The sequence below is a fragment of the Sesamum indicum genome, linkage group LG13 (assembly GCF_026168435.1).
Source record: "Sesamum indicum cultivar Baizhima isolate 11 linkage group LG13, ASM2616843v1, whole genome shotgun sequence".
Classification (NCBI taxonomy): domain Eukaryota; kingdom Viridiplantae; phylum Streptophyta; class Magnoliopsida; order Lamiales; family Pedaliaceae; genus Sesamum; species Sesamum indicum.
This window is the reverse complement of record NC_142669.1, coordinates 3,118,560-3,190,648: the sequence shown is the minus strand read 5'-3', so window position 1 is coordinate 3,190,648 and position 72,089 is coordinate 3,118,560. Positions and strand designations below refer to the sequence as shown.

The 72,089-nt window shown below is 34.1% G+C and overlaps 2 pseudogenes; both read right to left on the bottom strand.

Annotated features, from left to right (window-relative positions):
• Window positions 1–15,301: 15,301 nt before the first annotated feature.
• On the bottom strand, window positions 15,302–35,161 carry LOC105162791 (ubiquitin C-terminal hydrolase 13-like; annotated as a pseudogene).
• Window positions 35,162–45,059: 9,898 nt separating this feature from the next.
• Window positions 45,060–70,259, bottom strand: LOC148784374 (ubiquitin C-terminal hydrolase 13-like; annotated as a pseudogene).
• Window positions 70,260–72,089: the final 1,830 nt, after the last annotated feature.

Sequence of the window (72,089 nt, the reverse complement as noted above, 5' to 3'; positions counted from 1 at the left end):
GAGAACAACCCTCCTATATATCTACAAGGTTCTTCCCCTATAGTTATCTTCTTCATGAAAACTAATGCCCATCTGTAATCATTGGCGTCTGTATAGACTACCAATTCATCCTCGTCCTGCGGTACAACAAGCTTTGGTAGGTTACTGCAAACCTATTTCAGCTCACGAATCTGTGGATTTCTTCCCATTTCCACTTTGAACTCTCCGTTTCTTTCAAGAGTGGTCGGAAATCCTTTCTGTATCTTGCAAGATCCTTAATGAAGATACCTGCAAAATTAACAACTCCCAAGAAGCTCAACAAATGCTTTTTGTCTTTGAGCATGTTTGGAAAATTGTTGATTTTCTCCACAATATGCTCCTGTAACTCAATCCCTGTTTTGCCAATAAGAATTCCTAGAAATTCAATTTTATTGACAGCTATAGTGGCTTTCTTTTCAAAAAGTACTAAACCTGCTTTATGGCATGCATTAGAAAATATTTCAAAATATTTAATGTGTTCTTTCATATTTTTCGATGCAATTAATATGTCATCAATATAGACAAACATGAACTCAAAATAATCTTTAAAAAAGATTGTCCATTTTTCTTTGAAATATCTATGGTGGATCAGCTAAACCAATTGAAAGCACATTCCAAATGTATTGTCCCTGTGGTGTGGAGAATGCAGTAAAGTTCTTTGATTCATTCTCAATCTTAATCTGATAAAAGCCAGATTTGCAATTGAATTTAGAAAACACTTTAGCCCCTTTAATGCAATCAATTAAGTGTTCTCTACTGGGAATGTAATACCCGTCAAACTCTACAATTTTATTAATGCCTTGATAGTTAATTACCAACATGGGTTTACCTCTCTTAATCTCGCCATGGTTCCTTACCAGAAAAGCAGAGCTGCTGTAGGTAGAGATTCCAGACTCGATGAGTCCAAGACCGATATGCTCCTTGATAATAATCAACATATCTTTCTTTTATTCCATGTTCATCTGGAAAGGTATGTATCGAACATACTCATACTTGCACTCATCCTTGAGCTTTAGAGTAACTTCAATCTTGTTCCTATCCCACCATGCCAGAGGGTTTTCACTAAAGTTTCTCTGGATAAGCCTCTTGACATTCTCGAGAGAAAGCCTGCTTTCCTCACTAATATCGAGCGATTTCATTTCCAATAGTGCTTTTTTAAGGTTCACAATCTCCTCCTCGGATTCCTTATAGAAGCTATCGCTGTCTATAAGTCCCTGCTACTTGAAAGAGAAAAGGACCTTACCAAATTTTCTCTTATCCTACATTTTTGGATGAGTTAATTTGGCATTAAAATCACCACTTTTGCTACGAAAACTTATTGGCATTATCCTGTTAAATGCCTTTTCTCTTTGCAACACCTGTATCTCATTACCACAGTTAGTAGTAAAGATTTGCAGATTCTCTGGTTACCTTGCATATATCCTGCAAATGTTTGAATGAAATTGTTATCTAGCAAGATATCAACACCTGTATCATCAAAGTAAATAGGAGGTGTTTTTACCCTAAACCAGGGTGATCCAAATGCTCCTCCGATCGTGATCTTTGTTTTTCGTATTCCCTTATTAAGTATTAGGATTTTTTGTGAAAAATATCTTCTTGCAATAACGGGTAAGGTTTCCCTTGCTTCTTTAGGAAAAAGTCTATGTTTTACCGTGCAAATTCCTGATCCCGGATCAATATGAGCTGCAAAATACTCTGACTTATATTGATCATACAACATACCTACAGATATGTATATAGGAAAGAGACTCGTTATTCAATCCTTTGGTAACACGATCAGGCTGAATTCCATTCTGTTACCTTTACTTCCGCATGGTTTATGATTTTCGAGGAAACTTAACACCAAAGTCATACTCGTCTTGCAACACCTGTGACTAAAATTTCATGGCCTGCTATTCCTACCATGCCTTCATATTTTCCAACAATAGGTTGTTGCAAATGATATAAGTCATCACAATGGAAAAAAGTTTCTTTCTTAGTGATGTCAAATATAACTTGTATTTCATTCCATTTTTTAGCGCATCTAAGTTTTACGTTATGTACCCTAATCTCTTGAGGATTAAAGCTTTTAATAACTCTTTCTCATTTCCTTTGTAGCCTGTAATCCTATCTTCCGAAAGGGACATCCGAGTACTAAACTCAGTTTTAGAGCTAAGTGTTCTATGCAAAACTGGGTGATCTTTTATGATGATATCAACACCACCTATATTAGGTATCCTAATAGGATCTGGTGTCATTACCTTATCAATTCCTTGAAAATTCTAGGAATTTCAATATACTCTTGCCTAAGGAGCAAATTTGAATGATGAGTATTGGAAAGGGCATAAGCTATTCTATAAGTTATAGAATATGGTCTGTTACATTCTTTTATTAGATCTTTTCTCTTAAAATCGTGATGAAGGTTTAAAACTCTACTGAAATCATGGTCTACTAGGTTGTATGCAATCCTAGGATGAATGTCAAACATCAATTTTTCTGCATACAAATTACCTATCATTGTTCCAAGATAGCCATCTCTTAAGTTATTCATTATTCTATCCATTATCGATAAATGTATTTCCGAATCAACTCCTTCCTTAAAAGTTGCTTTCATTACTAGTTCAATAGTATTTATGTGGATCCATTTCATAGTAACAACTACTTCTTCTCTAACTTTACTTAATTCTTCAAGAATTTCTTCTTTAGGAATTAATTGCATCTCCATCACATTACCAGTGAGTTCTATAGGTATAGCAAACTCACTTGAACTTACTTTGTAGATTATGTGATGCTTCCTTTAGTTCTGTCCTATCAGATTCAGGAATTTTCCAATTACTCCAATCCTAAAACCATCGTATGGGAGGTTAAAATCTTGTCGCATGATTCTTTCCATGGTTTTGCTTGACACCGTCATTCTGAAAAAGAATTCTGATACGCTTTTGGAAGTTTGAATCTATCTCCCTCGTTGTAATTATTCTGACTCGGTTCAAGATCCATCCAAATCAGTCTCTATTTTCTCCTCATAGATGCTTTCATCTGAAGAAAGATCTTCGAATTGGTAGATGGGTACCAAATCGCCATAGTAAACTGCATCTAGAATATCATCCGTGGTGTCAAATTTTTGCAATTCACCACGTTTCTACGGGCAATCGGGAGATATATGTCCTTTTGCTCTACAAGTTCAGCAATTGTAGTCTTTGAAACTTTCATTGGCTCGAGTGGGCCCATCTGAAAGTTCTTCTTGTAGGGGTTCTTCTGGTGGATCTTGCATCTGTTAGTCTAGATCCTTGGGATGAAGACCTTGTAGGAGTCACTATTCTGCTTCGTCCTTTTCCTTGGATCGCTTGATTCTCCTATAATAGTTGAAAAATCATTATTATCACAACAGATAGGGGTTCGTTTGATTTTACCTCTCAGTCTTTTCATATTCTTCAAGATGGATGCTTGATAACACCAATCCTTTAGTTTGTCTTTAAGGAAAGATATTCTTCACGACACTAAATCTAGCTATCCTTCAGGTACATTTCCCTCCATGGACTGCATATCTTTGTGAAGAACATTGGAGCTGCTACTTCCGTTGCTACTCCACTCCGGAAGAAATACTTGTGAAACCAATAGATGTATTCATCTACTGTGCAAATACTCCTAAGTTCAAGGCTAAAGAGAGCCTATGCATATTCTCTATCCTTTTCTACTCTACTTCCTTCGAAGTATCCATCTCCTATTAAGTGTATCTTGATAAGCCTTCGTACTCGGTCTGCTATCGCGTCTTTCGAATCTCCAGCAAGGATGCTGCTTTGGTATATTCTGGGGTATTATCCCATCTGATCTTCACAGATCCCTCCAAGCTCAACTCCACAAGCTTTATCATGTTTTCCTTGTTGAGCTCTAGGGAAGTTGCTGCTATTTTGAGTGTTGTAACCCATTCGTATATCAATTTCTTGGTATTTCAAAATCGATAATATCCAAGTTCAGTATAGCGCCATATGGATGTAAGGGCTGGAGCATGGTCCTCATCCAAGGTGTATTTTCCTTTAGCCTGGTTCCTACAAACGTTGGAGTGGCATTAGTGTGGAAATCCGCACATTCTCTCATTGGTTGATCCTGTGGAGGATCATTAGAACATGCACTTCCCTCCGGCGGTGGTAGTGCTAGAGTGATCTCATTTGTTTGGATATTGACTAAATCCACGATCCCAAGTTAGGAAAAGGATTCTGCCAATTCTTGTAGATCCGATAGATTTGCTCTCGCTACCTCCATTATCTTATAGATTTGCTCTCGCTACCTCCATTATCTTATAGATCTAAGGGCGTCCCCGATTCGCTCCTATCTGGATCTAGATGTCTCAGGGCTCTCCCTTTGATTTCTTTTTAGATTTGTAATTTCTACCTTCAGATCTATAAGATCCTTGTGTAGATAGGGAAGGATCTTAAGGACCTCGTCCACCTTTTGGTTCAAAGATTCTATTTTCATAGGTATATGGATTAACCTATGTCCATAGTCTTGAACTTTCTTTTGTATCTCCCTTAGATCTTGGGAGATTTTCGATGTATCCGGCTCGAGTTCCTTCTAATGAGTCATAATTTTTTTAGAACTGAAATTATGTAGGAATTTACCCGTTCCGCTTCTCTTAGCTGAGATTCTACCATGAACTTCAGTGGAGTGTAGATGCCTCATTGCATTTCCTGGTAGTACTTGTCGAGCCTCAAAATTAGCAGTATTTTGATCTAGCAAAAAGTTTTCAAAGCAATAGATGGTAGATACGCTGAAAATATTTCTGAAGAAAATCGACTAGAAAATGATGAATATGCCTATTCGTCAATTATTCTTAATTTGTCAAATACTGTGTTAAGTAAGGTTGGAAAATAAAATTCATCGAAAGAATTATAGGAAAAATTAGAAGAGCTTTACACTGAAACCTCCCTGCCTAGTACACTGTTTTTATTGAAAAAAAATTTCAGATAGAAACTTGATTTGTCGAAAAATATTGATGAAAATTTAAATGAATTCACTAAATTGATACAAGACATAAAACTGACAGGTGAAAAAAATTATTGATGAATATTCTCCTATTGTGTTGTTGAATGCTATCCCTAATATATATTCTGATGTGAAAGCTGCTATAAAATATGGTAGAGACAGTGTGAACCTAGATACAGTAGTAAACGACCTAAGAGTAAAGAGATAGACTTAAAAGAAAATAGACCTAGTAATAATCAACACGAGGTTAATTTTGTGAGAAGAAGATCTAGATTTAGAAACTCCAGTTTTGGACATAATAGTACAAGCAGAAGTAAAAACAGAAACAGTAGTAGCAGTAAATCTAGAACCAGAGATAACTCATATAGAGATGATAAAACCAGAGAAAGACATTGTTATAACTGTGGTTTAAAGGGTCATTATATTAATGATTGTAGAAAACCAAAGAGGGATAATAGAGAAAGACAATTTGATGAAAAAGAAAGAGTGAATAATGTTTCTGATGATTCTGGTGAAGTGTTTGTTGTTTGCGACGTGAATTCTGTGCACTTTATGAATATGTATGAATGGTTAATCGACTCTGGTTGCACTTTCCAAATAAGCCCCTTTAAAGAAATTTTCTCAAATCTTAAAATTGAAAACTCTGGTTTTGTTTCTATGGCAAACAAAAAACGATGTGAGATTAAAGGTATTGGTGATATTTCTTTAAATTTCAAAGATGGTAATAGGTTAACCCTTAAGAATGTTAGGTATGTTACTGACCTTAGCCATAACCTTATTTCATGTGCTGCCCTAGAAGAGGAAGGTTTAGAGGGTAGATGGGGCAAATGTATTATGAAAATAATGAACTATTAGTTTTCAAAGCAGGAAACAAATACAATTTGTATTTATGTTCTGTTGCTGCATCTGTGAATGAGCATGATAAAACCTCTTTGTAGCACAAACGTTTTGGTCATATTAGTAAAAAAGGACTAGAATTACTGAATAAAGAAGGAATACTTTATGATAAAGTTGATGAATTGAAATTCTGTGATGCATGTGTTATGGGTAAACAACACAGTGTGCATTTTCCTGCTGCACCTTCCCCTAACCCCTCCATGTCATCTTGCATCTTAGATTATGTTCATGCTGATATTTGGGGTCCTTCTAAAGAAGCCACCCATGGTGGAAACTGATACTTCTATCTATCGTTGATAACTTTTCAAGAAAAGTCTTTATTTTTTTATTAAAACATAAATTAGAAGTTTAAAATTCGAAAAATGGAAAACTCTTGTTGAAAAACAAACGAGACAAGGACTGAAATCACTTCGTACTGATAATGGTCTCGTATTTTGCAATAAAAAATTCACTGATCTATGTGATAAATTTGGGATTAAAAGGCATAGGACCAACCCATACACCCTGCAGCAAAATGGTGTTGCAGAACGCATGAACCAAACTTTACTTGAAAAAGTTAGATGTTTGCTGATTAGTTCTGGTTTACAAAAGTCTTTTCGGGGTGAAGCAGTTTTAACTGCTGCATATTTGATAAATCCGTCGCCTTCTGTGCCATTGCTTGGTAAAATCCCCTGAAACTGTTTGGTGTGGTAAAAAACCTAATGTTTCTCTTCTTCGTACTTTTGGTTGCTCTGCATTTGTTCATCAAAATTTTGACAAACTTGAAGCTAGATCTCTTGAATATGTTTTTATTAATTATCCCAAAGGGGTCAAAGTGCATAGACTATGGGTACGTAGTCAACCTGGTTTCAAAGTTATTATTAGTATGGATGTAACTTTCAATTAAAATGAAATGCCTTATCTGTCAAAAATAGAGTTAGACCAAAAAGACTCAACCTTTGATAAGGTGGAGGATAACCAATAAGGGGGAGGAGTTATAGAAGAAAATTTTGATTTTTTTCATAGAAATACCTGTAGAAATTCCTGAAAATACTGAAACCTCTCTAGATAATTACCAACTAGCAAGGGATAGAAGTAGAGAACATAGGATCCCCTCTAAGCTCAAAGACTTCCATGTAGCACTCAATATTGAAGATTCTGAACCTTCAAATGTAGATGAAGCCCTAAATTCTAAAGAATGGCTTAGTGCCATGAACGAGAAAATGAATCTTTGAAGGATAATAATACTTGGGATCTAGTGCCTAAACCCAAAAATTGTTTCTTAGTGGATTGTTAAATGAATTTTTAAAATCAAACAGAAAAATCCCACAAAATACAAAGCTAGATTAGTAGCCAAGTGATTCACTCAAAAGAAAGGAATAGATTATAACATTTTCTCCAATTGTCAAATATACCACTGTGCATATGATTATTGCTCTTACTACTCATTATGATTGGGAGTTAAAACAAATGGATGTTAAAACTGCTTTTTTCCATTGTGATCTAGACGAAAACATTTATATGCATCAACCCATTGGCTTTATTTATAAAACAATCCTGACTATGTTTGCTTGTTGAAAAAATCTCTATATGGCTTGAAACAATCCCCTAGGCAATGGAATAAAAAGTTTGACTTGTTTATGCTTTCTCTAAACTTCAGAAGGAGTGATTATGATCATTGCCTCTACTTCAAGTATATGAATGATATTCTTATCTTGCTTGTGTTATATGTTGATGACATGCTCATTGCAAGCTATAGCATTAAAACTGATTGAGTCTTTATGAAAAGATCTTTCTAAAAATTTTGAAATGAAAACCTTTGGTGATGCAAAAAGAATTCTTTGTATGGACATCACTAGAAATAGATATAAGTATTTTATACTTTTAAACAAAATAACTTAAATTCATTCTATTTTATAAAAGTTTTCAATGGAAAATTTAAAACCTACCTCTGTGCCATTAGCTGCTCATTTCCAATGATGCTAAAACTAATGTCCAAAAATAGATTCCAAAAAAGAGAAAATGAGTAAAATTCCTTATTCAAATGTCATTCGATTTATAATGTTTCTCATGGTCTGTACTAGACCCGACATTGCATATGCTATAAATTGTCTTAACAGGTATATGTCCAACCCCGGACCTCCTCATTGGGAGCTTAAAATGGCTTCTAAGGTACCTACGTGGTTCCGATGATATTGGTATAACCTTCTCTAAATTATTTAATTATATTCATCTTGTTGGGTACGTTGATTCTAATTATGCAAATGAAAAGGATAGTAGAAAATCCACTACATCTTACATCTTCACTTTGTGTGGCTCATGCATAAGTTGAAACTCCCAACTACAACATATTGTTGCTCTGCCTAGCACTGAAGCCGAATACATTGCAACTACCGAAGCCTTTAAAGAGGTAATTTGGCTAGAAGGTTAATCAAATTGGTTTTCTCAACAATAAACTTACGGATTTTTCTGAAAGTAAATCCTCCATCCAACTTTGCAAAATCCCTGTGAGTAGCCATTGAAAGTAAACACATCGATGTGAGATACCATTTTATTCGTGACATTGTGAGTAAAAAAGTGATAAAATTAGAAAAGATTAAAACTGAGGAAAAACCTAACTGAAATGGGTACTAAGTGTTTGCCTGTTGAGAAATTTGTTAACTAATTAAAAATTTTATATCTTGTTCCTGGTTAACTTTGCTCCAGGTTAGACATTGTTTCTCAGTTGCAGGTACACTAAGGCGGGGCCTTAGCCTATGATGAGAATGCCAGATCCAACTCTTTTAATCCGGACCGTGTTCCTTATTAGAAGTTCTTGGTCCAAGTTGATTGTGTTATATTTATGGCCCAATGACCTTATTTAACTAGGCCCACATGGCAGCCCATAACCTGGCCCACTCGGTAGCCCACGAACAACCTATACCCGACCCACCTACCCAGGTACATATATACCTTCTCTTAACCCTAACCGTCATTCCTCACCTCTCTCTTACGCCATCTGCTTCTTCTTCACCATATCCTCGTTGTGATCTTTTCCCTTCTCTGTCACCAAAATCCATGGCCTCTTTCCTAAACCAATCTGATGGTTTAAGGAAAGCTTCTCTAACCTTCCATTCTCACCTCTTCTCTTGACCTTTTAAATAGGGGTTTTTCTTCCCCTTTCCTAAGATACTGAAAAGTGATTATCTCCTAAGCTTTCTTACATTTCTTCATGAAATCGAGAGTTAGGGGTCTTTGTGACCATGTGATAAAAAGATCTAACTAATCGAAAGTGTGTGGTCGGGTTTCTGAGTTTTCTATGGTGTTAACATGGGTCAGTGCTTTGGGTGCGGGACTTTTGTGACTGTATTCCCTCATTTGGATCTTGCTTAATTTGAGCCGAGTTCTTTCAACAAAATTGTTTCTGTTTATTCTTTAATTCATTGTTATCATTTATTTAAATTTGTAATATTCTTAAGTTGATTTGGTTATCTTGGTGATATTTACTCTGACAAGCCATCAGACATTCTAGAGAATTTAAATCAACTTGCTGGCTATGCTCGTAATGAAGAGATAGAACTCTGCGAGGTTTGTTCCAAAATATGAATGGAAGAGATAGTATTTGCTTATTTCTACATACTGGTAACAATCCTAATATATTGTTGTTAGCTGCAACTTAAAATGAAACCCACATGCAACTGTTTTCATTAAATGGAGCTATTATTGCGTCTGTCAAATGTCATGGAGATTAACATAACTCATGTTACATGCAATTTCTTTACAAGGACTTGAAAAATGCTATGCATATGGAATATAATGCACATATTCATTTTAAATGGTGAAGATAGATTTCATAAAATGCACATATACAGTTTAAATGTTGAAGATATCTTTCATAAATGCCCAAATATAATTTTAATGTTGAAGATATCTTGTGATTTTTGCTTCTCAGGAGATAAAGTTTGAGCCCACAGTCATTTGTGTACATCGACACGGGACTTACATTTACATCTAACCAGGTATATGAAAATCACAAGCACAAGTATTTTGTCAGGACAAAGATTGTATTTTGATAACTTTTCGGTTTCTTTTATTGCAGCTAGGGAATGAGGACATTGTCTGGTATCAAAAGTCACTGCCTCCTCAAACAAGGAAGCTGTTTCATTGCCCGGATATTCCATCTTTCCCTGAATACCAGCATAGCCTTTAAGTACATTTTCATAAATATTGTGTTCATATTAATGTAATATTTATTTGTATGCATTCGCATCTTAGGTAGAATCACTATATTGTAGTTACAAGATATATGTTTCACATGTCATATTTCATTCTTATGTTGATTGTGTTGCTGGATTTTGGGAATATCTTTTCCTAAAGTATCGAACATAATCCATATTGGTCTAACTTGGACCTTTTCGACATATAGTTCATTTCGATAACTGATTAATGTTTTTCGATATTGCCTCTTTCACAGCTAGTAATTCTTCATATTTAAGCTTTTCTTTAATGTAAACACATGACTCAGAAGATGTCCAATCCTTTTCTTTTGTTCCCCCTGGTTGATTGTTTTCTAAGAATATTTTAATTATGTTGGGTGTTTCCTAGTTATTCTCTGACCTTGAACCAAAAAATCTTTTGGAGGAGGTTTCATTTGATGAGACTGAAAACCATGTACAAATTTCAACTTTCTTGCAATTTTTTGGTTATTCGAATTTAGAGAAATATGAAACCTCTCGTACTTTCCTCCCTCCGTACCTAGACATGGATGAGCATGCAAGTCAGGCTGACTTCTTTCTCAACCTTCCTCCCTGAAAACCTAAACATGCGAGAGGATGCACATCATGCTCACTACTTTTTCAGTTTCCTCCCTCCGATGTTAGACGTGAATAGCATGAAAGTCACACTTATTTTATTATTTCACCTAGACGCAGATTACCATGCAAGACAAGCTCACTTTTTTCTCACTTTCCTCCCCTTGAACTTAGATGCGGATGAGCATGCACGTCACACTTACTCCATGAATTCCTCCCTCCAAACCTAGATGCGGATGAGCATTTACGACAAGCTCAGGTTCCTCCCTCCAAACCTAGATGCGGATACGCATTTACATCAAGCTCCTTCATGTCTTCCTCTCTCCCGACATAGATGCAGATGCGCATTTATGTGAAAACTCACTTTATACGTTCGTCCATCCGGACCTAGGTGCAGATGAGCATGCACGTGTGTACTTCCTTCTAAACTTCAACTTTTAGTTATTTTTAATGAGAGTATAACTCTACTAGATGTTGTCCTTGTTATTCTTTCAAATAGTTCCTTCTCACTCAAGTTCTCTCCTATAGGTTCCCTTTGTAGTGTAATATCAATAGTTATTTATAATTTTAGCCTTCATATAGTAGCTTTGCATATGACTGAAAATCGTATCTCTAGTTGTCTCGAGTTTACGCTTATCCAATACTCGGACCTAGAAAATGAATGGTTATGTCTTTACTTGTATTTTAAACTTAAAAATAGCAATAAGAGGGCTAACATTGATGAGAATCGTATTTGCCACATTCGAGCTTGCTATTGCAAGCACCCTACGCTGCAAATCTCTTAAGATGAACAACCCATTGATTGCACTGCCTTATTAGAAATTTGCTTTCTTGCTTGCTCTCCAACTTATCTTTTATTTTTCTCTACGTGTTTCTCCTCGTTGAGATAGTCCCTTTTATCACATACTCAGTGATGTGCTGCATATTGACTATTGTATAAGCTACCTAAAGAACGCGTAGTTAAATTACTTTCCTAGCCCATCATAAAAAAGTTTTACCTATTGAAGTATTTGGATATCTGATGCAATTCATTATGGAGTATAATGTTATATTATCCAATGAAGTTGTTGGATTTTTTGGCCCATGCTCCCCTCCCCACTTGGATGGCAGCCTACTTATTGCCCGGCCTATTACTCGACCCTTCTTCTACTTAACCCTATTCTTCCACTATTCAACCGATGCCTCTTCCTCTCTCTCCTTTCTATCTCTGGTTTTGTTGCTCTCAAGTTTCCAGTGCTCTTGGAAAGCTCTCATCATCTCACCTCTTTCTATCTCTGTTCTCTGTGTTCTATCTATCTATATAGTAGTCTTCTATGGTTTTAAAGAGATAGAAAAACATCAAAACTAAAACCCCTCTTCGTGAAATACTTTATGAGAATATTTGCTGAGTGTGAAAGAAACTTCTTAGTGGAATTCTGAGTAATTCTAAATGAAGCCTAAGTGGTCTCTTTGTTGGTCTTTGTGTCTTGGTAGCTTTGTGGGTTTTTTACAACCATGAGGGTTGTCGGCCGGTGGTGGCGCTTGGGCATTCAGTTGCCAGATCTAGCTTCTGAATCAGTTACTTTACTGCTTTCCATATTGTTATTTTTCTGTTATTCTTTCTTTATTCATTGATCTGAAATTATTGTACAAGGATTTTCAAATCCACATTATCTCTATACCTATTGTTTCATTTAGGTTCCTCGTCGATAAATTCCCAACAGATCTCATCATATTATCTTCCATGATTCTTTGAAATTCTTCGCTCTTTCCATTTCTCCCTTTCGTGCTCTTTGTTTCTCATTATCTTAGTGTGATGCTTATGTTTTTGCGCTTTATTGCTCTTCTACTTGTCTTTCATTTTCTCTCTTTGCATTTCTCCTCCTTGAAATGGTCCCTTTTATCACATAGTCGATGTTGTGCATCATATTGACTATTCTATATGTTAATTGCCTGAAAAAAGCATAATTATTTCCTTTTCGAGCCCGTATTATTTGCATAAAATAAACAAAATATAAAATTTCTACATTTTCACCTCCGAGAAACAATGAATCATATGGGAGTATAATATTATCTAGGGATCTCATCATATTATCTTCCACGATTCTTTAAAATTTTTGCTCTTTCTCTTGCACCTGGTCTTGATTCCCATTATCTTAGTGTGCATGTGCTTGTGCATAGATGGACACTATTAGTTTCTCAATGTACCCCATTTATAACATCTATTTCCTTTCAGTGATCCCAAAATAATGGTTCTAAGTCGAAAAGTATTCTTTTTCCCCATAACTACCTTCTTGTGAAAGCAATGATGTGATGCTTCTAACTTCCATCTAATATATCCTGACTTTTTTGGTTTATTGTTCTGTAGGTTATCCACTTTCGCTCCTTGGAAAGGCCTGAGAAGGATGAATTTTGTTTACAACTGTGAGTTCAATAGAAGACATACTTTTAATTCTAGAGTGTAATTTCCTATGTTATGATTAGTAATATTGATCCACTTAATGCTGCTATTCAAATTTCACTAATAGTGAAGGTCAAAGCTTGATTCATATGATGAAGTTCTTAAGAGAGTAGTGAACCAACTCGGAATCGATGATCCATCCAAACTACGGCTTACATCACGTAATATCAACTCTCAACGACCAAAAGCTCATCCTATAAGATATCGAGGAGTAGAAAACTTGTTAGAGATGCTGCTGCATTACGACCAAGTATACATTCATACAACTCTAAGTCGGGGTTCATTTGATGAGGGTGTGAAACTAACAAAGTGCATACATATGCAAGACTTGCAAATTTATTATATATTTAGCAAACATTAAATATCTCATTTGTTTTCCATATACAGCTGGAACTCACAGTATTAGGCTGCCAAAGGAAAGCACTGTTGGTGATGTGCTTGAGCATCTCAAGCAGAAGGTAATATAGCTGACAAGTTATTACCGGGAGTGTGCGTGTGTCTGTTCCTAGAATTCTAATATTTGTTGCATAACATAGCGTTATATGATTTTTAACTTTTGCAATGTTTACGTTAAACAGGTGAAACTTTCTCGTCCAAGATCTATAAGGTCCTTGATTATTGCATCTCTTTCTATTTCATTCATTAGTTTCGTAATATTAATATCAAAATAATATTCGTCTTAACTTTTACTTAATAATCCAACTTAAATTGTGAAATTCAATTTATTTTACGCTGAAAAATCTTGTATGGGTTGACTACACACAAATTGCACGTGTCGTAGATGTACACTCTGACTTGGAAGCTGAGTCTCAGTACTTCCTAGGTTTTTGTTAGTAAATTGTATATTGTATTTCCAAATGGATGTTAGGTATTCCTTATGTCTAGCCTTCTATGCTAATTTTGTTAACTTGCTGAAACTCCAAGTTCCTACAGATATATCCTAATAGTGATAAGATCGCAGCAATAAATGACAATCGCTGGACTTTACGAGCAGAGGAGGTCTGTTTCTATCTCTATACATATGTGTGTCTATGTATATAAATGCTTGCATTTTTTAGGTGATACACATAACAAAAAATATCTTGCTAATTGCTTTCAATGTTAGTATTGTGTCTTTGATAGGCTACGACACTTTTTCCTTTAAAATTGGCTTTCCCGTATGTTCATCTTTATTATCGACAATTTCTCGACTTTTATAATTTCTCATTGCAGAATCCAGAGGAAGAGAAATTTCTTGGCCCTAAGTAAATGTTTGATTCATGTGTGTCACCTCATGCATGTGGATGCTCAAAACCAGACGGTAGTATTCAGTTTGTTACTTCATAGTTTTTCTCAGATATTTGTACTCGTTCTACCTCTCTAATTCAACTGCGACTGCATTATCTCTTTAATTTTCTTACTTTTAAATCTATATATTCATTTTGCTTCTGCAGCAAATTAACAATCTTGGCGAGCAATTTTTATTGGTGAAACTTTGTCTCGTATCAAGGTTCATGTGCAGAACAAGTTACAAGTACGAAATGAGGAATTTTCGAAGGTATTCCAGCCCGAGCCTAATTGTTACAATCACTTTAAATGAAAATGATGGTATGATGCTTATGTGGTTAGGCATGCTACAACTTCTACTTTCTGCTTGAATTTTCTGGATTTTATGCGGTGGAGATTTGCTTTTGTGTCGCATAGTCAACCAGAATACTTGGAGGACTCAGATACTTTGTTCGACCATTTTCATGTCTCACTCACTCTCTCACACAGACACACTCTGTGATAATATTTATATGCAGATGCGGTTGAATTTCATAATATATTTTGACTCTAAAGAGAAGCAGTATTTGTGTTTCTTCAGAGCAATATCTTGGACTGGAACACGTTAACAATATCCTGCAGCAAATCAGGTAATCTATACCTTGTTCTATTTTTGTTTTTTTTGTAATAAATTTGATTTTGTTGCTCGATGTTGATAATCTTGACGAGATTATCAACATCGAGCAACAAAATCAAATTTATTAAAAAAAATGAAAATAAAACAAGGTATAGATTACCTGATTTTGTGTAGGAGGCATTTTAAGGGTATTGTTAACGTGTTCCAGTCCAAGATATTGCTCCAAGAAACACAAATACTGCCTCTCTGTAGAGTCAAAACATATTATGAAATTTAAGCGTATCTGCATATAAATATTGTCATAGAATGTGTCTGTGTGAGATAGTGAGTGAGACTTGGAAATGGTCGAACAAAGTATTTGAGTCCTCCCAGTATTCTGCTTGACTATGCGACACAAAAGCAAATCTTCACTGCATAAAATGGAGAAGATTCAAGCAGAAAGTAGAAGTTGTAGCACATACCATCATTTTCATTTTCATACCGTCTGGTTTTGAGCAACCTCATGCATGAGGTGACACACATGAATCAAACATTTACTTGGGCTAAGAAATTTCTCTTCCTCTGGAATCTGCAATGAGAAATTATAAAAGTGGAGAAATTGTTGATATTAAAGATGAACATATGGGGAATCCAATTTTAAAGGAAAAAGTATCATAGCCTATCATGGAAAGCAATTAGCAAGATGTTTTTGTTATGTGTATCACCTGAAAATGCAAGCATTTATATACATAGAAACACATATGTATAGAGATAGAAACAGACCTCCTCTGCTCGTAAAGTCCAGCGATTGTCATTTACCGTTGCGATCTTATCACTATTAGGATATATCTGTAACAACTTGGAGTTTCAGCAACATAAAAAAATAAGCATCGAAGGCTAGACATAAGGAATTTCTAACATCCATTTGGAAACACAATATACAATTTACTAAGTGAAGACCACATGGGCAAAATACAAAAACCTAGGAAGTACTGAAACTCAACTTCCAAGTCAGAATGCATATCTTCGACACGTGCAATTTGTGTGTAGTCAACACATACAAGATTTTTCAGCGTAAAATAAGTTTTAACTATTTAACTTGGATTATTATTGCATTCTTCTAAGTAAAAATTTAGAAGAATATTATTTTGATATTAATATTACGAAACTAATGAATGAAACAAAAAGAAGATGCAATAATTCAGGACCTTATAGATCTTGTGCGAGAATACTTCCAGCAACCTGAGCTTTGCATTTGGACGAGAAAGTTTTACCTGTTTAACGTAAACATTGCAACAGTTAAAAATCATATAACGCTATGTTATTCGACAAATTTTAGAATTCTAGGAACACACACCCGGTAATAACTTATTAGCTATATTACCTTCTCCTTGAGATTCTCAAGCACATCACCAATGGTGCTTTCTTTTGGCAGCCTAATACTGTGAGTTTCCCGCTCTATATGGAAAACAAATAAGATATTTAATGTGTGCTAAATATATAATAAATTTGCAAGTCTTGCATATGAATGCAATTTGTTAGTTTCACACCCTCATCAAATGAACCCCGACTTAGAGTTGTATCAATGCATACTTGGTCATAATGTAGCAACATCTCTAATAAGTTTTCTACTCCTCGATATCTTATAGGATGAGCTTTTGGTCCCTAAGAGTAGACATTACGTGATATAAGCCGTAGTTTGGATGAATCATCGACTCTGAGTTGGTTTGCTACTTTTTTAACAACTTCATCATATGAATCAAGCTTTGACCTTCACAATTAGTGGAATTTGAATAGCAACGGTAAGTGGACAATATTACCAATCATAACATAGGACATTATAGTCTGGAATTAAAAGTCTATCTTGTATTGAACTCACAATGGTAAACAAAATTCATCCTTTTCAGGCCTTTCCAAGGAGCGAAAGTGAATAACATGCAAAAGAACAAACAAAAAAAGCCAGGATATATTAGATGAAAGTTAGAAGCATCACATCATTGCCTTAACAAGAAGGTAGTTACGGGGAAAAAGTATACTTTTAGACTTAGAACCATTATTTTGGGGTCACTGAAAGGAAATAGATGTTATAAATGGGGTACATTGAGTAACTAATAATGTCCAGGTATGCACACTGACATGCACACTAAGATAATGGGAATCAAGACCAGGTGCAAGAGAAAGAGCAAAAATTTTAAAGAATCGTGGAAGATAATATGATGAGATCACTCGATAATATTATACTCTGATATGATTCATTGTTTCTCGTAGGTGACAATGTACAAATTTTATATTTTGTATATTTTTAAGCAAATAATAGCATCAAATACCAAAATACTCCAATAGGTAAAACCTTTTGTAGTCAAACAAAAAATATGGGCAAGAAAAGTAATTAATTATGCTTGGTTCAATCAATTAACGTATTCAATAGTGAATATGAGGCACAACATCGGCTATGTGATAAAAGGGACCATTTCAAGGAGGAGAAATGCAAAGAGAGAAAATAAAAGAGAAATCGAAGAGCAATAAAGCACACAAATATAGGCATCACACCAAGATAGCGAAAAACAAGGAGCAAGAGAGGGAGAAATAGAAAGAGCGAGGAATTTCAAAGAATCGTGGAACATAATATGATGAGATCTGTTGGGAATTTATCCACAAAGTGATGAACTCAAATGAAACATTAACTACAGAGATAATGGTGGATTTGAAAACCCCTATGCAATAATTTTAGATCAATGAATAAAGAAAGAATAACATAAAAATAGCAATATGGAATGCAGTAAAGTAACTAGCTCAGGAGCCAGATTCGACAACCGAATACCCAAGCGCCACCACCTGCCGGCAACCCTCATGGTTGCAATAACCCCAAAGCCATCAAGACACAAAGACCACTTAGGCTTCATGTAGAATCACTCAGAATTCCACTAAGAAGTTTCTTTCACACTCAACAAATATTCTCACAAAGTATTTCACGAAGAGAGGTTTTAGTTTTGTTGTTGTTCTATCTCATTAAAACCATAGAAGACCAATATATATATAATATCTAACACAGAGAGCAGAGATAGAAAGAGTTGAGATGATGAGAGATTTCCAAGATCATTAGAAACTTGAGAGGAACAAAACTAGAGATAGAAAGGAGGGAGAGGAATAGGCGTCGGCTGAATAGTGAAAGAATAGGGTTAAGTAGTGATTTAGGGTTAAGTAGAAGAAGGGTTGGGTTTGTGGGTCGGGTTGGTTAATGGGCTGGGCAGCAAACGGGCTGCCATCCAAGTTGGGGCAAGGGGGGGGGGGGGGTGGTTGGGCCATGGGCCAAAAAATCCAACAACATCATTAGATAATATAACATTATACTCCAGAATGATTCATGCTTTCTTGGAGAGACAACGCACATGTTTTATATTTTCTATAATTTTAAGCAAATAATTGCATCAGATTCCAAATATTTCAATAGGTAAAACATTTTTATGAAACAAATAATATGGGCTAGGAAAGTAATTTAACTACGCTATCTTTAGGTAGATTATACAATGGTCAATATGTAGCACATCACCAACTATGTTGATAAAAGGGGCTATCTCAAGGAGGAGAAACACGTAGACAAAAATAAAAGATAAGTTTGAGAGCAAGCAAGAATGCAAATGTCTAATACGGCAGTGCAATAAATGGGTTGTTCACCTTAAGAGATTTGCAGCATAGGGTGCTTGCAATAGCAAGCTCCAATGTGGCAAATATGAGTCTCATCTATGTTAGCCCTCTTATTGCTATTTTTAAGTATAAAATTCACTAAAAACATAACGATTCATTTTCTACGCGCGAGATACTGGATATGCGTGAACTCGAGACAACTAGAGATATGGTTTAAAGTCAAATGGAAAGGTACTATATGAAGAATAAAGTTATAAATAACTATTCATATTACACTACAAAGGGAACCTATAGAAGAGATTTGAGTGAGAAGGAACTATTTGAAAGAATAACAAGGACAACATCTAGTAGAGATATACTCTCATTAAAAACAACTAAAAGTTGAAAGTTAGAAGGAAGTACACACGTGCATGCTCATCTGCACCTAGGTCCGGATGGAGGAACGTATAAAGGGAGTTTTGACATAAATGCGCATTTACTTCGGGAGAGAGGGAGATATGAAGTGAGCTTGACGTAAATGCTTATCCGCATCTAAGTCTGGAGGGAGGAACCTGAGCTTGTCGTAAATGTTCATCCGCATCTAGGTTTGGAAGGAGGAAGACATGGAGTAAGTGTGACGTGCATGCTCATCCACATCTAAGTTCAAGGGGAGGAAGGTGAGAAAAGAATGAGCTTGTCTTGCATGGTAATCCGCATATAAGTGTAGATGGTGGAAATCTTCTGAGTGATGTTTTTACATTAAAGAAAAGCTCAAATATGAAGAACTGCTAGTTGTGAAAGAGGCAATTTCGAAAAACATTAATGAGCTATCGAAATGAACTATATGCCGAAAAGGTCCAAGTTAAACCAATATGGATTATGTTTGATATTTTAGGAAAAGATATTCCCACAATCCAGCAACACGATCAACATAAGATTGAAATATGACATGTTAAACATATATCTTGTAACTACAATATAGTGATTCTACCTAAGATGCAAATGCATACAGATAAATGTTACTAATTAATATGAACACAATATTTATAAGAATGTACTTGAAGGCTATGCTGGTATTTAATGAGAGATGGAATATCCGGGCAACAAAATAGCTTCCTTGTTTGAGCAGGTAGTGACTTTTGATTAGGGGTGGTAGATGAGTCGAGCCGCCTCACGAAGCCAGCTCGAGTCAAGCTCGAAACATTAGAGCTCGAGCTTAATTGTTTCTGTTCCTGGCTCGCGAGCTTTTTCTATTTTTTTGATATATATTTTTATTTTTGAATTTTCATATATATTTAATTTTATATTAATATTTGATCAATTTTATAATCAAAATTGACCATATATTATAATTATTAATCAATATCATATATTTTATTTTGGATAATAATAAATTATGGTATGTTTATTTATACATTTAATCTTTATACAAAAATAAATTTAATCAACAACTTAGTAAATTATACTTTTTTTTGTAATTAAAATTATTATTTAATATGACTATATGAACTTCATGTATATTTAATATATATTTGTATTATGTTATACTTTTTTTTTTTAAATTGACAAGTAATTCACCTATGATTTTTTATCCAATTTTGAGTTTTATATTTATATCAGAATACACACTATGCATTATCCAATCTATTTCATTATTTATAAATTTTTGTCAAAATTTAGTGATTCATATGAATTAAGCTAAAAATAATGATAATGATAATAATAGTGATGGTTGAACAATTTTAGTCATTCTTTTATCATATATATAATGAGATAAAAAAATTTAATCAACAATTACGATATCTTAAAATCTAGGAACCCCTTTCACACAAAATTTAGTACATATAATATTGTGTCCATTAGATCATATCGGACAGTTTGAATTAAAATCACATGGCTTTGTATGATACACCGACTTGATTGATTATTCTAATGGTCCGAGTACGATATCTTGATATTCGTATATCCAATAAGTCTACAACTTTACCAAGTGTATATTTTTGTAAATTTGATCATATCTAATGGTCTGATCTGAATTTTGATGGTCCGATTAACATATGTTGTTCAACAATGTAAGATGATAGTTACATCAATGTAATATATACTAACATTAATAAATATATAAATTTACTGCAGATTGTGAACATATATTAATCTCAACTATAAAATATTTTTATGTATTTCAATTGTATTATTTCAGATAATTGATACTTTTCAATAACTTTAAACTATTCACTATGATTTTTTTTGTTTTGAACATTTTACTAATTATATTATTAGTAAACTAATCAGTAGTTTATATTTATAACAATAAATTAAAATTTTATACTATATTTTGGTATATTTATAATATAGTATACATTATACGATCTATTTTATTACATATAAATTTATGTAAAAAATTGGTGATAACCATTATTTAATCTAATAATAATAATAATAAAACAAAAAAAAAACAAAAAATCAGCTTGAGTTCGAGCTCGAGCACGAGCTCTATAGGAGTTAAGCTCGAGCTCGAGCTCGAAATTACAGAATGGAGCTCGACTAATTGCCACCCGTAGCTGGCACGCAAATCCTTAATCATAGTACATGAATTTAATAAGACCAATGATGTAAAGAAAGGCCTTTTTTTTTTTTGAACTAGTCAGTAACGAAGTACCCCTAATATCATAAAAAGATATTTTAACTAAAATTAAAAGTATTAGTACTTCTAATTCTAATAGCAGGCAAGGAACAGGCGTCAAGTCTAATCAAACCTTTAGGAATACCAGTGATATTATCAGGAGATAAAATGGTGAGATGTTGGCTGAAACAGGCTTGGTTAGCAAAATAATCGGCCACTTGGTTACCCTCTCTAAAGATGTGTGATATCTTGAACTCAGTTTGGGATAGAAGCTCTCTAATTTGTTGCAGCAAGTTCTGAAGGTGCCATGGCCCTTTGGGGGAAGAGGAAATAAGCTTGATGGCGATGTTAGCATCTGTTTCCACCCAAATTTTTCTAATGTTGTTATCAATGCACAATTTAACGCCTCTATATATAGCATTTAGTTCTGCTGCTGTGTTGGACATGAGGCCAAGATGTTCTTGGAATGCAAAGACGGTCTGACCTAGATGATTTCTGATGATGCCGCCTGCTCCTGCAATGCCTGGATTTCCTTTTGAGGCCCCATCCGTGTTCAATTTGAACCATCCCCTATCTGGCTTAATCCACTTAACAATAGAGATTTTAGAAGAAGTCTTCTGACGGGGAAGCGAAATTTTAAAAAGGGAGGCAACAGATCTGTCCCCTTTCCAGTGTATAGCTCTCATGAGGTTGGTTTTACCAAGAAGATGAAGATAATTGAGGGTTTGGGAGATAATACGATTATATTTGAAAGGAGCCCCTCAAATATGGCAGCATTCCTACAAGTCCAAGTGTTCCACATGATCAGCGGGGGAAGAATATCTCTGATGTGAAGCTGATTAGAAATATTACTTCTCCAGGCTTGAAGGATCATGAAAAAATTGTCCGTGATTGGAATATTGAGTTGAAATTTGGAGGCAAAGAAGCTCCAGACTTCAAGGGAGACCTTGTTATGAAGGAAAAGGTGAGGGATAGTCTCCTCCTCCTTCAAGCAGCAAATGCATCTAGAGGCCAGAGAGATGCCCTTTTGTTTGAGTCTACTGTCGACTGGTATCCAGTTATGGAGGACTTTCCAAATGAAGATAGAAATAGTAGGCCTGACAAGGGGAGACCAGAGATTTTTGAAGATGGGAAGGGAAGGTTTGTGATCTCTAGTAATCTCCCGAGCTGATTTGGTAGAGAAGAAACCATGGGGGGATGATTTCCAATGCATAAAATCTTGGTGCTGAGGATTAATGGGGATTTGCAAAATAAGCTCTATGATATGCTGAGGAACAACCTCCTTCAATTTACTAATATCCCATGTGTGGTTGTTCTAGAAGTTATTGACCAGGGCATTGGATGCTCTGTTGGGTTGTATAAGGGATTGAAGGGTGCCAGCAGGGAGCCAACAATCATACCAAAAGATACATTACCAGCTCCCAGGCTCCAAAAAATGTTCTCCTGAGAGATAGATTTAATGCTACAAATTCTTCTCCAAATATTAGAGTCCTTCGGTTTAGCTTTAGTAGAGGCAGGAGTAGACTTTTTACAATATCTACTGATAGTGAAGCTGGCCCATAGAGAATTGTTCTGTCTCAACCGCCACCAGAGTTTATGGGAAAAGGCTGTGACGGTATCCCTAATGTTTCTGATACCCAAGCCCCCTTCTTCACAAGGATAGCATATGAAAGCCCATTTAGTCCAATGAATTTTCCTGTGGTCAGTAGTGGTTCCCAAAAAGAATTTGGCAAACAGCTGTTCGATTTTCTGCATAGTGCCAATAGGAGGGCTCAAAACTTGAAGAAGATAAACAGGCATAGAGGACAGGACACTTTTAATAAGTTGAAGTCTGCCCCCTTGTGAAAGATGGATATGCTCCCATCCATTGATCCTGTTTCTAATTTTGTCAATAAGGGGTTCAAAAAATTTTCTTCTTATGACCTTTATGCAATGGAGCTCCAAGATAGGTGATAGGAAGACACTTGAGGTTGAAGCCAGTAATGCATTTGATTCTGTGGGCAATGTTATTGGCCTTCTTACCAGGGATAAAGAAGCTCTTGGAATGATTGATTTTTTGGCCAGATTGGTCCTCATAAAGCTCCAGGAATTGCATCAGTTTAGTCAGAGAGTGTTCTTCACATCTGGTGAAAATAATGATGTCATCCGCATAGGCCAGGTGAGACACTCTAGTTTTACAGCTCGTCTGATAGAACATATCAGGATTCTGAGAGAAAAGGTGATTAAGCCCTCTGGAAAGAACCTCTGCAGCTAGGATGAATAAAGCAGGGGAGATTGGATCACCTTGTCTAAGTCCTTGAGATGATTTGAAGAAACCAGATGGTTCTCCATTAACCAGAATGGTAAACCAGCAATGTTCAATAACGTGCTTGATGAGGACAATAAATCTGGTAGGGAAACCCATCTTCTCAAGAATCATATAGAGAAATTTCCAGTTCACCCTATCATAAGCCTTATACATATCCAATTTTAAAATAAGATTCCCTTTGCTATGACTCATGTCAAGATGATGTGTCATTTCTTCGGCTAGAAGGATATTGTCGGCAATGAGCCTACCAGGTACAAAGCCACTCTGAGATGGGGAAATAAGGTCAGGCAGAGCTTGGGAGATTTTAGTGTAAAAAAGCTTGGACAAGATCTTATTGGTAACATTGCAGAGGGAGATAGGTCTGAACTCAGACCAGGATTGGGGTGAGTCATTCTTAGGGATAAGAATGATAGATGTGGCAGAGAAGCTTCTGGGCATTGGGGTGCCCCTAAAAAAATCCATGACAGCTGCATGGACATCCTCTGCGATAGTATTCCAGCACGCTTGAAAGAATGCTGAAGAGAATCCATCAGGCCCAGCTACACTGTCTTTATTAATAGAAAAGACAACCTCTTTGATATCATCATGGGAGGGAGGCTGACAGAGGTTAGAGAGGACATCTTGATGAATTTGAGGAAATTGGAATGGAAAATCATGAGGAAGAGAGGTGGCAGAGGTATCACTTAAGAGACTTTCAAAGAAGTGAACCGCAGAATCCTTAATTTGAGCAGAGTCAGTGATTTCTTGTTGATTGTCCATCACTCTGGAGATTCTGGATTTCAACCTTTTCTTCTTGACAGAGGCGTGAAAGAATTTGGTGTTCCTTTCTCCCGCTTCAAGCCATTTGCAGTTGCTTTTCTGCCTCCAAAACTCAGACTCAAGTTTTAGAGCATGAACCAGAGCAGCATTTTGTCTGTTTAGGTTGGTCAAATTGGCTTCGGAAGGCAGCTGTAAAGAAAGGCCTTCAAAGCTCATTTACTGCATACATTTGGAATTATCACGAATTACATGTGCACCCTCTACTTCTAAAAACAAGTGCAGATCATCATTGGGATTCTTACTTCTTATCCTCTTTAAATGGTTGACCTACAATCATATAACAATCTGAAATGAGGGCCACCACCAATCATACAATCATTGGCTGACATTCAAAATGTTAAGTGTCTTCCATTTAGTACCCATGTCTAATCATACCTTTCACATATGTTTCTATATGCAAGTTTTGTCTTTTTTTTAATACTTATATATTTTTAGTTTTAAAGACATTTTATATAAATGGTATGATTATACAGTCCTTCATTGAAATTTGATGTAATTATAAATAAAATATGTGTAGTTTGAAAAATTACATTTATTAACAATATCTTTTATTTTCATCCAATAATTTAATCCCTCTACTAGTCAAAATTCATAGAATTTTCTTATATATTAGTAAAAGATATTGGAATGGAAAACTATATTTATCCGTGAATGATTTACTACTTATTGCAGGTCAAATAATTTTTTCCTAGCAAAACAACCTTTATAAGGGTGAAGATATAGCTCCTCATATGCATTAGCGTGCATGAAGATATATAAGAGCAGTTTAAATAGAAAAAATTATTTGACCTACAATAAATCGGTAATAAGTCAATCAAAGGTAAATATGGATTTTCATTCAATTTTGTTTTGCTAATATCAGCACATTTGGTGAATTTTGACTAACGGGAAGAACTATTTGTTAGATGAAATTAAAATCGGAAGTACTAGATGCAACTTTCAGATCACATAGAGTCTATGTATAATTATACCAAACTTAAGGAAAAGGCGGTCTAATTATCCCTAAATAACTACCTATTAATACTATATTGTAAAATATATTAGAATTGTGTTCAATGAATATCTTATTTTTTGAATTCTATAAAATAATCTGATAATTTAACTCATATTTTTACTAAAGTGATGATTAATAAATGATTTAGTATTTTTTATGTTGTTGTATGCATTGAGATATAATACTACTTGTTCTTCTATTTTATTTTACATAGTTAACAAAATAATAATTTAAATTGCTATAGCAGTATCTTAATTATTTCATAATCAGTTTGGTTTGTTTTTTAGAAAATTATCTTTTCAATTGCATATATATATATATATATATATTATTAAACAATTTTGTTATATAATTGATTCAGAACAAAAAACATTTGTAAGATAATCTTCTTTACAGTAATGAAAAATTTCAAGAAATACTGAATATTTTTATATGTTTTATACTTTATTAATGAAATATGTAAATTAGCATGTTATGTATAAATATTTACATAATTTAATTTGTGTCTTTGCACATCTTTGCTAACTAAATTAATCTATTTTGTATAATTAGCATACGTAAGAAGTTTTTAAAATTTTATAATTTGTAATAATTGATTAGTAAAAATATTTAAATATTATTATACATTCAATTTCATATTAATTTCCATTATACTTTCATAATTTATTAACTAGTTTTGATTAAAAAAAATGTATATATATAAAAAAATTATGATTAAACATAAGGTAAATCTTTCTTTTGTTTGTGTAATATGTTTAATAAATATTCTTAAATACATTAATGTTTTGAAGTTATCTTCCCAATCAAAATTTTAAATTATTTTAATAAACAACCTTGAGTTCGAACTTAGTTTTTCATTTTCAAGTTGTGTCAAGCCCAAACTTGTTTTTGAATCTTAAAATTTTGTCGAAGTCATACCCTTACAATTACCCAAAAGAAAATAGAAAACAAGAAGCCAATGCTTTATATTACCCAACACAACTGAACTACATTTTCTATTATAAATCTTGTTGCATCTTCTATTTTATTTGACATATACATATTACGTGTATAAAGATTATGTTATTAATTTTATCTAAGAAAAAGATTTTATCCCCGTCAAAATATATATGTGAAACTAAATAGAAGATGCAACAGGAGTAGAAAATCCAATGTGAACACAACCTGAAAAAACCGCATAATGATGTGGCAAAAGTAATAAAACATATAATTAAGAAGCATTAGATGTTTATAGTGTAGGACTCCTCTAGGAGTGTCAATGGCCGATTAGGACGATGAATTTTACTTTGGCGCTTTCCCCATCGCCAAAAACACTAGAAGTACACTGGTGCAAGAAATTCTCTGGCAATCTCTTCCTGTCAGTGATCTTCATTTTTAGCTAATACCAACATAGTACAATTATGGGAAAATAAACTTTTTCTTCATTCTTTACTATTACCAGTTACACCAGAGGATGTCAAACAGGCGGTTTTTGACATTGCAGAGGATAAGGCACCAGGTCCGGATGGGTATTCATCGGGTTTTTTCAAGGCTGCATAGCCTATAGTGGGGCAGGAGGTGACAACGGCAGTGATGGATTTTTTAATACAAGCCGACTCCTAAAGCAGATCAATACCACCCTTTTGGCGCTTATACCAAAGGTACATGCCCCTATGACTGTTAGTAATTTTCGACATATATCTTGCTGTAATGTGTTGTACAAAATTATTGCTAAGATCGTAGTCCAACGGTTAAGTGTGATACTGGACAAACTTATTAGTCCGGGGCAAGCGGCATTTGTACCTGGAAGAAGCATTGGCGATAATATTATGCTGGCACAGGAGCTCTTTACGGGATACAACCAGTCCCGTTTACCACCCAGGTGTGCCTTAAAAGTGGACATTTGGAAAGCTTATGACACGGTGGAATGGGACTTCAGGATTGCTGTGATGGAGTTATTTGGGTTCCCTTCTACCTTTGTTAAGTGGATTGAGGTATGTGTTACTATACCCACATTTTCTATTGGGCTGAATGGAAAACCTCATGGCTTCTTTCCGGGGGCTACGGGACTTCGACAGGGTGACCCTGTATCGCCCTACCTATTCGTGCTTGTAATGGAGGTTCTACAACTGGGATTATTGCAACTGATTGACCAGGATGAGTTATTTTCCTTCCATTGGAAATGTGACACAGCCAGAGTTTTTCAGTTGGGGTTTGCAGATGATGTATTGTTATTCTGCCATGCTGATATGGACTCAATTAGAGTCTTTAAGACAGGACTCAATCGGTTTGCTGAATGGTCGGGGCTCAGGCTGAATGAAGATAAAAGTCACCTTATTATCTCACGATCAGCACAAGGATTGCTTGAGGAGATGATGACAGTACTTGGTTTTCAAGAAGGGGTCTTACCGATGAAGTACTTGGGATTACCGCTTTTATCTTCTCGATTAACTATTTCGGATTGTCGCCCATTATTATTAAAAATAGATAAACGTATTGCTGGTTGGGAGGGTATTTCTCTGTCTTATGCAGGTAGGGTATAAATTATAAAATCTGTACTCATGGCGCTGAGTTTATACTGGGCATCGGCATTCATTCTACCGAAGAAAGTTATTAATGAAATTGAGAAACGGCTGCGAACTTTCTTGTGGAAGGGGACGACAACCAATGGCTTCCCCAAGGTTGCATGGAAAGATCTTTGCCGATCGAAGGATGAGGGAGGATTGGGATTAAAGGATATTTGTAGTCTGAATCGTACATTAATGACAAAGAAACTCTGTGATGTCATCAGATGCGACAGGACTTCGATTTGGGTTGAATGGCTTTACCAGGGACGGTTATGAGAAACTTCCATCTGGACAATTGGGGAACGGGGCGGATCATGGGGATGGCGAAAAATTCTCCGATTACGGAATTTCCTCCGGACTATGGTGGACTATCAGATTGGTGATGGGAGAAAATTCTACTTGTGGCAGGACCCGTGGCATCAACTTGGACCTCTAAGCATCACATTCCCACGAGGACCAAGATTACTCGGTTTAGAGGAGTCCTCTAGACTTCGTGCGATGATTCAAGGAGGAGATTGGCATTGGCCGCCCATTACAGACTTTGAATGCTTAGAAATCACACATACCTTACCTCCTATACATGGAGGGGAGGACCGTATTATTTGGAGGTTCGAGCATGGGCAACCTACAACCCAGGCGCTATATAGATTATTTGACCCACCAGGACCGAAAGTAGACTGGTCTTCACTACTTTCGGGATCTCTCAAGATTCCACGACATCTATTTATCTTATGGCTTGCTATCCAATACAAGTTGGCCACGACGGACAAACCATGGCTTGCTCATCTTGGACCCTGTGCTTTATGTGACGAAGGAGCGATAGAAATACATGGACACTTATTCTTTCAGTGCAGATTTAGTCGACAGTGTCTCACAGCAATTCGGAGAGAGATACGGTTTCCTTGGCCCAATGGTGACTGGACTATGGACATTAGATGGGCTTCACGGAAATGGAGGGGTAAACACATTATTAATATGTCTTATCGTGCATTATTAGCAGCATGCGTTTACCACATTTGGAAGGAAAGAAATCTTAGACGATTCGAGCACACCGAGAGAACACCCAATATCATGGCACTACTGATAGTCGAGGACATCAGACAACGGATTCTCAGCATTTCATTACCTAGATTAGTCAGTACTCGAGCTTTATATAGACTATGGCGTATCCCTTGGTCTGTCGAGGGAGAAACCAACTGATCATCGTATTGTTGTACTGTACCATTATTTTACTTAATGAAACTTACATTTACCAAAAAAAAAGAAAAATTTTTTTTCTTCCCATAAAATAAAGTCGTCCGCCTTTGGTCCCATTGGTTATGGGACTATCACTTTTGATCGCTAACTTTCAAAATTTAGCAGTTTTAGTCTCATGACTCCTTCCATTAAATAATTAACGAGAAACACTACGTGATAGTTAAGTGCATGGGAACAAAAGTGTTGTATTTTTAAGTTCAGACTAAAGTGAGAGTCATGTAACCAAGGGACCAAAAGTGTAAAGGCCCAACGACCACAGGTTTTCATTAAAATATCTAACAAAATGGTGTAATGAGACCAAAAGTGTTACTTTTCATAAGTTACAGAGACAAAAGTGATAATTCCATAGCTAATGGGACAAAAAGTAGAAAGACCCTAAATTACGATATGAAAAATATTATTTTTCCAACATAGTACAAGTCACAAAAGAGTCAAAGGAATAGTAGAATACTAAATGGTTAAAAATAATAGCTTACTGGACGAAACATGCTATTTTCCCGACACAATACAAGTAACAAGAATAACAACAGCAACAACTAAAATGTTAAATGGTTAAAATTACTAAAAAAAAGAACACACTTCACATGAAGAACAATAGTGTACTCCCATAAGAGTAAATAATATTGGACACAAGCTAATCATGTGCAGAGGGCAAAAAAATACAATTACATACAAAAACAAGCAGATTTTACAATAAGAAAAGTTCCAATTGATAGCTTAGTGAACTAATAAGGTTGATTTTTTTGTTATCGGTTCTTCTCTGACATAGAGGGAGATTAAATTTCCTAGTGCAGTTGTTATTACAAATTCTATTACATTCAAGTATACACGACATGTGTACAAAATCCTTCCTTAGATTAATCACGTAATCTTTATATTAAGGTGTGTATGTATGTTATGGAATAAAAACTACAACATGAATTATAATAGAAAATTCAATCTGTATAAAAGGACAAAACAACTGATAAGATTATGAGAGCCTAACTTCAATCAATTCAAAATACTTATATACCTTAAAAGTATGAAATGGTTTAAGCTTCTGAACACAAAACCTTTTAACTTTGGCATGATCCACTAAATCAAAACATACATCCTTTCCAATCTGCCTTGCAAAATCTTCATCAGTCACAACCTAAAGACATCACCATCTTTCTCTAATTAAAAATCTGCTTAAAATGGAGACAATGAAATAGTAAAACAGTTACTATGTAAAAGAACTATTAATATAAATTAACTTTACAATCATGTACATATCAGCTTCTGCTTTTTTTTTTCTTCTTTTGTTCTTTCTCTTTTTGCTCCCTCTTCAACCTCTGCTACACGAACAAAAAATATTACTATTGCGAAATATATAGAAAGAGAATAACAGGGTGTTTGGCTAAGCTTACAAGCTCTTGAGAACCATTTAGTAATTTTTTTTTTTTTTTTGTGAAGAGCTCATGAAATACTAAGTATGATGTTTTGGATCTTATAAGCTCTTTATGAAAAGGTTAACTTCACCTATCTTTTTTTTAGAATATCTTATAAGTTCTTCAAATAATGTCCAGAAAACAAAAACACACTCATTATTTTGTTTGTATTTCAGCTTTAACCTTCATATAACTTACATCCCCCCAAAACAAAATTATCTATTTGTATAATTTTAAATTTTAAGAGTTTGATGAATTTTTGGTTATTGTTTCAATATAAAAAGCTTAGGGTAAATTATATTTTGCTATCCGAGCTACGCCTATTTTTACACTTCGCTATAGAATTTTTTTTTTTGTGTCAACTTACCATATCAACTTTGCGAAATTAGTACTTGCTTATATGATCGTCCTTTTATTGATTTTATGCCGGAAGAACATTGCATGTTGTGCATATGTAAAAAATATCACATCACATAACCTTTAAACATCACATGCGCACTGCATGTGATTTTTTTTTGATAAAAAACTTGGTTGAGAAATAGTTATAAATGAAAAAGTGTAAAATTTTAAGTTAAGATGGTAAGTTGATAGAAATAAAGTTTAGATGCCAATGTTTAAAAACGGCCATAGTGCAAATGACAAAATATAATTAATCTAAAAGCTTATTATGTTTAACACTCTAATGTTATACAAGCTCAAGCGTCATATTTATCCAAATAATTTAAGAACTTATTTTTAAAATAAGAATAAATATCTATAAAATCTTAAAATATCTTATAAGATCTAGAAGCATAAGATGTTTCAATTACACTTAGCCAAACACCCTCTAAGTTTCTTTTATAAAAACAAAAATTACTTGAGCTGATTTTTTATCAAACCTTAAGATGCTGAGAAACATCTCTGTCATCAATGTCGCACAGTATTTTATCCTTGTTACTTTCACGTATGTACACCAGTATATAGGCATTAGAGTGCCTCATAAACTTGAGCGCGGCATTATCTGGATTTGTCGTCATTACATGCTGCCAAGACATAAATGAGAAGGTAAGTAAGTATCAACAAGTTTTAACAAAAGCAGGAAAAATGAAAGGAAAACTTACTTCTTCTTCACCTTCATAAAGCTCGTCTAAAGCATTTATTATGTCTTCTTTTGTCACTCGTTCATCATCGAATTTATACTTGAAACCATTCAGAATGATTTTCTTTATGTAGTTTGCAACAAGAGATCTACATGTAATCTATTCCTAAAAGCAGAAAACTTGCATTTTTACGTCTCGAGAAAATAGAAATTTTGGTCCCATATGTTTGGGCCTTTTCCAAATAGTCCCATTTCTTGTGATTCTCTCACATTGCATCCCATAAATTCAAAATTTTCTCATTTTTAGTCCTCATTGTACTTTTTCGTCAAATAATTAATGGAACCATTAGAAGGTTTTTAAGGGGGATTATGAGGGTTCCATTAATTATTGGACGAAAAATGTACTCAAGGACTAAAAGTAAGAAAATTTTCAACTTATGGGATACAATGTGAGAAAATTTTAATAAATGGGACTAAAGTGAAACAGGCCCTAACATATGGGACCAAAAATGCAACTTTTCCTTACGTCTCACAAGTTACTCTTTGGCAATATTTGGTCCCATTTTTGCAATTTGCATGCCAAGCCTTAATTCTAATATAATTCATAAAAAAATTAATAGTGTACCAAAATCGCAAAGAGGCTTACTTGTAGGACGTGATATCAATTTTTTTCCTAAAAAGCATTAGAATAAAAACATAGTGTGTCAAATGAAGCTAGTTATGTTTAAGCTTCTCAGACAATACAAAGCTAAAGAACTTTTAGAAATACAGGTATGCAATTTTTTATGGGTTAAATTCCATAGCTAACTCAATACCACTGGTTGGATAGAGTTGGCTTTATGAGAGCATAATAGTGTCCGCCGTGCACACCACCACTATGGACAAAAAGAATGAAAATAGTCAGAATGAAAATGTAACCTAAAGTTTTGCAAGTGTGAAAAATAAGAAAATTTATAGATGTTGCAATTTGAATAAGAAAGTAATCCTGCAACCACCACTATGGACAAAAAGAATGAAAATAGTCAGAATGAAAATGTAACCTAAAGTTTTGCAAGTGTGAAAAATAAGAAAATTTATAGATGTTGCAATTTGAATAAGAAAGTAATCCCAATGGTCAATTTTCACTGGAACAAAATTTCAGTCCTATATTTTTTGAATTTTGGCATTTTAGTTCTTTATCTTTCTAGATTTGCAAAATAGGTCCCACGCTTTCAATTTTTTTACAATTTTGGTCCATACCAATGGGAGCCAAAGTCCAAATTAAAGAAGAAGCATGTGTGAGGAATATGTTTTTCTCCGCCAACATTTATAAACCTCGGGGATTGAAGGACTAGAGTTGAAAAAATTTACAAGTTTACATAACAACACTGAAAAAATAAATGGCTAAACCATTATAATGCAAAAGATACAGGATGAAAATTGCATTTTAAGCTAAATAAAGTATAAAGACAGGATTTACCATTACAGAAATTGCAGGTGTTAAAGCCAAAAATAATAAAAGAAAAAGAATTCTACTTGCCGAACAAATTAAAATGGGATGGTGGAAACATCCATTTACTAACCTGTGAAGTGTAAAGAGGTTGCGCACTCTTCTATTAGCTTCAGGTGACAAGCATCTTACATTATCTCCATCCAGATCAAGTTCAAGAGGAAACTCATAGCGGTCATTTATTCACATGTCATCAACATCAAATAAAAAATCATTCATATTACAAGAAATCCAACTTGGATATGACTATTAATGCACCGATTAGTCAAAGCTTCAATAGGTAGTCGGAACTCCCGTTGTGGCACATAATTTATTTTATTTTATTTATTTTGTTTAGTCAGACAAATCCCCTTTTTCAAAACCCAAAAAGACATCCCCTTAGCATTTTCCGTCCAAATTTGGGGACTCTGATTGCTAGAGTCTTGAAATTGCACAAATAATAATAGTTAATATCACTAAATTACCACCTCCATATTTCGGTGTCGTAAAAGTGCGATTCTCTAACATGAAGACAAAAATTTTAATTTAGGCTATGGGATGTTAGTCATTAGTCTTGGTACGACATACCCAAGAAATAAAATTGACTATCATAAGAAGGCTATTTTTTATTATATTTGCTTCTAGTAAGAGAAAACTTATCTAACTTGCAATCTTGACAGTAATATATGTTATAGAACAAGAAGAAAGCTATTTTCTAACCAATCATCTTAAGCTGCACACAGAAAGAGGTAAGACTTAGCCAATTTGTACACTTTTTGCTCTAATCTTTACATTGTATTCGCCAGTACAATATGATAACAAAATCTTGCAAATCATGCATCTCATAAGTTGGAAGAGAAGTTTAACTACTAATCTTTACCATACCATCCCGAACAAACTCGTATTCAAACCGTTTTAAGTGAAGCTGGAGCATTGGTGGAAAGTCAGTAAACAAGATCCCTTTCTTAGCATCCTGAAAAAAGAAAATCATCAATCCTAAGGTGGTCCTTTGACAAGACTCAAATAATATGCTAAGGAATAAAAGTCTAAAAAAAACAAGCATGTCCTCCTGACAAAAGACTCATCTAACTGACACTCAAACATCAATACGCTAGTGAGAGAAAAGGTTAAAATGATCATTATATTTAGGATAAATTTCAATGACCTCTTAACATTTTTCAAATTATAAATACCATTGTTGTTTGAAAAATTAGTATCCCTGGTGTTTGATAAATTTATGTAATCCTTGGATGGAGGCTGGAAAAATATCTACTTTTCCCTTTTTGACAAATATTTCATAGTCCATAAGAGTATTTTGATCTAAGCACTATAAAAAAATTGATGGAAATCTAATGAGGTCTAACGAAATATGTTAATTATTTGGTAGACGTTAAAATCAGGTGGTATTCATAAATTTTCAAATAAGAAGGAGGTAATTTTAATTTTGTAAAACATTAGGAGAGCCCTTTATAATTACTTACCTTTATATATTTAACTAAACTAGCAAGCAAATTAAGTCATCCTACTCACCTACAAACCATATGGCCCAGCACGATATCTGTTATATACTTATCAAACGAAGCATAGACATCATGACATCCCTTTACATAAAGCTGAAATCTATCGCATAGAGGACACAAAAAATTATAAAATGAATTTAAAGTCTAAGGGCTAAATAGATTAACTACAAGTACCACAGATGCATTCAAGGTAGTTCTTGTGGTGCCCTTCAAATAAGTGTTGTATAGCACCTTCCACAACAGTTCTCTAATAATGGTAAGAGGATAACAATTAGTTAAGAAGAATTCAAAAGTTTTTAAAAAAATTGGCAGTAGTAGTATTCTATTTCTAGTGGACCTTCATTTTTTCTTTAAGATTCTCACATAGGATTCTGTTGAGTTCGTGTACATCATGTTGCAGGAAAGCATCATGTGTATCCCACCCAAAGGATCTTGTCAAATCTTTTGTTGCAACACTATTTTCACTGTGAAGAAGGAATAACAAATGCTTGTTAGAGAATTATACATATACTATGAGATCCACAAAAATGAAACGAAATCTTAGTATATATATAGGGTACCTGCTCAACATATAAGCTTAATTACATCTGTACATATAAAAGGAAAATTCTCATGATTAGACATTCAGCTTTGCATCAATTAGGGTAAAGATGAGATTCCAGCCCATATAATCGATAGCAAAATCACTATGTTGCAAAGGATGATAATTGCTTCTCGTCTGACCAAATTAATTGAAGCATTTAGACATTACAATTGTCTTGAGTACCTTTTCTAATTGAGTTGCTGCTATGAAATTGATTCACAACAGTCAAACTGATGTGTCCATATCTGCTCCAACCATATGGTAAATTAGCTGAGTCAATAAATCCCACATACATGGATAGAAAATCAACATTGTTTCCTCTCGAAAAAATGAGCAGCCTCCTGACATGTATAAAGCAAAATATTAATTTCTAATACTATTACAAGTGTCGAAAGTTGTACAAACCATCAACTATATATTAATCTCTCAATTCATATATTAGATAGAAAATTACCATGTAACATCACTAAGTTCATATGTGCTGGAATAGAGTTTTGTCATACTCAACCTTCAAAAGTCTTTAATCCTCCAAGTAATCTTAACCAATTGAGCATCCTCCACTGGTTGATTTTGCATGGAATTACTTGTTCCTCCATGTACTACAAAAAAAGTTTCATTAAACACTAAATTATAAGTAAGGTTTTGACATTAAAATAATATTTGCTCACATTAATAGTTTCATTAAATACTGCATAATAAGTAAGATTTTAATATTAAAATAGTATTTGCTCCCACTTATTATTTCATTAAATACTGAATTACATGTACGATTTTAACATTAAAACAATATTTTTTCACTTATTGTTTCATTAAATACTACATGATTTTAAAATTAAAATAGCATTTGCTCCTAGTTTTTGTTTCATTAAATGCTGCAAAAGAACATATAACAAAGATATTCAAAACAATATCATCTGCTGCATTCCAACTCTTCAAGAACATCTATGATATAAGATTTATTAACATTCATTCTTTTTTTTTTTTGGAACATTTTGCAGAGATGACTACTGGCAAATTCTTATTCCTTAAAATTGGATGAACTCATGAACTTTAAGAAAGACGTTTCCCAAATTAAAAATCAACAAGAAAATTTTTGGTCTATAAATTTACACAAAAAATTCATGTACCCAAACAAAACCTATGTTATTGAACTTTCTTACGCTCATTGAAAGAAGAATAGCCAAAATCAAGAAATAAACAACAAAATAAAATACAAAACTCAAGAAACAAAACAAAATCTTCATATTCGAGTGCCAAAATATATGCACATGCATGCACAAAACATATAAACTACTCTTTATTAATTTACCTTCCATGGATATAGGCACTTCCAATTCCATCACTTCTGGAACAAAAATATTCATGTCCTCTTGCTGCAATTAAAAACAAAAATCACAAATCAAAACCTTCTCGCATGAAACAAATTCAACACCTCACTGAACTAAAAAGTAAAAATGGAAAAAGAAAACTACAAACTAGACAATAGAAACAAGCTTCCACAACTCTTGATTAGCAACACACCATAAAAAAACACATGTGGGTAAGATTAGCGACACACTAAAAAACACGTGACGACCATGTTCGTCGTGCTTCCAAACCAATAAAGAAATTACAACTTGTTTTCTAATGGAGAAGGAGGTCTATACGCACCTCGTTGTGGCTTGGTGAAGAAGACGTCAGAGGCACTGAGAAGAATGCAGGTGTAGTTCTGTATTGAATTTAACTTAAATAAAGATTGTTTGAATAGTTTTCAAAACCGCCAATCTAATTGGCTTTTGGTCAACTATTCCAATAGAATCCCCTATGGGTTCGGTAGAGGGACATCTCCAATAGTTGGAGGATCCTCATGATTTGTTAGAGGGCTATCTCTTTGCAGTTGGAGACTTGCGGATCCTAGGGGTAGTTGAAGTCTGCTATAGATAAGGGTATTTTCTGGAGATAAGAATGCCTTGCAATTTTATGATAGAGTGGTTGGTACCTGTCCTCACCCAAAATTCCAAGACTTTATGTTCAGAGGTTACTTCTGGTTGGAGGTCCTAAGTTTCCCAATTGAGGTGGCTGGTCCTTATCTGATTTTTTGGGATGTAGCCTCAGAGGTCCCTCAAAACTTTTGAACATTAAAAATAGGGTAAAAATAATATTTGGCCCCTTAAGTTTTTATTTAAAATCACGTTAGTCCCTCAAATTTATTTTTTGACTTTAGTTTCCCTAAACTTTAGTTTTATCTCAGTTTGGTCCCTCTGATCATTTGACTTTTTGGAGGGTAAAATGGTTAATTTAAGTTTGATTATATCACTTTAGTAACTTCAATGTGTAAAAATTATCAAATCAGTCCATTTTTAGAAAGAAAATAACTTTGTTATATTTTTATATGGTCAATATGATGTAATTATCTTGTATGAAAAATAAAAACCTTGAACTCTTTTGAACATAATACACCATATTGCTTAACTTCAAATAGAATAGTCTATTTATTTTTTATTTTCAGCACTGACAAAAAAAAATCAAAATTATAAATTTTATAAAACATATGTAATCTGAAAATATAATTAAAAAATCTAAGTCGATTTTTAAATCTTAAGAGTTAAAGATAAGGCTAATAAAATTGAATCTTAGCAATATTTATTAAATTTTAACAGCTACGATTTTGAAAAAAAACGTTGGTGAAATGTACTTTTAACTAAATTATTTGGTAGATTTCAAATATATATTAAATTCAATTTCAGGGGTTTATATAGAACATTTTCTGTAAAATAAAAATATATATTTAAAAAACCTCAGAGAACGAATTAAATATATGTATATATATGAAATCCACCAAAAAATCTCGTTAAAAGTATAATCTACCAACTTTTTAATCCACCCTATTATTTAATAAATATTGTTAAAATTTAGCTTTTGTAGACTTATCTTTAAGTCTTAAAATAATCACAATATATCACCATAAAAAATATAAAAATACAATTTGTTCCTTTAAGAAAAGGAATAATTTGATAATTTTACAAATTTAAGGGATTAAAGTAATAAAATCAAATATATTTACCATTTTACCCTCCAAATAGTAAAAATTCAACCATATTTTTAGCTAAAAATGGTCTAAAGGACCAAACATAGATAAAAATTAAAGTTTGAGGATGCTAATGTCAAGAAATGAACTTGAGGGATTAAAATAATTTTAAACGAAAACTCAGCGGATCAAATGTAGCATTTACCCTTAAAAAAACTAATTTATTTTAAATTAAGCTTATTTTTTCTTATGTTTACAAGTGTTTAAAATTTTTATTATTCACATAGGATATTATATCACATTCAACATAAAATTTATAAATTTTGTTGTTCAGCCTAAAAAATGACTGATCGACAATTTTATAAATTTTAAGAGACTAAAATAAGAAAAATAAACTTATATTGATCATTTTACCCTCCAAAAACTCAAAATTTGACCCCCATTTTGGTTGAAAATAGTCAAAGGACCAAATTGAAACAAAACTAAAGTTTAGAAATGCTAAAATCAAGAAATGAATTTAATAAATTAAAGTAATTTTAAATGCAGAGGTACCAATTATACTATTTATCCTAAACTAATTGTGATTTAAATGTTAGTATGATATCATAGAAATAAATCAGAATTGTATGTTTATTCATATTAATAATAAATAGGAAAGAATACTTTTATATATGGAATTCTTAATGTAGGGGGTTGGGGTTAATAAGCACAATAAATTTAGCCCTTATTACTATTATTATATTCTATGTTATTAATTAATAGGCATCACCAAACTCTCACACAAACGTTCCAGAAACTTACTCACTTTATCATTTATATTTTTATATATTGATAAATATATATTTTTTAATTTTAGTTTCCAAAAAATAATTTTTTTTTTTTGGTAAATGTAAGTTTCATTAAGTAAAATAATGGAACAGTACAATAATATGTTCCAAAAAATAATTGCGAAATTTAAATAACATTCACATGTGTTATATATATATATATATTAAATAATTAATCATAAAACTATGGAATTTTAAAAAATTCAAATATATGAATCTAAAAATATAATATGTCTTACATTATTTGCATATATTCAAAGGACCTTTTTCATTTGTACAACATTTTAAACTGTAAATTCATTCCTGGTTGAGATTTTTTTGTTACAATAAAATACATTCTATTACATCTTTTCATTAAAAAAAATAAGACATATTTTTGTTAAAAAAAATCATCATAAACATTCTAATCCAAACACATTTTTGTGTTATCATGCATTTTCTTACAAAAGATTAACATAAAGTATTCTAATTCGTACACAATTTCATAATGAAAAGAAACTAATTTGGAATTAATTTCAAAAGAGTTAAATTAATTTAAATGGATTAAATTAATCTTTGGAGAGAATAACTAATTGGATCATTTATTTAGCCAATCCATTGAATGAATGACTTGAAATTTAATTAATCAGATTAATTAGAATTTCAAGTTAGCCACTAAAATTAATTGGATTAATATTATTGGGCTTGATCCGATTTATAAATTAACAACTTATAAATTAAAAAGGAGATAATAAAAGCCTTGGATCCTTTAAATGGATTAAAGGATGTTTTAGTATTGGGCTTATAAATTAAACTAGATTCGATTTAGAGTCCATAAGTCGTGGGCTTGATTTAATTTTAATTAGTCAAGTTCAGTGAAATCACCACATCCTTTCAGTGGTGGTGTGTTATTCTTTGGAGAATCTCCAGATTGAGATCTTGCCATGGACTGATCTAGAAACGAAAACGGAGAGGAATCAACGCCTATACCCAAACAAGAAAGACAATGAGGGTAAATTCCATTTACTTTTATGCTTCTACTTTTTCTTGTATTTTTTCATGGCCTTTGTTTTTTATTTTACACTGGACGTCCGAAAAAAGATCAAGGGTACACCCTATGATCGAGACTTAATTATTTGCTTGAATCATAATTTTTTGAGTTTTCGAGCTTCCACCATGGTTCTCGGGCCGATGCACTCCGTTCAACATTAGGGACCTTCAAAATTAACAAAGGCTTTCATTCTTATGAAATTACTGTATAGGGCTTGCCAAGAGACATTCAGAAGTAGTATCATTGAGAAGCTTATTAAAGGGATTGTTCTCATATTTATTTTGCCTAAGTATCCAACGTATCCAAGATACTTTTTTATTTAGCGGCAACAATAAGCATTCTTCACTAACAAAAGCACTAGTTTGTCTGCTGGGACCACAACCTGTCACTATTACTATTCTGGTATGTGCGGCTCCCTGTCGGTTGGTAGGTGCTCAGGCGAGGGCGCACGGGGGGCAGGGAACGCTAGGGCTCATTGGGCTGCACGTGCTGTGCGCGCTCGATGGCTGGATCGTGCACGCGCGCCTGGCTGTCGGTCGGCGTTCTAGACTGTTTTTTTTGAATGTTTATTTTCTAATTTTTCTGCATATTTTTCTCAAGCAATTAATTTTGGTTAATATAATTTTTTATTGAGATTTGGTATTTCACAAAATTAAATTACTAAAATTAATTTGAATGAATTTTGAAATAAGAATTAATTTATTGCATGGTTGCACCTATGTCCATAATTAATTTTCATTATTTTAGAAATAAATTCCTTGGATTAGATGTCTAATTAATTTAAGATATAGATATCATTGTTTATAATGAATGATTTGCAAAATATTAATATGGGATGAGATTTCGGTTAAACAACTAATAACCTTCACTTGATTGGACCAAATTAAAAGATTAGACCCTAAAAATGAAAATTAAAACAAAAGGATTGTTTTTCCATACCTTCCATCCGCAGTAATGTAGTGAGGAAGCTGATTTCACCCATACGTGGTTTCATGAGTTGTGGCACGTTTGGACTGAAATAAAGTTGCACTATTATTGAGAACAAAATGAATACACACCTAATTCATTGTCTCACGAGTTGTGAGGGCGATAGTTTGCGCTATGATATAGTTGATGGGTTGGATCTAACACTAAGTAATGTGATTCTCTTGGGGATCTTGTAGGTCGAGAATGATATTAGATACCTCCCACAAGGCTATTTCCATTAAATAATAGAAGCAGGGCATGGAGAATTTCGCTTGTGGACCTCAAGCCACTAGAAAAAACTTTTTCCTAATACCCCATTTGAGAGTGATGGACTTTCGTAGAAATAATGGGAAGGTTAATACAGAAGTCCAAGTCCTTCCCTCGAACCTAATATTATGATAGTCTGCTAATTTTTAAAAGTTTATTGCAGATGTCTAAGAATTCACTTAATTCCATACTTGAGGCTAATAAATTTGATGGAACAAACTATTGGAATTGGTTGAAAATTTTCAGGATAGTCCTCGAGTTCGAGATCCAGACTTATGTTCTAGACAAGTTTCTACCTTGGACTTTGCCGGAAAGGTTCTTACCAGAACGTCTGACATTTGTGGCCTGAGGACAACTGAAAAGTACGCAATATCATACTAGGTTCGATGAGTAACAAAATCCAAGAACAGTATGAGAGGTATGAAGGTGTCTGGTCCATAATGCTCCGTCTGAAAAAACTTTATGGTTACCGGACCGGCATATTACGTTTACCGTGATGAAGGAATTCTTTGATGAAATAATGATTGAGGGATCATCCGTACGAAAGCATGGAGTGATAATGCTATCCCTAGTGGAAAAGCTCAAAGACCTCCAGGTTGATGTTGAGAAGGAAGAAAATGCACGTTGATGTGATCCTGCAATCACCACCTCCATCCTTTGATCAATTTATCATCAACTCTAACATGATGAGCTTGAGAAGAGCCATCATGAGTTGCTCAATATGTTGGTCTAGTATGAGGAAACGATTGAAAAATCTATGCTGACGGTACTAGAGGGAAAGGCTTCAACCTCTAAAGCGAATTGCAAGGTTGTTAGACACGAGAAGAGGAAGAAGATGAGATGTCTTCTACTACTGCTAGCACTTTGAGTGCTTCTGTTACACTGCTAACCGGGGTTAAAGACAAGAGGATGAGGGTTCGTTAGTCAAGGACTCCGAATGCTGTTTGCATTTATTGCCCAGAGAAAGGCCATTGGAAGAGGGAGTTCTAAGCTCCTCTCAAATGAATGTAAAATCTTTAATTGAGTATTAGCATAATTACCATTCTACTCTTGGTATTGGTTACCAATGAATTCATAATCTGCGGATGGTTTGTCGGTGGTGATGTAGAAAAGTCGAAACAAGAAGTAACTAAGACTTAACGATAGCAAGGTTGTTGCTGCAAAGACTAGGGACTTAGTTAGTCTTAGTGGTAGTCATGTTAGGATAGTACTTATATAATCTAGAATGATCGTAATAGTATTTTCAATTACTATTTGACAATTTTGATACATGTTTTGATCAATAATGTCTTTTATTTGACATTGAATTGAGACTTAAGTTTGTTGGGTGAAATATTAAAATACTATCGTATAATTGAATTATGCATACCCAAATAAAGAATAAAATGATAATCAAAAGTGAGACTTATAGTTCTGGTTGGACAATTTCTTCTAGTTGAGCATGAGAAAGAGTGATGGATTCAGTTTTCTGAGAAGGAGAAAGACCGCAAAAGCTCTTTTGTGGGACAAAATGAGCTAACAAATTAGGCGTTGGATTGGATCTAATATGAACATCTGTAAGTCACAAAGATACACAATATTCGTATGGGGTTCGCAAATCTATTTCTGTTTGATCAGGTTCAACGAATTAGACTTAGAGTGGTGAACCATATTGATTGCCTTTAGATTGGATCGAGAGGGTGTGAATTTAGTGGTAGTTCTTGAATATCGAGAATGAGAATGTGACTCTCACTCGGTGAAGTTCTTCTTGAAAGCACCACGGTTGACAGGTCTCTAGTAAGGAAGAAATTGGACATGGTTTGATCGGTGTTTCACTGAAATAAGTTGGCCCTTATTGTATGATGAAACTGTCGTCCTACAAAGAACTTGAGTTGATGGGATATCCCATACGCTTCAAGGAAATAGTAGGAGTAGGTTTTTAAGAATGCTTCTAAAAAAATCATTCGTAATACTATCTTTAACTGATCACATCCCATTCCTTGTTTGTCTAGGAAATTGGATTACAATCCAATAGGACATAAGGAGGAGTGATGTGGGACATCTGTTAGAACCAATATTTTGGACTCTAAGGATTCACTATGAAGTTCAAACTAGGTTTAAGACTTCAATAACTGGAATATTCGACCTATGAAAGGATAATACTAGGTATGATTAGATAAAATGAGCCTAAGGTTAGTGAGAGTTGGTTTGAGTTCCAATGTGTTTAGTGCGTAAACGTCTTACTCATTTAGAATGAGGTTAAGATATTTGGGAAACATTAAGGCACTAATAAAATTGTTTACGAAATACTCCATAAAACGATTAGATTCGTATATTAGGGATGGGCTGTTCAAGTAGCAGTCATGTCTGACTGATGAGAAAGCTTAATTTGTTGAAGACTCAGTTGCGTCTAACTAATGAGAAAGCTCAGTTGTCTAGGTTATCCCTTACATCTTTGCTATAGTAGCATGAAAGTATTGGTTCGGTGTGTTGGACCTAATTTTGTGTATGCTTTGGGCATGCCACAACGTATATCAGGAATACACCGATGTGGCGATAGACAGTTGTCAAGAGTAGTCTTTAATACTTGAATAGAGATTAAAGAAGTATTTCTAACACACAATTTGTGGAGAGTTGATTCTGGAAAGCTTAAACAATACTAGCTTCCAAATTCATATGAATAGTGGATAAGTCCTCAAAGTAATCGATTGTTTGAAGTGAGCATGATTTCTTGGAAGGATTTCAAGCAGATGTCCCATCTTAAAAGACGAATGTGGGACGACTTCAAAAGGTCGATCTTGAAAAGTGGTTCGGATAAAAAAAAACACCTCCATTGGATAGATGTGATGCTTAGCAAGGCCGAATCGATCGTAGCCTTGGAGGTTAACGACGAGGCTAGGGAGAGAGCCTTACGGGCCCGAGATCTCATCACAAGATCTACAATTATAACCTTATGATGCAGGCTTGCCATGTCATGTCTCATATGGCGTCTGGGGCACTAAGCTAGATGGCGCCATCTTAAAAGCGTGACCCCAGAAGGAGGGGGCAATTCTGTAAAATTCATCATGGATCGAACCATGTTCAACATGGATCGAACCATGTTCAACATGGTTCAGTTCCTTGTTTCAGCCACGCCATTAAGTTGTGGCGTTCCTTGGGGAGTCCATTGAGAGAGAATTCCATTCTCTTTTAAGTAATCAATGAATTCACCACTTAAATACTCTCCACCTCGGTCTGACTGAAAGGTTTTAATTTTACGGCTAGTTTGATTTTCAACTTCAAGTTTGTACTCTTTGAACATTCCAAAGGCCTCAGACTTGTACCTCATTTAGGTAAATATAACCATACTGTGAGTAATCATCAGTTTATGAAATACGAGTACCCGCCTTTTGCCAGAGTATTTAATGGTCCACAGACGTCCATATGGATCAAATTCAAAAGACTGTTGGCAAGTGCACTTTGTCCAACAAAAGGCTTCTTGGTCATTTTCACTTTCGGACAGGATTCGCAAGTTGGTAGGTTGTCCAAATCGTCTACCTCTAGAAGTTTTTAGTCTACCAACTTTCTCATCCTATCCTTTGAGATATGGTCTAGCCTTGCATGCCACAATTGTGTGTTTTCATGATTATTTAATTTTTCCTTATGTTGGGCAGTCATAATTCAATGAGACTATTGGAGAATATAAAGACGATTGACTAATGTACCAAGCAGATGAGCGTTATTATCAATCATCAAATAAAAACTATTTTCATTGTTCGCAAATTTATAACCATCATTGTCTAAAGCAGGAATTGAAATAATATTCTTTGATCATTCTCGGTAATAATAACAGTCTTTTATGTCTATCCGAATATGATCACTAATAACTAAGTTGAGAGATCCCACGGCTTCCACAGCGAGGCCTTCCCATCGCCTAGCCTTAGAATCATCTCGTCCATACTTAGTCTTCTGCTCCTTTCCAGCACCTGCAATTATTGCAGATGTTAGCTCCAGGGCAGGTATCCAATATCTAAGAAGCAAAATTCTTTATCATATTCACTTCAATCACAAACATAGCTAGGTTGGAGAGGAATTGTCGGCACTCTCTCTTCTAGTGCCCCTTTTCTTGGAAATGCATGCAAACATTATTTGCCTACGACCACTTAGAATCGCCAACTTCCCTTTCCCTTTGCCTATTCCTATGGGAGCAGTAGGGGCACTCAGAGTGCAAACATTGTTGGAATGGGTGACCAAAAGCTAATTGGATTGACAGTTTTGAGTATCATTCAATCAATCATTATTTAAGCCGACGAATATCATAAGTATTTGTCTTCGACACATGTATCTGTTATGCTTACCAAATTAGGTCAAGCACTGCTTTGACATCACAATAGATGCCCACAGACCACTTTAAGAACCGTGCAACAGTTGGACTGCGCATTGATGGCGGTGATTAAACCAACTACTAATGATTGGATTTGAAATATTTCAAGTCGAATATCTCGAGACTGGGCATTAAGAGCCCTATTGAGACTTGCATTAAGAGTCGCATTCATTTGATGAGTGCCGTGTTTCATCAGCGACAGAAGTGGGACGTTTATGCTATCTTAGTAGGTCGATTGGCTAGGGGATCATCATATGAAAGCCTTGGAGGTTTTATCGCTATGACTCGAATCCTTGGGTCCGATAGTGTGGGAGTAGTCCTTAGACTTGAGGAATCAAGACAGTCACGTGTATACGATGACTATATCTTGGGTTTGTGTGAGAGGTGATCGTATCTCAGACATGATCATCATAAGCTTTGCCTAGTGCAGTCAAAGTATGTAGTGAGGACGGTGCATTCCAAGAACAAGATCCATCCCCTGTTAAAACGTGACACAGGTATCTCTTATGCACTTGGAGATGCATCTATGCTATATAGTGTTAGAAATGGTGATCAGAAAGCCAATTGGATTGGCGGTTTTGGAAACCATTTAGCAATCTTAATGAATGTGATATTATCTTGATGAATGTAGTAAGAATTCATCCATGGCACCGTGTATTTGTTGTGCTTACTATTTATGTTGAACAGTGTTTTAATGTCACAATAAATGCCCATAGACCAATTGAATAACCCATGTAGTTGGGCTGCGCATTGGATGCCAGCTATGAAACCAACTTCTGAGGGTTGGTCTGAAACGTTCCATGTTGAGGACCTTGCGACTGGGCATCGAGAGTACTATAGAGGCTTGCACAAAGTATTGCATTTATTGGATGAGTGTCGTGTTTTATCGGCGACAGACATAGGATGTCTATGCAATATTAGTGGATTAGTTGACAAGATTGTTAGCTGATTGAACTGACTTGCAGGAATCGTCAGATGGAAGCCTTGGAGGCTTGGTCGTTAGGCCTTGAATTTCCAGCTCCGATAGTACAAGATTAGTCCTTGGACTTTAGGAATCATGGCAGTCGCATGCATATGATGGCTATATCTTGGATCTGGCAAGAGACGATTGTGTCTTCGATATGGTCATTATAAGTCTTTTCCAGTGTAGTCGGATTATATAATGGATATATCTCCTATGCGCTTTGAGATGGTTTACACTCTCTAAGTCTATGGTCATAGCGATTGATCAAATAGAAAATAGTTTCCTTTGCCGATCGATAGAGTAAACGCATCTTAGATATTTAGCATAGTTGTCTGGTCTAGAATGGGAACCGATGCACAATTCTATGCCCTACACTAAGGCCGGAAGATGGTCGACGAAAGAACCATACCTGTATGGAACTCAAGAGCCTAAAAGTTCATGCCAACATTCACCTAGTCTCTAGTGCCATGGACCGTTGCTAGACGGCCACCCATGGTGACGGGCGTTTTTGATTAATGAATAATTAAAAATAATTAATTAAATTAGATTTAATTAATTATTTGTGTTGGACATATTGCCCAAGTCTAGATGATGGTGAACCTAAAGAGTCACACACAAATCACTATGGAATTGGTGGAATTAATTTGGAATTAATTCGAGAAGAAACAAATTAATTTAATTGGATTAAATTAATTCAAGGATAATATATATAAATGATTGGATCATTTATTTAATAATTCATTTGATGGATGGCTCAGGAATTAATTAATTGAATTAATTAAGTTTTGGGCTTAACACCTTTAAATTAATTGGATTAATTTAATTGATTTGGATTTTTTGGACTTAGTTGGGCTAAAATTAATTTAATTACTTATTGTCCAATAGCCTTTGGTTGGACTTGATTTAATTTGATTAAATCGAGCCAGGTGCATATTTGAAGTCCAAGCCCCTTTGAGCTTGGTTGGAGCAAGTTAAGGAGGAGTTGAAACTCCTCACCATAATGAAGATAATGGAGTGGTTATTTTCATCATGGTTGAAGGTTATGTGCATGTGTGTGTATAGGTTGTCTTGGAGGCAAACTTGGTGGTTATTGAATTTTGAATTCAATTGTATGTATACAAAAAGTACATACATATCATGAATAACCAACAATAATAGCCATGAAATTTTGCTCCCTTTTTCTCTCCAAAATGTTCTCCGTTTCATTCTATATTGAATTGGATTCAATTTAGAACATAAAACATTCCAAAAGCACTAATCAATAGTGTTTGTTCGGAGTTGTTTTTTCTTCTAGTTGTTTGTTTTATCTAGCAATAGAACAAGAACTATATCTCTTCTTTAGTGTGGTATGGACAAATTAGATGGATTTTAATTTGGATCCAAAAGTAAACGGGAGAACGTAAAGGGAACAATGCACGTTGCTGCTCAACTATAGAAACAAAAGGTAAGGTTTCAATTTTGTTTCTATGTTTTTGTGTAATATTATGCTTTTGACAACCAACGAACGCCAGGGAATTTCATAAGGAACACCCTTTTGAACCGATTTTTAAAATTTTTATTTAACGCTTCCGGCACATTCTCGTACCATACCGACTCTTTCATATAGGTGGCCACATTTCGTTAATCGAATAGCAAAAAGAGGTTCCTATGTCGAGCAATTTGGCGCAACGCGATCTCAAGTATTAAGCATAAACGCCTAGTCCAGGATGAGAACTGATACCCATTTCGATGCCCTAGACTAAAATCGAGAGACGGTAGACGGAAGGACCGTACCCGTATGGACTCGACAGCCTAAAAGTTCACATGGATATTCGCGTGGTCTCTAGTGCCATGGACCGTTGCTAGATGGCCATCCATGGTGACGGGCTTTCTTGATCAAGGTTGATCAAGAATTATTAATTAAATTAGATTTAATTAATAATAGTGTTGACACTAGCCCAAGTCTAGCTAAAAGGTGAACCTAAAGAGTCACATACAAATCACCGAGAAGGGACGAGGAATTAATAGAGAATTAATTCCATAAGTAATTGAATTACTTATAAATAAGAGGGATCCATTGGATGGATAAGCCCAAGAATAAATTAATAGGATTCATTTATGATGGGCTTGTCTTTATCATTTAATAAATTGGACTTATTAATTAATAAAGGCTTACGAGCTTATATATTTAATTGAGTTAAATATATGATGGACGTAATTAAGTGGGCTTTAGTTAAATTGGATTTAAATAAAATTATTGGGTCCTGTATTTTAATTAATTAAAATCGGCCCAAGCCCCTTAATTAAATTGATGGAAATGATTAAAAAAGAAAATTATTGACTAACAAATTCACTTTTGGAAAGTGTCATATAAGTCATCCTTTATCTCGAATAAAAGATTCAATTACCTTATCGATGATTAAATGAACCAAGACAAATTTTAATGCATCCATATAAGGTATGTATATGTGTATTAGTTATTTGGAATAACTAACAAAAAATACATAATACACAAAATAATTTCCTACACCTTAACTCCACATCTTGGCCGCCTCTCTTGTATACACACTTGGTGTGTATTTTTTTCCCTAATTTTTTTCTAGAAAAGAGGATTGAGGGATCCCAAATTTCAATGTGGTGTGGACGCAACTTTAGAGGGCTTCTATGTGGAAGCCTTGCGTGAACGGGTCAAATGAAGGAGATTCAAAATAAATCAAATGAAGAGATAATTCTTGATTTACGATTTATATATCTCTTGTTTTTCATTAAACCCTAGCCCTATTTATTTTACTGTTATATCTGCATAACTATATCGAACTCCCGGGAACTCCAAGGGTACACCTCTTGAAACTATAGTTTTATTATGTTTCATTTTAATTTACATAATTTTATATTACCGCTTCCGCTTGCCTGCTCAAGGGCCGATCCACTCGCATTATTAGAGCCCGGTTTGATGTTGATGCTATGATCTTTTTTGAATAAGCATGACCACATTTTTTTATTGTGTTTGAAGAATGATCTGTTTTTGCTTATTCTTGAATAATTGTATGAGAAAATTAATTTATTTAATTTTGTGGCCGCTGGGCCGGGCCATTTTTCACAGTTTTCTAGAAAATTGAATTTTCCAATTGCTGCATATTTTTTGAAAAACATTAATTTTTGCTGATTTAGTTTGGAGAAAATTGGATTTTTTAAAAACTAAATTCCTTTAATTAATTTGGTTTATTTGTGTGCATTGGATGCACGAGGTTTAATTAATTAATTTGATTTATTTGCCTGCATTGGATGCATGAGGCTTTATCACCCATTTAAGTTGCAAATTTTTAACTTATTGTTTTATGTGTATAATTGTTCATCGTGATATTGGAAATCGTGATATTTTTTGGGATGTTCATTTTCTTGTCTAGCATGATTAAATATTATTATGTGCTAGAATGAATGTGAATGGATTCTCACGCAGGCCTAGACCGCATGTATGTCTTTTAATTTTTTGTTGGGTGGGCCCGTGTGCCCTTGTGATTTTATTTTCTCCTCCCTCCTCGTTTTTAGCCTTGGAATAATAAGACTTTCTATCTCCCTCCTAATGTACTCCCCTGGACTTCTGATCAGGGTTTCTTTTTAAATTTCAATGAGAGTAGTATAAGACTTTTTAGTGAGATTTCTTTTTTATTTTAAGCAATCCCATGGAGAAGAAGGTCCACTAAGGATGAGGCCCACGGAGAGGACGGCCTATGGAGATATCACAAGGCCCATCTATATGTTGATGGGTAAAATATTTTGTAATAGCATTGGACCACCCTAGACTGACCATAGACTAACTGCGGGCTCAGTGGGTCACATAGGTTGTGCTTGTGATCATCCAACAGGGGTATGCTAGGTTTCATTGCAGCGATCCATTTATTTAATGCTTTCAACAATTGATATTTATGAATGTAATGTTTTCGATGTGATGAGGTCTCAGTTAAACAACTCATAATTAACTCTCACTTGGTTTGACCAAGTTGAAGTGTTAGGGCCCATAAATGGACTTGGATCAAAATGGTTTCATTTGTCCAAGGTTTCCAGCCACAATAATGTGGTGAGGAAGCTGTCAATACCCAAGTGCGGTCTCACGAGTCATGGCACATTTGGACTAGAGGCATGCTACACTATTATTGTGAACAAATGAACACGCTCACTGTTTTCCTATTTCATGAGTCATGGGGGGCAACAGTTGAGATGTGATTTGATTGATAGGTTGAACATGACACTAAACAAATATTAAGCTCATAAATAGACTTGGATCGAAATGGCATTTCAATCTGTCCACGCTTTCCGTCCATAACAATATTATGAGGAAGCTACCGCTATCCAAGTGTGGTCTCACGAGTCGTGGCACATTTGGAATAGAAGGCAAGCCGCATTATTGTTATTAACAAAGGAACACACTCGTTGTTTCCCTGTCTCACGAGTCGTGGGAGTGAAAATTGAGGATGATTTGATTGATGGGTCGGGCTCAACACCGGACAGCATGATTCCTTTGGAATCCTCAATATCATGCTAAGAGGTGAGGCAAAATATATTTGGAATCTCATGGAATGAGAATGGCATCGATTGCCTCCCATAAGGCTTTTTTCCATGTGAATCATAAAAGCGGGGTATGGTAAATTGTTCTTGTGGATCCCAAGCCCGCTAGGAAATGATTTTTTGGAACCCCACTTGAGACTGGTGGGATTTAGTAGAAATAGTGGGAGTAGTTAGCGACTAAAAATCGAGTCTTAACTCAAACTCGATATTGCTATAATCTACTTACTGTTTTTGGTTAGCGTTTAGAATACATGTTTCGGATACGGTTTTTCAATTTTTCTTTATTTTGAGATTTATTTAATGGAACACAATAAATTTAAATTGACTGCAAAAATTAGAGGATTGTCCACGATTTCCAAACCGAGGCTTATGTCATGGAAAGGTCACTTCCATCGGACTTGCGGAAGGAGTCATTCTTAAGAAGCGTTTGATGTTCGGTATTAAGGCATAAAGACAATCGCAAGGTCCAAAGTATCATACCTACTTCTATCATTCATGAGTTGTATGACAGGCTGGACGTTGATGGTTCAATAAATGCCCTACAAATCATTTTATGCGGCTTGGAACCAGCATATTGGATATGCTGCGACGGAAGTATTTTTTGAAACCTAGATGACTGGAGGTCGTCTGTACACAAACATTGGGCCCAGTGGACAAGCTCTAAGACCCCAATGTTGATTTTGAAAGCAGATGTACATTGACGTAATCCTCGGTCCCTTCATCCCTCCTTCAACCTATTTATCACAAACTCTAAATGGGCTTAAGAAGACCATTTCATGAGTTGATAAAATGATTGAAACAATACGAGCCAGTGATTGAAAAATCTGCGCCGTCGGTATTGGACTTGGAGGCTTCAACCTCAAAAGCGAAAGGCAAGGGAGCCAAACGCCACATGAGAAAGAAGGATGAAGCTAAGTCAGCCATTGCAAGCATTTTCAGTGTTCCTGTCGCCTTGATGGGCGAGGGTAGAAGGAAAATGGAATAATGGTTTGGCAGTCAAAATTTACTTATGATGTTTGCATAAAATTGCCAAAAGACATTATAAGAGGGAGGTCGTGAACTCCCCTTCACCCAACTATGGTATTTGTTGAGAAAACATAATTACTGTTCTTATTCCCAAGTGTTGGACACTTTCTCTCGAAACGCATTTCCGCAAATGGTTTGCAGAAATGAAAGGGAATAGAACGCTAAGTCAAGTAGTCTTAAAGCTAAGTAATGGCTAGGCCATTACTAGAAAAACAATAAGAGTAAATAGACTTAGCTAATAGTATTCATGTCAAAATAGTATACGATTATGTAACCCAACGTGATGAAGTTGTTAGTCAATTGTTGGATAAATTAGACTGCAAAACTTGATCAATAAATGATTCTTTTGAGTCTGTTGAGTTATTATCGTACTGCATAATTTGATTATGCATGCTCAAATAAATGACTAAAATGGATGGTCAAGAACATAACTTACGGAGAATGGCATGCATGAGCTAGGGCCATATCCCTCTAGATAGAATGAGTAGGTTGGTAGATTCAAAGAGTCTAGCCGCAGATGATTTGAGTTTACTAACTTGTGGATCCTTTTTGTGAAGGAAGAAAGTCGTGAGAGCACTTTGTGGGACAAAAAATGCTTGTAAAAAATGATCTATTGGATTGGATCCAAAACGGACATCTAGAAGTTACTAAATACACAAATGCGAGTAGAGGGTTCACAAGTCTAAGAACTTCTAGAAAGTTTGGAGAAATTAGACTTGAGGTGGAGAACCAAACTAGTTGTGGAGACAAACCCCTCGGTGGGATCAAGGTTACTTATGTAGTGGGAGTCCTTGAAACATTTGAAAATGAGAATGGAATTCTCATTCAGTGAAATTCCTTTGTAAGAGACGATGTTGAACTGTCTCTGGTAAGGGAGAAATTGAACCTTGATTGGAGATGATTTGACCGGTCCTTCACTGAACTAGTTGGGCTACTGGATATGGACTTCCGAAAAATCATCCAGTTGTAAGACATGGTGTTTTGTTATGTCGCAATCTAGACACCATATTTGATATGGAATGACAAACCTATGTCCTGCAAAAGTCTTGAGTATGAGGAATGGTCCTGCACACGTCAAAGGACTAGTGGGAGGAAAATTAGACTCGAAGTCTGATTTATATAGGTTCATTATGGAATAATGCAAACATCACTAGTAATCGAAACTTTAATTGATCATATCTAAAGTTCTCCAAAGGACGATTAGAAAACTCCGGTTACCCGATACGTACGAGTATCTGAAACCGTACAAGCAGAAGTAATGTAGGACATCGATCTGGATAAAGACTTGGAATTCAAACTAGGTTTGAACGTCCTACATACTTGTTTTGATAAGATTATGAGGTGCATGACTTGGTCAAGAACAAGGTGGAAGGTCAGTGCGAGCTCAATTGTGTTTCAAGTGTTTTAGATGTTAGGACGTCTCAATATTTGCAATGATAGAAAGACGTCTATGGAAGTCTAAAATACGAACATTGTTCCAAAAGTTCTCCATAGTAGGAATTGGATTCCTATTTAGTTATATGCTATCCAAGATTCAGTCATGGTGGACTAATGAGGGGCTTAGATGATTGACATCCCCTACATCTTTGCTGTAAGCAACACATAATGTTGTTCGGTGCACTGAACCCGATGTTGCTTATGTTTTTTGAACATAACAACAGACATCGAGTGTGCACTAACGTGGTAATAGACAGCTATTGAATGACTATATTTGATACCTGAATAAAGACAGAAGAAGAGCTCTTGACGCACATTAATGGAAAATATATTCTGATGGCTATAGGGATAGTAGCTTCCAAGATCATATCAATAATATTCAATCTCAAAAAGAATGTACATTCGAGATTTATGATAATGTGGTAATATTGGAAAAGTTCCAAATGGTATACCAAAAGGAACCTTATCATGAAAAATTGAATGTATTGCAATTTTAAAGCTATAATTGGAAAATGGTTAGGATCGAAAAACAACACCCGATTGTTGGATATAATAACAATTAATCATGCTAGATAAAAATAATAAACATCCCAAGTGATGAGTGTCGAAGTCACCAAAAATAATTCCTACAACACTTGTGAAAGTGGGAGTAGGGTCGAATCCACAGGGACTGGCTTTAAGTTGATTTCTTTAAGAGAAATAGAAAATAATGGGGGGAGATTTGATGGTAAAAAGAAATAATCAAAAACTAAATAAATAATTAAAAATACCTGACGAAGATACAAGAGAGAGATTTTCCGGTTAAGGCTAGGATCATGCTTGATTCTTGTGAGTTGATGATTGATGCAAGAATAAAACATGTGTAAACAAATAAATCAGTTATAGTGTTGGTACAACCTAACAACCTCACATTTCCTTACCTTTTTGTCAGCCAAGGTACGACCGTTGGCTAGATCCCTAATTAACAGACAACCCTGGGAACGTCCACAAGATTTAATCTATTAACAGCATTAAGAATTAGAAAGGCCTGATTCTAATCAACAAACTCCTACGAGGACAATTCGTTTAAACTAGATCATGCATTCCCCATAACATAATTAAATACTGTGACATAACTAATCATGCTACGTTGCCACTAAGTATTGAACTAAATAAACAATTACACGGATTTATAAAGTCCAATTAGCTAAGCAAACCTTCTTGATAATGAACAACCGGCCGAATCATTCATAAATCAGACGTTTGTAATTAAAGCACAGAGAATAACATGAATATTTGTTTGACAAGTGTAGAACGCAGATTAGATCTCACAACATAATGGGAATCAAGCAATCACCATACCTTAACCAGAAAATAAGGAATTTAGCCGGACATATTAATGGAAGAACACACTAGAAAGTGGAATTCCATTAATTCCGGTAGTAAAATAAAATAAAAGAGAAGAGATGAACAGAGAATTCTATAGAGTTCTAGGATAAAAACTGAATGTCTTCTAATGAAGAGATCCCCCCTATTTATAATAAAAGTTCCCTACGAATCTAGACGTAGTGGGGGGGATAGATACGTGATAAACTCTAAAAAGGTAAATAAGTTACAAGAGATAAGCTTTAAAGAATCCTTTCTAAATCTAAACACTTGATTCCTTTATCTATTGGGGAAATCGTTCGTGCTTATCCTTATCCCGAGTTGACTACTCCATTAAGCGTGGGCGCACTTTGTCAATTTTGCAGAAACGTCCTTGTAATCTTCCTTTTTGCTGAATATTCAATAAAATCACATAATTAGGAATATTTTGGCTTAAAAAGGAAGATTAAATTGCTATAAAATCATTATAATTGCAGAGTTATGACCAAGAAAAACAACATGATATTGTTCCAAGGGCAACCAATTGTGCTGCAACAGTGGGAACCGAGAATGATGTTGCGAAAATTAAAACATACACAGGTCCCAGCTTTGATAAAATTGAGACATTTGCCGTTAGAATTGTGGATGGAGGAAGGGCTGATCAAGGTGGCCAGTGGAATTGGCAGACCCCTATACCCGGATGCGATTACAAGAGCATGCACGAGATTGGATTTCGCTCGTGTATGCGTGATGCTAGATGTGAGTTCTAAATTACCAAGGCATATTATCGTCATGTTGCCCAACGAGGAAGGAGGAGAAATACCATGCAAAATTGATGTTGAATATGAGTGACTACCTCCTAAATGTGCAAGTTATATGACTTTAGGTCATACGACAAAGGTTTGTGCATTCACCAAGCTGTCCAACCAAGCTAAACCACTGGTCTCTGTCTATGTTTCTGAAACGGTACCTGCAAGGTTACAACCAATGCAGCCGACTCAAGGGGTGGACAACCAGAGAGAGGGATGGGAGCTTCCTCGCGTGGAGTGCAGCATTCCTAAAATGGGACTTGCGAGGCCACCACCTATGCATGACCAAGAGAGAATACCACCAACTCAAGAGATGGACAACCAGCGAGAGGGACGAGAGCATGATCAAGAGAGAATGCCGCCGACTCAAGGGGTGGACAACAAAAGAGAGGGATGAGAGCTTCCTCGTGAAACAAGGTTGAGTCGTGACGAAAAGGGTAAGGCAATTGCTGTGTATAATACGTTTGATGCTCTACAAGTCCTAGATAATGCAGAAGCTACATCTCGAGGTCATATACCAAGACCGGAGACTGGAATACAAACATTACATCAGGTGTTACCTCATTTGGAAGGAGAGCAATCTCAGACGATTAAAGCACACAGAATGAACAGCCACCACCATGGCGTTAGTAATAGTCGAGGATATTAGAAAGCGAATTCATGGCATCACCTTGCCTAGATCAATCAGTACACGAGCTTTATTTAGACTGTGGTGTATCCCTTGACCTATCAAGGGAGACACCGTTGGATGATGGAAATTGTTTTAATTTTCTTTCTTTCTTTTTACTTAATGCAACTTACCTAGATCTTTGGAGGATCTCTAGATCAAAATCTTGACATGGACGGATCCGAAATGGAAGCGGAGAGGAATCAACACTTGTAGCTGAACAAGAAAGACAATGAGGGTAAATTTCATTTACTTTAATGCTTCTCATTTTTCTTATATTTTTCTATGGTCTTTGTTTTTTATTTTACACTGAACCTTCGGTAAAAGATCATGGGTACACCCCATTATTGGGACTTAATTGTTTGTTTTAATTATAATTATTTTATTTTTCGCGCTTACGCCATGCTTCCCGAGCCGATGCAGTCCCTTCAACATTAGGGACCTTCAAGATCGACAAAGGCCTCCATTCTAATGAAATTACCATATAAGGCTTGCCAAGAGACTTTCTGAAGTAGTATTATGGAGAAGCTTATTGAAGAGATTGTACTATTATTTATTTTGCCTAAGTACCTAAGGTATCCAAGATACTTTTGTATTTATCGACAACAACAAGCATTCTTCACTAACAGAAGCACTACTTTGTCTGTTGGGACCATAGTCTGTCACTATTTCAATTTTGGTATGTGCGGCCACTGCATACCGTAGATCATATTTTAGATCAAGGGTGTACATAAAATCCTAGAACCTCCCAACACATATAAGTATTGGCTCTCCCGCATCAGGTACAATTTTCGCTACCCAAAATCTTAACACTCATTCTCTATGAGACCTTGATCCTCATATTAGCTTGAATGTTGGAGAGCCATCATTGGAACCCATCTTGATTGGCCTTAACACTCTCTTGTTTTGCAGAATTTGGCACACCTCTGAGAGCATATTTGGAGTATTAGCATAGACCTTAAACATTCAATATACTTATGGCAGACACCTTACTAAATGTTCTAGGTACAACAATATTATATATACGCATATAATTTTATATATATGTATATACATACACACTAACACATATATATAAAAAAATATCTTTAAAAAAATAATTAAGAGTTATCATTGTAAAAGTGAAAATTTATATAGTTCAACAAACTTATAACATATTACTGGATACTAAAATTTAAGTAATGTGATCTCAGAGTAATTTTATTAACTCAAAGTAATATATGAAACATTAAAATTTAAATTTAATGACACAATTAATTAATTTATGTACATAATAAGTAATATTAATATACACTTTAGTGAAATAAAAAAGAAAAAAGAACATTTTTGTTTTTATGATAAACTAGAAATTTTCATGTTTCCTCTTGATGTAACAAATTAATTCACATAGTAAATATTTGACGAATCAACAAAAACACTTGAAGGAAACACAAAATATTTCTTTTAGAGTGTTCAATCTAAATCTTTCGAGATCTTTTAACGCCAAATTAGGCTGGTTGGACAAGCATTTGAAGAAATATGGTACTCAAGTAAAGAGACATTACTTATAGTTCAAAAGCAAGGGGTTATTAGCAATTTATCCCCCTGTGATATTAAAAATGAGCACATTACCCCCCTATGAAAAAAATATAGTAATTTACCCTCCTGTAATTTTTAAAATGGAGCAATTTACCTCCTTATACAGGGAGTAAATCGCTATTTATTTTTCATAGGGGATAATTTGCTCATTTGCAACATCACAAGGGGTTTGCTTGCATTTTTTTTCAAAACCAAGTATATAGCTTATACCGTTTTGGTGGGAATAATAGTTGTAAAAAGGTTGTGAGTTAAGCTGTTTAAAGTTGGAAGTATTTGAAGCAAAATTTAAAAGTGAAGAAAAAAAAAATGGTTGAAATTGGACTGTTTGGATAAAGAACTTTACACTTTTTCAAATAAACTGCAGAAGTTGGAAGGGATCGCTACTTATACATTTGGACGTAAATCAACTTAATTTTTAAATAGTTTAAAATCAAAATTTCTAAAGCATTTTTCTACGAATCTTCAGCAATATACTAATAAAAATTTATTTTAAGCTCTTGCAAACACCTAAATTATGTATATTGAGGCAATCCAGTCATGAACACATAGATATGCATTTTTTTCCTATATATGCACTTTTGCCAAAATTGTACTTTTAGTTACATAAGATAGGGAATTCAATACTTTTAGTCATCTACTTTAAATAAATATCAAAATGATCCCAAAATTCAAAAAGTTCAGAATATTTAGTCCACTGCTGTATGAAATTTTCAAAAATAGTCTCAAAATGAAAAAAACTCGATACATTTAGTCCTCTACTTTATGAGATTTATGGGAATAAATGTATCATGTTTTTCCAATTTTCGGACCATTTTGAAAATTTTGTAAAGCATATGACTAAATTTTTTGGGTTTTCAAAATTTTATAAGTATTTTAAAAATTCCGTAAAATAGAAGATTAAAAGTGTTGAACTCCTATCCTATGGAACTAAAACTGTAATTTGGGCATGCACTATTTTGTAATTCAAGAAAGGAGAGACTAAAACATTCCATCATAGCTTAGTTGAATTTCAATTATGATCAAGATGAAAATGAAACTAGCCCAACTCTTTAATTACTCAACACTCAGTTTCGAACCCTAGAATTAGAGCAAACAAAACCTTCAAAGAACGTTTGCATGAATGACTGGACATTGAATGCCCTTATATCAAAACTTATCTACTTTTGCTGGGTTTAGGTCAATTTGTAGAAGCAATTTCTACTAACAAGAAAAATCCGATATCCGTTGCTACAACAACACTTCAAATAGAGAACTAGACACCCGGAGTCCTTCTCACCCCAACCAGCTTCTTTTGGAGGATTTTCAATATGAATTTGAAATTCTTCATACAACATAAAATCGAATAGGAAATTGGCGTAAACTGATACGAAAAAGCAGGTTCCTAGATTCATTAAAACGAGCATATGTGGCACATTCACTATATATGAACAATTAATTTAATATTTTTTAAAAAATAATGATTATATTAAAAATGGGTGAATAGAAATTTACCCCCTGTGATATTGAAAATGAGCACATTACCCTCTTATGAAAAATATATAGCAATTTACCCAATTTACCTCGTTATATAGGGAGGTAAATTGCTTCATTTTAAAAATTGTACAGGGGGGGGTAAGTTTTTGTATTTTAAAAAAAAGAGAGGTAAATCGATATTTATTTTTTCATAACGGTGGTATTTTGCTTATTTGTGATATCATAAAAGGGTTGCTTGTATTTTATCCTATTAAAAATATATCAATTAGATTAATTAAATATAAAGAAATAAAAAAATGAGAAATAATACTGAGAAGAATGAGAGAAGAACAAGAGATGTAGAAGTTCATAAGAGAAAATGGAAAGTTAAGAATAGATAGAATATAGAAAGTTGAGAAAAGAGGAAAAAACTAGTAAACTATTTAAAAATAAAAATTGACATGTCAATAAATTGAAGACACCAATAGGGTGCTTTCTAATTATATAGAGGTATAGATACATGCAATCAACCACAAGAATGTTACTGATTTAAATGTACATGCTGAAGCTAACCTTAAAATACTCAAATATTCTTAAATACAGGTAAACAAAATTTAGGACTTATTTAAAAATAAAAAATTGACAATGCCAACAAATAATATTGTGGAACATAATCATAGTGTTTGGATTCGTTCTTGAGTGTTTTGTTGTGTTTTGTGGAGATAGAGAGCGAAAAACAAAGATAAATAAGTGTGTTACAGAGATAGTATGTATTTTGGATTTGTTTTTATGGATAATATAAAATAAGTATTGTATGTTTAATGTTGTATTTTGGGAAATAAAAATTACTGTTCATTATCAAATCATATTATATATATATTTATGTATATATGCGTATATGTATATTTACTATAATTTTCATGTTCGCAATCTTCTTCTACTCCATCACGTGGGATACTCTAAAAAATGGAGGAATACCGCCACCGGCCGTCACCTGCCGATTGCGATAAGAAACTGTGCTGTGGATAGTTGGCACTGCATCTGGATGTGGATGTGATTTTTGAATAATGTTTATGTTGGAACTTTCATGCATGCTGGATAAATTGCTGACCAATCTTTGTGTTGGAACTTTCTAGAAGTGGATGAGATTCTTGAACCATATTTCTCTTGGAATTTTCTTATTGTGGCTTCTTCAAGACTGGCATGGAGAAGTGGGAAATTCTGATAACGCCACTGCAGAATTTATGGTGTAAGTAGAGGATATGGCCGAGAGGAGGCGGCGAAGCAGTAGGAAAAAGGTTTGTAGAGCTACAAATTATGTGCATTATGTTTGGTTTTATATTTAGAGTGTTTTGTTTTGTTTTGGGAGATAAAGCGAACAAAATAAAGATAAATAAGTATGTATTAGAAATAGTATGTAAGTTTGGATTTTGTATTTTAATATAACATAAATAGTGTAAAATAGGTGTTGTAAGTTTGGTTTTGTATCTTGGAAGAAAAAATTCCTGTTAATTGTCAAATTATATTTTTTATATGAATTTATAATTAGGGTTATTTAGATTTTAGTATCAGAACTATGGTTGTTTAACACTTTAACATCTAAATATTTTTTTTTGTGTCAGCTTACCATTTCAACTTTATAAAATTTGGCACTTTGTAATTATAAGTATTTCCCACCATTTGTTTTGTTAAAAACAAAATCACATGAAATGAAAATGTGATACTTAAAGGTTATATAATGTGATATTTTTTACATATGAACAGTCTGTAGTAATTTTTTCCGCATAAAGATCAATACAATGACTATCATATATGGGAAAATGCACATTTCACAAAGTTGAGATGGTAAATTGATACAAAAAATAAATTTCGGTGGCAAAGTATAAAACTGGACATAGTTCATATGGTAAAATATAATTTACCCTTATAATTATATATATTGTTTTACTTGTAGGTGGATTGAACTGTATATATTATTGTATATATAGTTTTGTATGAAAAATCATACTCAGTTTATGTTTTATTTCATAAATAGTAAATATATATTTAATAAATAGTTTTATGCACATTGGTATCGGGCTAAGAATTTATTTTGATGTTTTATTCGAATTACTAAATTTAAATAGACTGCTTCAATAAATATTTGATGAATTTATTTAAATAATTTAAGATTATAAAGTTTTTTATGAATTAGTAAAAACACACAACCAAAGTATGTTATTTTAAGACCTCATTTTTTAATAAATATTATATATTTAAATTAATTGTAGCATGTTTATAAATAGAATGGATTTAAGTTAGTTACACTATATCTATAAATATGTATAGATTTAAATAGAATAGAGTTCATGAATTGTTCCAAATTGTAGAATATAACAAATACATTTCTCTCTCTTTATTTCTTTGTTATATTACAGAGTTCCACCAAAGAATGCAGGGAGTGAGAAGAACTCTGATTTCTAACCTAAATTGGGCTGCAGGAGAGCTCAAAAACCACTCAGCAGCGGTCGTAACTTTTCCACCAAAAATATGTTGAAGACGGGTGAAACTGCCACCACCACCACAAGAATACCCAGCAAATCAATTACCACTACTTGGTCTTTGCCATCAATTTTTGCCACAGCTGCAGTGCTTACCACCGTGATTTGAAGCTCCAGAATCAGCTTCTTCATAAACAAGGGATGCTCAAGGTAACATATTTTTGGTTGAGTGCGTTCCCCCACCATCTCTGGTGGAACGAGTTGAGCACAGAATGTGGGCAATGGCGGTTTGAAACCTGACGAAGAAACATGAGGACGGTTGGACGAATGATGATGGGAGAAAAACGTGAGCATGTACTTAAATGAATTTTGTATATGATGTTGAGAAACAAGGAAAAACCCAAAACAAAACTAAATACACACAGTCCAGGTGAATTAAATCCACCCAAACATGCCTGTTTTGGTTTATCTCGGAGATGGTTCGAAAATTAATAAAAGTGGTGTGATACTGTAATCGTATTTATATAAACACCCACTCACTAAAAAGAAAAAGAAACTTACACAAAACCCCCTACTGTACGTATCTCTTTCAATAAATCTAATTCCTCAGACTTAACATTTTATAAAAATACACATATATCACAAAAGCTATATGAACATTTATATTGACATTAAATCTCATGGGATAAGTTAATTTTCCACTTTCATTTGTTACTTTGTCCTTTCACATGTTCTTATACATAAAATTTTTTTAGTACTACTAACGTTATTGAAGGCTTCAAAACATAGTGATAGAACTGCACAATGGCCAATACTAAAACAATATAATAAACAAAAATTACTGCGAATAGCAGAAACAATTTCAATAGCCCTTCAATGTATATCTTTATCTATCTATCTATATATATATTAACAATATACTTGGTTGGGACAATCTCCCAACAGTAATGTACATGAAGTCAAGTATAATTAATAATTACAAGTGCTATATACAACTCATACAATAAATCTAGAATACGATCCTCACTGTCCATTCTGAAGCAGTTGATTGGTCATCCACGGCACAAATCTACAACACCCACAATAAGTTGTTGGATTACATGTGAATCGACATGAAACCCTACGACAAGAGAAGCTCTCCAATATATGTACAAATATGTATATTACACTCTCAACTTTGACAAATGTTTTACGAGTGAATGCAATTTACTCCCCTGTGATATTGAAAATTAGCACATTACCCTCTATGAAAAAAATATAGCAATTTATCCATCTATACTTTTCAAAATGAAGCAATTTACCTCCTTATATAGGGAGGTAAATTGCTTCATTTTGAAAAACATAGGGAGGTAAATTGTTGTATTTTAAAAATTACAGGGAGGTAAATCGCTCTTATTTTTTTTTAACATAAACCACCTAGAGGTGGGGGGAGCTTTTCGGAGTCCCCAGTCCTTCTATATTAAAATGCACAAAATAGTTACAGCGGGGAGAGCTAGCTCCATAGAATTTCTAACAAAGCTATAAACAAGGAGTACTACTCCCTTAGAAATAGAGCAAACATTAAACAAGGAGTACTACTCCCTTACAACAAAAGACACAAACAGGTGTACTAGAGAAATTATAGCGAGTTAAATCGCTATTTGTTTTTTCATAAGGGTGTAACTTGCTCATTTGCGATATCATAATGGGTTACTTGCATTTACCCCAATGTTTTACTTATGATTTTTCAAGATCTGGCTATGTAAGGACCCCAATGGCGGCCACACTCCTAATTGTATATCCTCAAAGGCTTGTTATGTGAGGTGCGATACTGAAAAGAAGAGGTCATTGCAGATCTTAGTTAGAACTATTCTTATAGAAAACACAAACATATCACTGCAATTGCAGATATAAAACAAATATATGTCATGAATTCGTAAACTCAGTACGTTGCATGCCTTATTTTTGGTTTTAGAGCAACTAAGGTGCGTCTTGTGTTCTATAGCATGCCATATCAAGTATTCTTTTTGCACGTAAGGGTCAGGGCTCATAAAATAGAAATCAACTAATTTGTTCAGTAGATAACTAAAAGGACATGTAGCATGAAATGAAATTTTCACATAATATTTGGTTTCAATTTTGCTTCATCTCCTAGATGGGCCAAAACATGGACAATGTTTCCCTTAATTTGGTTTGAAAGTTTTGGTAGTGTTTTGAGATGTTTTGAAATAGTGCCTTTTTTGGTTTTTGTCAAAATAAGTCTACACTAATTATACGCCCTAGAACTAAAAAAAATTATATACATACTCACACAAATATATAAATATATATAAAAGAAATATGATTTGTTAGTTTTTATTTCCTACTATAGAACACCAAACATACCATACTTATTTTATATTATCTCCAAAACCAAATCCAAACATACACACTATCTCTAACACATACTTATTTATCTTTGTTTTTCTCTCTCTATCTCCACAAAACACACAAAAAAAAGTTAAAAATGAAACCAAACATAATGTTAGATTTTCTGCAAAACATTCGGCAAGATTATCAACATCGAGCAACAAAATCAAATTTATTAAAAAAAATAAAAATAAAACAAGGTATAGATTACCTGATTTGCTGCAGGAGGCCTTCTAGGGGTATTATTAACGTGGTCCAGTCCAAGATATTGCTCCCAAGAAACAAAAACTGCTTCTCTGCAAAGTCAAAACATATTATGAAATTTAAGCGCATCTGCATGTAAATATTGTGACAGAGTGTGTCTGTGTGAGAGAGTGAGTAAGACCTGAAAATGGTCTAACAAAGTATCTGAGTCCTCCAAGTATTCTGCTTGACTAGGCGACACAAAAGCAAATCTCCACTGCATAAAAACGAGAAGATTCAAGCAGAAAGTAGAAGTTGTAGCATGCCTAACCACTTAAGCATCATACCATCATTTTCATTTAAAGTGATTGTAACAATTAAGCTTGGGCTGTAATACCTTGGAAAATTACTCATCTCGTACTTGCAACTTGTTCTGCGCACGAACCTTGATACGAGACAACGTTTTACCATCATTGATCATCAATAAAAATAGCTCGCCAAGATTGTTAATTTGTTGCCAGAAGCAAAATGAATATATAAGAATTAAAAGTAAGAAAATGAAAGAGATGCACTTGCAGTTGAATTAGAGAGGTAGAACGAGTATAAATATTTGAGGAAAACTATGAAGTAACGAACTGAAAATACTACCGTCTGGTTTTGAGCATCCCCATGCATGAAGTGACACACATGAATCAAACATTTACTTTGGCGAAGAAATTTCTCTTCCTCTGGAATTTGCAATGAGAAATTATAAAAGTGCAGAAATTGTTGATATTAAAGATGAACATACGGGGAAGCCAATTTTAAAGGAAAAACTGTCATAACCTATCAAAGACACAGTACTAACATGGAAGCAATTAGCAAGATATTTTCTGTTATGTGTATCACCTGAAAAATGGAAGAAATTAGCAAGATATGTATAGAGATAGAAACAGACCTCCTCTGCTCGTAAACTCCAGCGATTGTCATTTATTGCTGTCATCTTATCACTATCAGGATAAATCTGTAGAAACTTGCACTTTCAACAACTTGAAAAAATAAGCATAGAAGGCTAGACAAATCTTAGAATTCTAGGAACACACACACGCACACTCCCGGTAATAACTTGTCAGCTATATTACCTTCTCCTTGAGATGTTCAAGCACATCACCAATAGTGCTTTGCTTTTGCAGCCTACTATTGTAAGTTTCCAACTATATATGAAAAACAAATAAGATATTTAATGTTTGCTAAATATATAATATATTTGCAAGTCTTGCATATGTATGCACTTGTATAGGAGCATAAAGTCCAATTATGAATGAATACTCACTTCAGAGTTTGCCGCATAGCTAAAAGCTAGTTTGAGGATTCTCAACTCTTGCAATTCTGGCAGAGGTATATCCACTACTTTAAAGTACAGAATATCAGAAAGCTGAACAAGAAAGTGTGCTTTGTTAGTTTCACACCCTCATCAAATGAACCCCGACATAGAGTTGTATGAATACATACTTGGTCGTAATGTAGCAAAATGTCTAACAAGTTTTCTACTCCTCGATATCTTATAGGATGAGATTTTGGTCTCTAAGAGTAGATATTGTGTGATGTAAACCGTAGTTTGGACAGATCATCGACGACGAGTTGGTTCGCTACTTTTTTAACAACTTCATCATTTGAATCAAGCCTTGACCTTCACAATTAGTATAGCAGTGTTAAGTGGATCAATGTTACCAATCATAACATAGGAAATTACACTCTAGAATTAAAAGTCTGTCTTCTATTGAACTCACAGTTGTAAACAAAATTCATCATTTTCGGGCCATTCCAAGGAGCAAAAGTGGATAACCTGCAGAACAACAAACCAAAAATGTCAGGATATATTAGATGAAAGTTAGAAGCATCACATCATTGCTTTAACAAGAAGGCAGTTACAAGGAAAAAGAATAGTTTTAGACTTAGAACCATTATTTTGGGGTTACACGCACATGCACACTAAGATAATGCGAATCAAGACCAGGTGCAAGAGAAAGAGCAAAGATATTAAAGAACTGTGGAAGATAATATGATGAGATCGCTCGATAATATTATACTCTGATATAATTCATTGTTTCTCGGAGGTGACAATGTACAAATTTTATATTTTGTGTACTTTTAAGCACATAATAGCATCAAATACCAAAATACTTCAATAGGTAAAACCTTTTGTAGTCAAACAAATAATACGGGCTGGGAAAGTAATTAATTATGCTTTGTTCAGGTAATTAACGTATGCAATAGTCAATATGCGGCACATCATCGACTATGTGATAAAAGGGACCATTTAAAAGAGGAGAAATGCAAAGAGAGAAAATAAAAGAGAAGTCGAAGAGAAATAAAGCATACAAACATAGTCATCACACTAAGATAACGAGAAACAAGGAGGAAGAGAGGGAGAAATAAAAAGGGGATGAATTTCAAAGAATCGTGGAAGATAATATAATGACATATGTTGGGAATTTATCCATAAAGTGATGAAACCAAATGAAACAATAACTACAAAGATAATGGTGGATTTGATAACCCTTAATACAATAATTTCAGATCAATGAATAAAGAAAGAATAACATAAAAATAGCCATATAGAAAGCAGTAAAGTAACTGGTTCAGGAGCCAGATCCGGCAACCGAAAGCCCAAGCACCACCACAGGCCGATAACCCTCATGGTTGCAAAAAACCCACAAAGTCGCCAAGACACAAAGACCCACAACGAGACCACTTAGGCTTCATTTAGAATCACTCAGAATTCCACTAAAATGTTTCTTTCACACTAAGCAAATATTCTCATGAAGTATTTCACGAAGAGAGGTTTTAGTTTTGTTGTTGTTCTATCTCTTTCAAACCACAGAATACCAATATATATATATATATATATATATATATATATATATAGAACACAGAGAACAGAGATAGAAAGACTTGAGATGATAAGAGATTTCCAAGTGCATTGAAAACACAGAGGAACAAAACCAGAGATATAAAGGAGGGAGAGGAAGAGGTGTCGGCTGAATAGTGGAAGAATAGGATTAAGTAGTGATTTAGGGTTAAGTGGAAGAAGGGTTGGGTGGGGGTGGGCCACGGGCCAAAAAATCCAACAACATCATTGGATAATATAACATTATACTCCAGAATGATTCATGCTTTCTTGGGGAGACAATGTACATGTTTTGTATTTTCTATAATTTTAAGTGAATAATTGCATCAGATATCCAAATACTTCAATAGGTAAAACTTTTTTATGAAACAAATAATATGGGCTAGGAAAATAATTTAACTACGCTATGTGATAAAAGGGACTATCTCAAGGAGGAGAAACACGTAGAGAAAAATAAAAAGATAAGTTTTAGAGCAAGCAAGAACGCAAATGTCTAATATGGTAGTGAAATAAATGGGTTGTTCATCTTAAGAGTGTTGCAGCATAGGGTGCTTGCAATAGCAAGCTCCAATGTGGCAAATACAAGTCTCATCTATATTAGCCCTCTTATTGCTATTTTTAAGTATAAAATTCAAGTAGAAACATAACGATTCATTTTCTAGGCGCGAGATATTGGATAAGCGTAAACTCGAGAAAGCTAGAGATATGGTTTTAGTCAAATGCAAAGCTACTATATGAAGTCTAAAATTATAAATAACTATCGATATGACACTACAAAGGGAACCTATAAAAGAGAATTTGAGTGAGAAGGAATTGTTTGAAAGAATAACAAGGACAACATCTAGTAGAGATATACTCTCATTAAAAATAACTAAAAGTTGAAGGTTAGAAGGAAGTATTCACGTGCATGCTCATCTGCACCTCGGTCCACATGGAGGAACGTATAAAGTGAGTTTTCACATAAATGCTCACTACCATCTATGTTGGGAGAGAGGAAGACATGAAGTGAGCTTGACGTAAATGCTTATCTGCATCTAGGTCTGGAAGGAGGAACCTGAGCTTGTCGTAAATGCTCATCCGCATCTAGGTTCAGAGGGAGGAAGACATGGAGTAAGTGTGACGTGCATGCTCATCCACATCTAAGTTCATGGGGAGGAAGGTGAGAAAAAAGTGAGCTTGTCTTGCATGGTAATCAGCGTCTAGGTCTAGATGGTCGAAATTAAAAAACATGTAAGTGTGACGTACATGCACATTCACGTCTAACTCCGGAGTGAGGGAACTGAAAAAAAGTAGTGAGCATGATGTGCATGCTCTCCCATGTTTAGGTTTGTTGGGAGGAAGGTTGAGAGAGAAGTCAGCTTGACTTGCATGCTCATCCATGTCTAGGTACGAAGGGAGGAAAGTACGAGAGGTTTCAAAATTCTCTAAATTCGAATAAACAAAAAATTGCAAGAAAGTTCAAATTTGTACACGGTTTTCAGTCTCATTAAATGAAACCTCCTTCAAAAGAGTTTTTGGTTCAAGGACAGAGAATAACTTGGAAACGCCCAACAGATTTAAAATATTCCTACAAAATTAACAACCAAGGGGAACAGAAGAAGAGGATTGGCATCTTCTGAGTGATGTGTTTACATTAAAGAAAAGCTCAAATATGAAGAACTGCTAGTTGTGAAAGAGGCAATTTCGAAAAACATTAATGAGCTACTGAAATGAACTATATGCCGAAAAGGTCCAAATTAGACTAATATGGATTATGTTTGATACTTTAGGAAAAGATATTCCCAGAATGCAGCAACACGATGACATATGAAACATGTATCTTGTAACTACAATATAGTGATTCTACCTAAGATGCAAATGCATACAGATAAATATTACTAATTAATATGAACACAATATTTATGAAAATGTACTTAAAGGCTATGCTGGTATTCAAGGAAAGATGGAATATCCGGGCAACGAAATAGCTTCCTTGTTTGAGCGGGCAGTGACTTTTGATACCAGACAATGTCCCCATCCTCTAGCTGCAATAAAAGAAACCGGAAAGTTATCAAAATACAATCTTTGTCCTGACAAGATACTTGTGCTTGTGATTTTCCTATACCTGGTTAGATGTAAATGTAAGTCCTGTGTCAATGTACGCACACATGACTGTGGGCCCAAACTTTATCTCCTGAGAAGCAAAATACATAAGATATCTTCACCACTTAAAATATATTTGGGCTTTATGTGAAAGATATCTTCAACATTTAAACTGTATATGTGCATTTTATGAAAGATATCTTCACCATTTAAAATGAATATCTGCATTATATTCCATATGCATAGCAATTTTTAAGTCCTTGTAAAGAAATTGCATCTAACATGGGTTTTGTTCATCTCCATGACATTTGACAGATGCAATAATAGCTCCATTTAATGGAAATAGTTGCATGTGGGTTTCATTTTAAGTTGCAGCTAACAACAATCTATTAGGATTGTTACCAGGATGTAGAAATAAGCAAATACTATCTCTTCCATTCATATATTGAAACAAACCTCGAAGAGTTCTATCTTTTCATCAGGAGCATAACCTTCAAGTTGATTTAACTTCTCTAGAATATCTGATGGCTTGTCATAGCTCTTGACAAAAAGTCTTACAACATATCTGGTACGAAATGAGACTGGATTAAAGGCCAATACCATTCTTTTATCTTTACTTTTCAGAGAATTACTCGTGTCTATCCTTTCTATAGATATTTACTGCACATATAACCTCATGGGAAACAAGGGAACAAGGAAAATACCTTAGCTCCCCTACCTCAGGCTCGTAAAGGTTAAAGAATAGTAAAATGTCATCACTTTCTTTATCAGGGAGAGGGTCGGCGCGCCAATCCTTAATCATAAATTTAATAAGACCAATGATGTAAAGAAAGGCCTTCAAAGCTCATTTACTGCATACATTTGGAATCATACAATCGTATGCCTGATATTCAAAATGTTAAGCATCTTCAATTTAGTACCCATGTAAGAAACTCTGAAGTGGAAACGGTGTAGATAAAGATCGAAAGCTGAGCCAATCAACAAACTCTAATCACGCCTTCCACATATGTTTCTATCTACAAGTTTTCTCTTTTTTTTAATACTTATATATTTTTAGTTTTACAGACATTTTATATAAATGGGATGATTATATTGAAATTTGATGTATTTATACATAAATTGTCTATAATTTGAAAAATTACATTTAGTAACAATATATTTTATTTTCATTCAATAATTTAATCCCTCTATTAGTCAAAATTCATAGAATTTTCTTATATATTACTAAAAGATATTCGAATGGAAACTATATTTATCCGCGAATGACTTACTACTTATTGCAGGTCAAACAAAATTTTCCTAGTGAACCAACCTTTATAAGGGTGAACATATACCTTCTCACATGCATTAGCGTGCGTGAAGATGCATAAGAGTAGTTTAAATAAAAAAATTATTTGACCTACAATAAATCAGTAATAAGTCAAAGGTAAATATGAATTTTCATTCAATTTTGTTTTGCTAATATCAGCTCATTTTGTGAATTTTTACTAACGGGGAGAACTATTTCTTAGATGAAAATAAAATTAGAAAAAGTAGACGTAACTTTTAAAATCATATAGAGTCTATTTATAATTATACCAAACTTAAAGAAAAGACGGTCTAATTATCCCTAAATAAATACATATTTAATACTATAATGTAAAATATATTAGAATTGTGTTCAATGAATATCTTATGTTTTGAATTCTATAAAATAATCTGATAATGTAACTTATATATTTACTAAAATTATGATTAATAAATGATTTAGTATTTTTTATGTTGTTGTATACATTGAGATGTAATACTACTTAATCTTCTATTTTATTTTACATAATTAACAAAATAATAATTTAAATTGCTATAGCAGTATCTTAATTATTTCATAATCAGTTTGGTTTTATTTTTAGAAAATTATCTTTTCAATTACATATATATATTATTAAACAATTTTGTTATATAATTAATTCAGAACAAAAAATATTTGTAAGATAATCTTCTTTATAGTAATGAAAAATTCCAAGAAATACTCAATATTTCTATATGTTTTATACTTTATTAATAAAATAAATAAATTAGCAAGTTATGTATAAATATTTACATAATTTAATTTGTATCTTTACACATCTTTGCTTACTAAACTAATCGATTTTGTATAATAAGCATATGTAAGAAGTTTTTAACATTTTATATTTGGTAATAATCGATTAGTAAAAATATTTATATATTATTATACATTCGATTTCATATTAATTGTCATTATGTTTTCATAATTTATTAACTAGTATTGATTAAAAAAACTGTATATATATAAAAATATTTTTACGATTAAACATAATGTAAATCTTTCTTTTGTTTGTGTAATATGTTTAATAAATATTCTTAAATACATTAATGTTTTAAAGTTATCTTCGCAATCGAAATTTTAAATTTTCTTTATAAATAACCTTGAATTCCAACTTAGTTTTTCATTTTCAAGTTATGTCGAGCCCGAACTTGAGCTTGAATCTTAAAATTTTGTCGAACTCATACCCTTACAATTATCCAAAAGAAAATAGAAAACAAGAAGCCAATTCTATATATTACCCAACATTACTCGCACTACATTTTCTATTAGAATTCTTCTTGCATCTTTTATTTTGTTTCACATATA